This window comes from Anarhichas minor, unplaced genomic scaffold, assembly GCF_050575085.1.
Source record: "Anarhichas minor isolate MPS153535 unplaced genomic scaffold, ASM5057508v1 ptg000010l, whole genome shotgun sequence".
Lineage (NCBI taxonomy): Eukaryota > Metazoa > Chordata > Actinopteri > Perciformes > Anarhichadidae > Anarhichas > Anarhichas minor.
The window spans coordinates 9,113,355-9,185,443 of NW_027466456.1; the positions used below are offsets into that span (position 1 = coordinate 9,113,355).

The 72,089-nt window shown below is 39.2% G+C and overlaps 2 protein-coding genes across 5 annotated transcripts; both read left to right on the forward strand.

Annotated features, from left to right (window-relative positions):
• The first annotated feature begins 24,295 nt into the window (after positions 1 to 24,295).
• On the forward strand, positions 24,296 to 37,807 carry adgrl4 (adhesion G protein-coupled receptor L4). The gene is made up of 16 exons (XM_076088622.1): positions 24,296 to 24,341; positions 24,818 to 24,958; positions 28,103 to 28,252; positions 28,907 to 29,056; positions 29,435 to 29,505; positions 30,813 to 30,992; positions 31,214 to 31,397; positions 31,565 to 31,678; positions 32,271 to 32,470; positions 34,127 to 34,306; positions 35,208 to 35,411; positions 35,762 to 35,982; positions 36,534 to 36,600; positions 36,736 to 36,827; positions 37,002 to 37,170; positions 37,745 to 37,807. The coding sequence occupies exons 1-16, from the start codon at positions 24,296 to 24,298 to the stop codon at positions 37,805 to 37,807; spliced, it is 2,232 nt and encodes a 743-aa protein (XP_075944737.1).
• A 4,619-nt stretch (positions 37,808 to 42,426) lies between these two features.
• vtg3 (vitellogenin 3, phosvitinless) lies at positions 42,427 to 52,873 on the forward strand. Of its 4 annotated transcripts, none has more exons than XM_076088625.1 (27): positions 42,427 to 42,466; positions 42,956 to 42,976; positions 43,080 to 43,231; positions 43,717 to 43,968; positions 44,057 to 44,218; positions 44,311 to 44,459; positions 44,545 to 44,695; positions 44,961 to 45,118; positions 45,981 to 46,146; positions 46,374 to 46,499; positions 46,639 to 46,857; positions 47,318 to 47,535; positions 47,646 to 47,743; positions 47,819 to 47,943; positions 48,020 to 48,121; positions 48,206 to 48,325; positions 48,420 to 48,609; positions 48,730 to 48,817; positions 48,952 to 49,137; positions 50,060 to 50,203; positions 50,315 to 50,472; positions 50,885 to 50,994; positions 51,086 to 51,169; positions 51,513 to 51,719; positions 52,209 to 52,354; positions 52,545 to 52,683; positions 52,775 to 52,873. In XM_076088625.1, the coding sequence occupies exons 1-27, from the start codon at positions 42,427 to 42,429 to the stop codon at positions 52,871 to 52,873; spliced, it is 3,810 nt and encodes a 1,269-aa protein (XP_075944740.1). The 4 variants fall into 4 exon arrangements, with proteins under 4 accessions (XP_075944740.1, XP_075944739.1, XP_075944741.1 ...); XM_076088624.1 differs by having other exon boundaries at positions 50,060 to 50,198; positions 50,304 to 50,472; XM_076088626.1 differs by having other exon boundaries at positions 50,060 to 50,153; positions 50,304 to 50,472.
• The last annotated feature ends 19,216 nt before the right edge of the window (positions 52,874 to 72,089 follow it).

The window sequence follows — 72,089 nt, forward strand, 5'->3', positions numbered from 1 at the left end:
CTGTGCTTAGAAGTGGGCAGGGATCAGTTGGAAATAAGTGATGTCACATACTTCCGTGCACCAATCAGGATTCAGCAAAATATAAAAAATAATTTGATGACAGTTGTGGGGTTGTTTTCTCGTGCCACTGTCAATCAAATCTGATTGACACCCACAATTTACATTACCTCAAGTGTTGCGTGTTAAACTATTGATAATTAAGGATGTTTTTTTTACAGCATATAATAACTCTAACTTCGACTTTAATTGATGCTTAGCGAGTCACACACATTTAACGCTGCAGGGAAATGCTCACGTTTTAAAACCAAGTTTTCAGGGCATGTTGATCAATGTCAATGGACCTATATGTTGTACAGTGGTTCACAAGTTGGTTTTGTTCATATAAGTGAGTGGCTCTTCTATTAACACAAGAACAGTGGAGGAAAAAACCTGACCTCAAGCAGTTTCCCTTAAAACACTTGGTAGAAGCCCAGAAACGGCATACACAAGCATGAGGCAATATACCTAATAAGAAGTTACTGTCAATCAAAGAGCAAAATGCCTCCTTGAACAAATTGCTATTCTTGTCACGTCACGCTTCTTGTACTGTACAATAACACTGCAGAGCAGAGCGGAAGGCTGTGCAGGGGTGTCCTACTTTAATAAATGAGCTGAAGCTCATATGCTTGCAAAGAAATCACTTGCCCCAGATCATCACAACTGCAAATGTCCTCATGTAACTACACACACATGTATTGAAAGTCAATTTGAGACACATTAGTGGGTACAAAGTAGCAGAATTATTGCTTTATGAAGCATACTTTAGGAGTTTCCTTCATATCCACTGCATATATGGGTACCTCAAGATAGTCATCAGGTGTGACATCAACATCATTTCAAAACAAGTACAAATTCAGGAAAATCAACGCTGACTTAAAGGAGCGATTGAGTGAGCTGTAACTCCCACTCACATTGATATTATTGACTCATACTTCTCTATATCTAAATAGAATTAATGACATTTACATGAACCTGTAATGTGTAACGGGCAGCAAGCAGATGGTCTGAAGGAAATTGATGACAGTTTTAGGAGTCATTAGTAATGATACTGTCCTGCAGCAAAAGTGCTGATGAGTGGCCCTGCGAGGGTGATCTACTGTATTGGCTGCCTCCGAGCCTCCCGGAAGAAAAAAAAAAACCCATGTGGCAGGGACCTAGTGTGAAACTCTAGGTATTAAGGCATCGATATATGCAGTAATTGTCTGCGCTGCATGTTCAAAAGCTCAGATAGTATGATCAGTGCTGGTTGCTGAGCAGTATTTTCACAACGCCAAAACTATTAGAGCCATTAGTGGCCCTGCTGCGTTGCAATCTTTAGTCTATCCGGAGGGTGATCATTTGGGGATTGCAGATAAACAACTAAGCTGTAAAATTCCATTCCTTATATTTGCTTAAATCTCGTCATGATTCAAAGCAGAATTGCTTTGTGGAAGAGTTTTCCCACAAACAATAACAATTAGTTTTTACAGTTGAGCTGTTCAGAGATTTGTTGTTATGTTTCCTTGACTGTTTTAAAGACTTCATTTGATGTTATGGCTCTATTCTAGAGACATTTTGCTGAAGGACTTTATGGCCCTCTAAGCAAACAATCGTTTAAATTCAATTAAGACTATGAAATGGAGCAGTTGAAAACAGTACTTTTAAAGCTTTGTTTGTGTGCAGCCTTGACCTATGTGCAATGACTATATCCAGCACAGTGACAGTAGGTAAACCCTTCAGTGTATGTGCAGTGAATAAAATGGAATCATTAGCACCAAGTTCAACATAATGAGGTATAAACAATAATGGGATGGACTCACTGGGCTTCTACCAATCAGAGGATTTCATAATTAGCAATTACTGGTCATTGTATTATAGTATGTGCAACTCAAATCTGGCTGAAGTGTCTACACTCGCTTACCTATCCTGAGGCATTGCAAATAAAATATCCCAATGGATGCAGACGTGATTAATGTCTGTCGCAAGAAGGGCTGCAATGGCAGATTAGGCCTGATTATGAGTGGGCTCATTTATTTTCAACATGTCATTATCTTTTACAACATTGACTAAGCAAATGGCCAGTGTGTGTGTGTGTGTGTTTATGAGCAGGAATGTAATCTGTGTTTTGCTGATCATTAATAGTTAGCAAAAAGAACGAAGGGAAATAAAACTAGAAAAGCTAAATAGCATCACACACACACAGGTGCATACAGAAAATGGTGTTGAAACTATTTGTCCTTCAACTATTTTGCAACTATTTTGTTATCAAATTAAACATCGGCATTGATACTGTAAAATGATGTCTAACAAAACCTAAGATGAAATCTATGAGCTCTGACTATTTTTGATAATGCCCAAGAAATATCATACTGCACCAAGTCATGGTAAGTATGATTATTTGCTTTTTCAAACATTTTAAAATTAAAAAAAGATTCAAATACATGAGCTATTACGACGGGAAATTAAAAGTTACGAATAAACTTGTTCGTTTAATGTACTGTATGAATTCAATCTCCTCCTTAACAAATGCACTCACTCAAAATGTCTTCCTCGCTCATTGCAACCCCATTATCAGACATCTTGTATCTTGTCCTCATTAATTGTTTTCACATTGTCTTCAAAAACTTAATTATGAAAACAAAAATGTTGAACAGCGTTTTGCTGTATTAGTAGGTGTCTTGTCATTTGATCATCCTGATCAATTTTGATGAGCCTGTTGAGACAATGTGAATAATTGATAACTGTTTTCCAATGGCTTGATTGTCACAAAGCAAGACAAATAGAGTGGAATAGAATCATAAAATATTCACACAAGTGTTGGCCTGATAGTTCATTCATTTCAAAGTCATTTTCACATGGATGCAGGTCTCCTCGTGGAGACAAGGTAACTTGACCATGAACATAAAGGTAAGGGAAAACAAATATTAAGTCCATTAGAAGAAATGTGTCATGTTGTTGTTGTCTTTTTGTCTGTTTTTTGTTGTTGCAAAAATGCATCACAGCTGAAGAATGTCGAACTGATACCATCAGGGCATGCAGGCCTTTTAAAATATAGCAAGTACCAGCAGACAGGAAGCCTCCAGGTCAAAGATCAAAGAGAGTTATCTCCAGACCACACCTTCACCCTGTCCCCGACATTTCTTCTAGCAACGCATTTTGTTGTAGTTGTACACACCCTTGCAATGCTTCTAATGAGCATCTGTCACTCAACAAATGTAGCAACACAAGCTTTTAGCTCTAATAAACATCACCTGCATAGTTATAATATCAGCATGGCTGCTCACAAACGGTACCAGACTGATCTGATTATAGTTTTTGAGTGGTATTTCATGTCTTCATTTCTAAATATGGAAGCTAAAAATACAAAAATAAGGAAAAGTATTCCATACCATGGAGTTAGATGGGCAGATATATATTATTTCTCTTTTCCCCCATAACCTAATTATTCATGGTGGAACTGGATTCAAAATAACAGCAGAGTTAAATTTCACCCTTTACATCACGATGACTTGGTGCCATCTACTGTTAATATAGAGATAATATTGCTTGGGGATGTTGTGCATTTAAAAACAAAAACAAATCTGAATAGGGCAGCTCAGATTTTAAGTAACATATTTGAACTTCTATTTAGCCTTCTTTTGTTTATTGTATTGGTTTACACACACACACACAAAAAAAAGAAACCTCCATGCATTCAACATCTGAAATTTTTCTTCTGTATGATCAACTTTAACCCAACACAGACAAAAAAAGACTGAATGAATCCGACACTAACTTAATTCACATAAATATAATTTGTATTACTCTAGTCTTGCAGTAATATTCCAGTGTTTATACTTTTGAGGAAATATTGGACAATATTCAGGGCAAGCCTCGTGCTTGCAACAAACATCTCCCGAAGCTAAATATATACAATTTACAACGATCCTTCCTCAGAATTTCACCATGCTCCCTCCTTCAACGAGTGTGTGCTGCCACAACAGACAAGTTGGATTGTGGGAGTTAGGTATTCATTAGCATATCAGTGACGCAGATTAACATACATTAACATACATTACAGTTGAATTAATCATGGCATGTGGTAGGACTTGGAGAGGTATCTGAAAACAGTCTGCTCTGAAGTCGACTCAAGGAAGAAAGCTCACTGTTCTTGCATAGTAATCTCATGCAGCTCAAATAAGCCCATACAGCATGTACAGTAGCAGCCTATGATATCTGGGCTTCTACAGCTTATACATTGATTTTTCTTATATTCAGCAGCTTCCATTTCCTTGTTGCGGCCTCTTGTCTCATTAGTGAAGGATTTGGTTGTAATGTAGTTATATTTTTTTCATAGAGTTATTTGACAATGATAAATGCTGATATGATAAGTGACATTAGGGCTGGCATTAAGACAAAATGTCTCCAAATTGATCTCCTAATGCTAGCTTGTAAGCTGTGACCTATGCTACACAATCAATAATAATAATGATAATAACAATAATGGGACATTTTGAAATCCTTTTCTTGACTAAAAGACATTGACCTTCATATGGAGAGATCCTTTAGACACAATACATATTCTTTTGTAGAAAACATAAAATAAAAACCTGTTAAATGTCTAATTTTAGCCCCTCAATGCTCTTAAAAACGCAACAATGGTCATACTCAATTGATGGATATGTACTGTACCATTTTGTGCAAACGTATCATGCTGTGAGTATGAATTTTAGGTCATTTTATTCAATTTTAGGGTGCCTTTTTAATAATTGGAAAGGGACAATGAATGAAAATGAGCCTTTAGGTTCTCTTTTGCTTTTATGTTTATCAAAGAGCATCATCCCTGTCAAATTAACTAATTTTAAAAATAAACCAGACAGCAACCGCTCTGAATTTTGGGACCTGAAAAATGGCTGATACAAATAGATTATTTACTACGTGAAGTTACACAGGCTAAAACGTGAAATGTCAATCCCTTTCCTTGAGGGCAGAATAGTTACAAACATTGACTCAAGACATGTGTTATATGAATAACATATCAATCAATCAAAAGTCCTCCTGCAGCCACAAATCCAAACCCCTCTCAGCCAAGGTGGAGCACATCCACAAAATGAATTGATAAATAAAATGAGTGAGTCTCAAAGTGGGGGGATTAAACTGACATCAAATGTCACAGATTCCATTATCAGCGTTTTGGTCATGGCTACTTTCGTGGTTTGCTATCTCAGTGGAACACGCAGCTGGGGTCCTATCTAGGTACGAACACTGATTCCGCCTTGGGCCCAGGTAGCACATTATGTGGCAGCGCTATTGGAGATGAACACTAAGCAGATAATGTCTTTCCTTCCAATGCTCATCATTAACTCCTGACTGCCAGGCATATTGTTAGAGCCCGTATTGAGGCAAGGCCATATTATTGCTGGTATGACTCAGTCCCTGACCGTCTGTTCCACTCAGTTAAGAGTAATACGAATGGTTTCCTTTTAAACACTACTTAAACAGCCCTCAAAGTGCTCTTAAAATTGTAATGTAATGAAAGTGCCATGCATGAAACTGGAGCGCAAGTGCCCGAGTGGCTAGTATCACTTGAAAAGGGTCATTTAAAAGGAAAGCTGCAGCACTTGATGGACAGCTCCTTCTCTGTGTTGCATCGTGGAAAGGGGCTGACAACTCCAATTATATGGTTATTACACCAGTCCAGTCTGCCTGTGTGGACCTGCTGACACTTTCACAATAAACATGAGTATGGGCATAATGAAAAGTAACTCCTATTTTACTTCACCAAGAATATGTACTATAGGTAAAGCATGCTCTCAAGCCTGTCCTTTCTTCCACATCCCCCCACAAGGACTCACATTAAAAAAGTGCACCAGCACTGCAAGAGGGACAAACTGTTTTAACTTAAATGTCAATGTCACTCATACGATATGTGTGAATCAATCAGAACAGATATGTTGACTTCTTTTCCAACCATTGTAATCAGTACTTACTAACACTCAAATACTGCTCCGTGCCAGTGACAATCGTATGCCGTAAATGTGTACACATGAAACTCTTGTGTCATATGCATTGCAATGAACTTGACAAAACCGAGCAAATACGCTTGAAACTTAAAAACAAGGATGTAGCTGCTGAGTGTCCTGTTAACACTTACATAAGTGCCTAAATAATACACATTTGAAAAGAACATAAGCGCAGACAATCGTAGTTTACAATTATATTCCTAGTTTTCCATTAAACCCTTTTATCAATTGCTGGAATATCGAAAGTACTCCATGTGATTTTTCGCAAGTAAAAAGTGTTTGATATGTATTGCCTCAGAATGCTGGAATGGAAAATGAAAACATTGGCCATAGAGTGAACAATGTCCTTCTAATCCTAAAAGGAATACACTACCATTGGTTTAATTGAATCCATAGCCCTTCAAGTCATCACTTACTATAAAATGATGAGGAAAAACCACAAAAACCTTTCCAGCAGCATGGACCACATTTAATTCATCCTGCCAAATGATTATTTCTGCCCTCCACACAGCAAGCAGTGAGGAACTGTAAATGCACTCTGGAAATGTCTAAAACTCAACAACGGTAGCACTTTATAATAACTACACACTATGAAGCATTAGTTAAGTATGAGTAAACACTTAATTCATCATTTATAAAGCATTGTTCCTACATTAATAATTCATTAGTATGCAGTTCATAACAACAGTTATAAATGTTTTATTCTTGATTAATAAGCCCGTCTATTACGTGTTTCATTATTGTGTTTTCATACTTTATAAATGATGGATTCCCCATTTGTAAATGAAGTATTATATATTTTACAAACCAATTATTAAGGAGTTATAGATGATTAATAAGATAATTTATAAAGTGTTAGTAAATGATGAATAACTTATTTAGATGTACATTATTCATGCATTTATATCTATAATGATTTAGATATACACTAGTGGTTAGGGACTATGTTAATATATGCTTTATAAATGCATATTAATACTGCAATTCATGATTAATTCATGATTTATTAAGGTAGTTACTACTCGTTAGTAAAGTGTTTTGTGTGACCTCATCTAAAGTGAGGACTATTTATGCCTTACAAAGCATTCATAAATGACATTGAAGGGCCAGCAGTGCCTCAAGACAGTTTTTGAACAGAACAGGCAAATAGACACAATACAACGTGATCAATAACATATTAATATTTATTTATAATATTTATCAACAACTGTTGTTATGAACTGCATACTAATGAATTATTAATGTAGGAACAATGCTTTATAAATGATGAATTAAGTGTTTACTCATACTTAACTAATGCTTCATAGTGTGTAGTTATTATAAAGTGTTTACCTCTTATTTAGGAAAACTCGTTATCACCTCGAGTTCACCTCTGAAACTGAATTATTTGTCATTTAAAGCCATAAGTTGCCAATTACTCTTTGGAACATATACTGCTATGCATACAATTATTCTGCAAAAATTGCGAATCTCTCCTTTGGAAAGGCACTGCTGTTGACTGAACACCGATACAGATTAGTTGCTGAAGGGAGTTGCAGCTCATTGCATGAGTTGACCTGAGGTAATGATTTTCTCTTTTCGTTTTCTTATTTGCCAAAATAGATACAGACGTTCCAGTCCTACATTTCATTATTCAGATCAAGATAAAGAGAAAGAACAGCTTATCAGATACATACAGAGAATAAATCTGAATAAATGTACGCTGTTGTTTGAAATGCTGGAGGAAAGGGGATTTCCTTTTTTTATATTGAAGCACTTGCCCCTTCAGTAGGCTCTGCCTATCCCTACTGAGATGGGTTTATGAGTTTTACTTTGGGTCATATATGTACTGGCCAAACCATTAATAATACAGAATACTATACACGCTTTTTATACGACATATGACAATGATAAAGGGAAAGAATAAGAGATCTATCTGAATCTGCTAACAGTGGACTTTAACAGCCATTTAACAGCCACAAAATGATTTCACTGGAAGCATTTGGAGGGATGACATTCAGAAAATGGGTGACTTTCTGCTGTTGTCATTTTTGTTACAGTGAATTCATATTTATCAGTCAAAATATGTCACTTTTAAGGTTTTTACTGTCACTGTAGATATTCAGAAAATCCTTTTTTTGACTCTAAGATAATGCTTTAACCGTGCTAATACCCACCGCAATGCATCTCACCAGCATCTTTTCATTACATATTGTAAAACATGCCTCTTGGTGTAGCCTGACGTGTTCTAGTCTAACATGGTGGATGCAAACTGTGGTGTTTTGAGTAACTCCACTTCCTTAGGGGAACGATTTATACATCATACAACGCCTGAACCAGGAGAGGGCCTGACAGCCTCAGAAATGGGAATGTCAGATATCTGACTGAGGTTTTTATGCCAATTTTCTGGTTTTATTGAGTTCTGTGGTTTGGGTCAGGGAATACTGAGGCCTTAGAGAGATTCAATACAGACATTTTGTTGATGTTCTTGGAGATGGTCTGCTTGACATTTTGACACTACTTCTATTAGTTTTGTCCATTTCCACCACTGGCGTGTCAGTCAAAGTAAGACAGATGCTGGAATCTCAAGTATGAATATCAAAAAACGGTTGATTAACCATGCGCGAAGGTCCGTCAATTAATTGTAAGACTATGGACCTTTATCAAATAACCAATTATGCTAGAAAATGCCAGACCCAAATGACAGATCTTTCCACAATAGCATTGTTCTGTATGATTAGAGTGAGTCAGTATGAGGCAAGTCAGTGGCTTCTTTCTGCAAACTTGGACATCAGATGGGTTCAAATTACAATAAAGATGTGAGGAGAAATTATATTTTTACAGGAACTTGTTGCTAAACAGAAATTTAAGATAAAGAAAGAAAGAAGGATTACCAAATTGGTAGATCACAACAAACCTTTTCCTCACAATCACATTATCTAAAAAGGAGTGAGTAGTCTCGTAAGATTATCACGTGATCTCCCAAGAGTTGCAAATTCGTCTGACCGTCCCCACGTAACTGAAGTTCATTCCTACTCTGAGTGATACCACGACAGTATACGCCTCTGCCGAACAACATTTTTGTCTTTTTAAGCCAGTTCAGGGGATGAGGGGGGAAGGTGCCCTTGATAATGCATACTGGCTGAAATTACATGAAAGGCCCCCATTATAAAGCATTTAACAAAAGGGCCGTCCAGTGGCGTAGCATGGCATTGAAATGACAGTCTTGCCCTTGCATTGTTTGAAACGTCACAAGATGGCAGCGCAGCATCTAGTTAGCTCCTAGAGGTCACGGCGGATGGATGCACCACTAATCTCTGACACTCACTCTGGAATGGGGAGGGGGGGCGACACAAACTAGGGCTTTAGATAACTTTGCTATCCACTAGTGACCTCAAATGCAGAGACATCTCAGGGCCCACTGTGCCCTGTCAACCAGATCCTTCTGACTGCTTGGTGCCTTCAGACGAGGATATGTTGCCCGCCCCACAAGAATAAATCCCAGCCAAGAACAGACTGTATATTAATCTGATATTGTCTTTTTATTGTTTGGGGAATAATGCAGACGGAAGCAATGATTGATCGGAGGGCTTGAGAGACTTTTATATTGTCAAATGGGTCCATTTAGAGATCTGTGGATGTTTCTCCGGGGAGGGGGGGGGGGGGGGGGCATGTTCTCACAAATCCAAAGAACAAAAGTGTCATCATGTAGTGCTCCTCTCAACACTAAAGACCAAAGAGAAGGAACATCACAACATTCTAACTCACTCTTCATGTATATTGGCTTTCTCAATTATACCATCAATTAAACATTGATTGATTATATCATGAAATGATTCTTTCTCAATAAAATGACGTCTGTGCCTCTCAAACACTTGAACAGTTTTGGTAAACCTGCAGATTTAGGCATCAAATCATTTAGTACAGTTCACAAGCATAGCCCACAAATGTCTCCGGTATAGCCTCTGAACGGACGGATAAATAGTGCCTCAACTGTAACTGCCACCGCACCCCAAGAGGGAATATTATCAGCAAGGTTTGTGGTTTCATTGATTTCAAGACTGCAATCATCCCCATCTCATGTAGTGGGCTGAGGGAGGATAAGTGAGGCTCCACAGTCCGCCGGCCAGCTCTGTTTGACAGCGGGACAAGTTGGAGATAACTTCAGCAATAACAATCTATCAAGTTGGTTTACACAGTTATTTCCTGCAACCACCGGATGCCAAATCAATACCAATAACTTCTCAACAATTGTGTAAAACTGTCTATCTTTCCATTTAGTCTTAGTCATGTGCAAAATGTCCTCGATGATTTTGTATCATGTTTAGTCAACCTTATCCTGTTAGGGCAAATTAGTTTTATATTAGTCAATGAAAACCGTAACTATGTTAGTATAACTTCTGAATAGTCAATGAAAACCTCTTGTTTTAGTCATCAGATTATAGTATATTGAACATTTAGTCGAGACAAAACATCACCTCTTTCTTTCTCCCAAGCCCTGTTGTCATCGTCAGCTCTAACTTAAGTTACGTAAGTGAGTCCTCCTGACTGTGCTGCCGGTGTAGTCCTGATATGGCATGCATAGCACAGGAAATAGATGTGCTGCATTGAATATAAAACAGTCGATAATATAAACGAAAAAATTAAAAGATTTTGTTTCATTTTTTAACTACATTCTAGTCTTGTCTTTGTTCGTCAATATAGTCACAGTGTTTATTAATGACGTTGGTGCCATCTCGTCATCGTCTCGTCTTAGTCAAGGCAAAAAGAGTTGTTCACGAACATATTTAGTCATAGTTTGCGTTAATAAGAGGAACACTGCTCCAATCACACACTACGTATGTAAGAGGGATAAAAAAGTGCCCTCAAGATGCCCTCTAAGTCTATTTATTTGGCTTTTATCCGAAAAAAGTTTTTATTTAATTTTTTTGCATCTAAAACCTGTGCTTTTTGTTAACAGCATTCTGTTTTAAGTGGTTTACGTCTTCCACTTTTGTAGGATGCACCCATTTCAATACTCTTCAGCAAAATAAATGCATAAAAAACAAAATATCTCTAATGGCCCTCACTGGAAATTATCTGTGTACAAGTCTCTAATGGTGCTGTCAGGAGTGAGTTTCAAACCATTAAGCAATTTGCGGTGAATCAGGGCACACAAAAATAAATTGAATTCACACTTGCTGTGGTTGAAACTTCACAAGACAGATGGAGAAGAATATGCTCACACTGTATTTCTAAAAGAACAGGCTCAGGAAAATCCAAAGCACCACCATATTTAGTTTTATACAAAGCATATTAAATGATGATGTTAAATTCAATGCCTTTTCCTCTTTTCAACCTGCCATGACAACACAGACATTTCAATCGACTATGCGAATACTAAAAGCAAAAGAAGGTAAAAAAAAAATCCATTCTCCATCTCTCTTCATCCTTCATTCATAATGTGCGTATTTAGGTTTTAGGTCAAATTTAATACTGAAAATATACCACAGAAGCCCTCGAAAATGTTGGCGCCTTGACATCTTTATGATGACAGAGAGTCTATATATAGGCTGCATGACATCAGCCATGAAAATAAACATGATGAATTAATTAGCTGAGCTTTAATGGATAAGAATTTATGGAACTGTATCCCAAAGCTTACTACGCCGTTGTGTTGTGTTAGACCTCAACCCACAAACCTCTAGGAGCAGCCACGAGGATCCTTATTTCTGTCCTCAGGCATTGTTCACCACTTTTCTTACTGTATGTCAGTGGCACAAAGAGAAAAGGCTTTGGACTTTTTCTGCATTGCAAACTAATTTTAACCTTGGAAAATAACTAAATAAATGTATAAAATGTTTCTACAAAAGGTGACCACACATAATACTTATTTTATGAAATTATAGAGATAACAAGTTTAATTTCCTGGTGTAGGTTATTCTCATAGATACATTTCCCCTCCAACTGAGGTACACTGTGAACATTACAATTTGTTGCTATTAATACTAAACCCAATCCTCAGATATCAAATTAGATATTGGTCACCAGAACATATTTTTAATAAAAGCTTTTAATAACAATTAAATCACTTATTACTCAAACTGCATTCAAGTATTCTGTTTAACACAATTACAGTTTACTATCTAGTGACTTTATCTGCGTTTCCTCATCAAATGTTTTTTAGGGGGTAATTATTTGAAAAAAATAGCCATTATAACTACGTTACAACAATTGATTCTGAAATTAAATATAATTGAATTATTTATCCCCAAACAAAACAAGTTACATTCTCAATTCAGTTGTCCTAATTAGCCCTATTAGAAAACGCACTATAAGCTAAATAAATACCAGAAAAAAACACTTTAAAGGATACTAAATAAATGACACACATGCAAACTTTTTGGCAAAAAAACAAAACCCACCCCTCTACCAAAATCACATGCATGCGCATATACACACACGTAGCTACAGGGCTTACACAGTTCCTCACTGTCAAGTTTAACCACACAGTGCAGTAAGAGTAGCCCAAACATTCTGGTGCATTGTATCTCCCTATGAAAGACTCTACCAGCTGCTCTTCACTAGTAATGAACTTCCTAAACTAACGGTTGTTACCCAGCATGGTGACAATATCACCAGTCAACACAAACAATCAATCGCGTCTGCTGCAATAACATTGAAAGGAAGCGCCTCCAATTTATCTTTATTAAATCAATAGGGATTTGATAGCCTTACCTGCAGTGGAGTGCTTTGCCCAGTGTTGGAGCTGTAAGTGTCTAGTGCATTGGGACAGGGGGAGATCTCTGGTTCACTTGTTGTTTGTCGGGGATGGGGTAGTTTGCTGTGTGGCTGGAAGCGACACTCCTGAGGGCCCACTGTGAATAGAGGTCAGGATAATAGACACAGTCACACAACAAAGACTGATAATCCTGTCTCGCCCCACAGCTCCCGTGTTGCAATCAGACATTTTTAGGGCAGTTAAGCTGCAGCGAGGGGCGGCTGAATGAACCGCGGTTAGCAAAGACTCCCAAGCTCCCATTATGGACAGTAACCGGTGTCAATTCGCAGCAATTAGACCACTCAGATGTGTCAGTAGACAGGCCTCAAATTAATAAATAAATAACGTCGACCACAAGTGCTCGCTGATATAGCCTTTTGAGTCATTTGAGTCTCCCAGTGGTCCATTTCAGAGCAGAACACTTAGTCCTTCAAAAAGTGACGAGGTGTACCTCCTCCTCCTCCTCCTGCCCACTTATCCTGGTTGACCTTTGAGTGAAAATAGTCCTTAGTGAGCAAATTGCTTAAATCTGCTTCCACTGGTCGTCGGAAACATTTGTTTAAAGTGGCACAGTTCCTTTAACGCGGGTTCAGTTTGAACTGCTGAGATAAACAAAACAGTAAGCAAGACCACTTATACTCTTATTTCCTGGAGTACATGTTTCAAATCTGACATAAGCTTTAGTTCTAACTTGAACCGCTTGTAATTTAACGGTGAAGATAATCAATAAATGAAGACTTGGGATACATATATCTCCCATCTGATATTGAAAGCTGTGGAAATGTACGGACCAAGGTTGTTGCCTTCGGCCTCAGAGTAAAGAGGAGCAAAAGAGTAGCCTCAGGCTCACCACCGTGTTGTCTCTATAACACAATGTTTTTTTGAGAATCATCACAATCTGGAGAATGTTACCTCGACATTAGGCCTGTTTATTTGTGCCACTATTCATTTCTGTAATTGTGTTCGACTTCTTGACAATGATATATTCACTCATCCTAAATTATTTGGTAGGGGGAATATGGTGATCATTATTTTGACATAGATTTTTTTTAAAGATTATTTCCTATGAGAACAGACACAGAACAGAGTAGAGTTTTTTGGTCTGACAACATGCTAGAAATTGAATAATGCTACTCTGCGAAATTAGTCAATTGTGGAGTTTTGGAAAGAGAATACACAATACTGTTACTTTTTCTCAGGGCCTCATGTCTCATATTGTGCCCTTTTACACAGAACAAAGCAAAAAGGACACAAAGCAGTGCCTCTGTATTTGACTTGGAGCACTCTGTCAAGAGGAAGTCATTACTTCAGAATAAGGGGTAGCTAAGGCCTTGCTGCCCGACTTCAACTGAATACCTCACCTTTCACCAATGCATAAGTAATGCGACAACTGTCTTTGATCTGTTGGAGGTGATAACTTCACAAGCATGTGGACACCTTCCACTGATAGAAGAGGCTCTGCTCTGTCCAAATATGTGTCAACAAACATCATGCTCGTAGAAAAGTACTGAGGAGAAAAAAATGAACAGGGAGAGCTCAGGACAAACACCAGTGTAAAGAAAAACATGTGAAAATGCATTTATATTTCAACTAGGGCTGCAACTAATGATTATTTCCCTTATAGATAAATGTTTTTTTTTCTAAATGCATTTAATTCTCAAAAAAGAAGAAAAAAGAGGAGTCTAATCCTCGGAAAGTTGGACCCCTACCATTACATTTTAATCTGTGGTTAGGGGTCAACTTTTCTCAGCAGAAAAAAAACACATAACTGCCAGCGGCTCTCCTGTGGCCGTAGTGGACACTTCAGCTCGTGATAACCCCCCCGAGAAATCACAGAAGCCTGTAAAACCCTCTCCTTTTACAGCAGGTTAGATAGGGTGTCTGTTCCTGGACAGTCAGACACCGTGACACAGCTGAAAAAGGAAAAAAAGATAACATAGTAAAGTGAGCACACAAAGCACTCCTCTGAGAGGTCAAAGCAAAGACAAGTCCCCCTTTCAGACAGAAAGAAAAACAAAAGCCTGTGTGACTTTCAACACGCCTGCTTTACCAAAGTGCCCAAACAGTGTGAAATGAGGGTCACCATGTAATAATGGTGATATTAAAAATATTATAATTGCCTCTCATTTCCATTTCAGATTTAAGCTGTGAAAATATGACCAGTAATGGCCCAGCCCTCGCTGAGGCAATTTATTTAATCCTTATTCACCACTGTGAGGTGGTGGGGGAAGTGAACACAGAGTCTGCAAAAGGCAATATTTAACTCTGTCCCTGCCTCATAAATTCGTTTTTATATTTCATGATACAAATACCTCTACATTCTTAAAAAAATAAGCAGCAGAATATGTTGTACAACTGTTGTCTACAAGAGCAAATACATCTTTAGTTCTCTCTATATATCGCAGTGAATGAGGCAGAAAACAGCTTGAGTTTAGCCAAGGGAACCTATTAGCAGAGCGTCCCTGGTGGGTGAACTTCCAGGGAAAAGGGAAGAGAGGCTCTTCTTCGTCAGAGATGGCTGGAATGCCATGAGCATCCTCTGCCGGTAAAGAAACACTTCAAACGGCCAGCCCCTAATGAAACACACCAGAGAGGCACTACACTAATTAATACACAACCTGCATGAATAACCCATATGTGTATACTCGGAAGTTCAATCTTACATTATAAGCATCTACCATTGCACCAGATTCTAATGAAAACATACATTAACTCAGGGGAGTAGTGGGTTAAAATGTACTCGGTGTCCTAATGTATGCAGATGACAGTGTGTTAAACATCTGTTTATTGTTATGCAGTTTCCTTTTTTTTTAAAGAAGACTTCATCTGTAGAGGCAGGGGAAATAAAGCCATGGGCATTATGTATGAGCCCTTCAGTTTAGCTGGGCTAACTGATTAAACAAAGGAAGTGGTGGAGACACTATGATCACTGTGTTCAGGTGACAACATTGTATCTCCAATTGTTTTTTTATTTAGGTCTGCAATTAACAATCATTTTTAATTATTCTGACAATGATCATTTTTTGGATCACTCAAAAGCCCAAAGACAGTTTATTATCATATATGACAAAGAGAAACATCAAATCTACATATTTTATAAGCTCAAACCAACAAATATCTGGTATTTATGACTAAAGTATTAATCAATGAATCAACCTAAAATGATTGGAAAAGTCAAACAATTAATCAACTTTAAGCTCTAGTTTCCATTTATTAAAATATGTATGAAACTTTACCATATATTGATCACATAACCCGATGTTCTGTGTAATATTTCATCATTGTCTAATCAACAGAAAAGTTTGTCAATGAAAATTATTTATTAACATCAACTATATCCTTTTACCTTGTTAAAGTAATCCATAGTGGCTATTGGCATAAAAACACACAAGTCAAATGATTAGGAAATAAAAGATTGTATTTTCATTGATAAACAAAGGAGGTTGAACAGGTCATAATTCCCTCTCTAATATCTATTATATATTGCTGTGAAAACATCGCCTTCAAACAACTGTATTTATTTAAGTTTCTCACCAAAGCTACAAGATTACATTTGGACACATCATGATAAAGTTACAATTGACTTATGTCCAATATTCCTTTTTTACTGAATGGAGCTTTAACGCACCATAATGGAACTAAATGGAACCTCTGTACATTATAACAACAGCTGTTAGCTATTGATGAAAACGTTACTAGCCGTCCTGACGATTTCAACACAGATTTGTAGTTGTGCGACTAAAAAGCATTAATGCCGATCTCCTGATTGCATATTTCTATATAGGCCGATAACGATCAGTAATCAGTAAAAGCAGTAAAAATAATTCACACTATAGGTAAACTGTATAATTATTCCATGGTTCACATGACTCCCTGGCTATTTTATATATCCAAAATGCTCCCGCATTTAAGGCACCTTTATGGTGGGTATAAGGCTGGACTGTCAGTTCACTCTGATATTTTTACAGCTATTCTTCTCAACGCTTCAGGTGCGTGGTACGACTCTCACACAAAACAAACAGAAGTGTTACGTGACTCACGCGAGAGGAGATTTCACTGCACACACACACACACACACACACACACAAACAAACGTGTCTTGCGAGACTTGTTTTTACAGGGCAACAATGCAGGAATCAAGACATCCAAGCTTCTGCAATTCTTTCGGTTTTGAAACTGTGGCGTTATACGACCACGGCAATGGCAAAATCGGTAATCCCTACATCCCTATCCCAAACCTGCTCTAGTACCGGAGAATAGTTCTAGACTTTGTTTCAATATTTCCTTTTAAAAGTTTTGAACAAAATACTCCAAAGTAAAGAGAAAAATATGGCTCATGGTGTTTGGCCAAACAATAGCCAGTGTTTACCTGTAAACCAAAAACACAAACCACTTTGAGACTTGCAGCTGCTGCAACACGTTCTCTACAGTATTCCCAAGATCTGTGTCAAAAAAAGCAGCTTGTACCATGAAATAGATTGCTGGGCCTATGAAAAACCACCGTGTGGGCACAATAATAACACATTGTCCACAGACACATGGGCTGTAGCAGTAATCTTCAGATCTCCTTAGTGAGGAAATATAGATATTTGTAAGAGCACTGAAGGGATTAGGCAGGGTTTTTACCTCCTGCGGTACATGGCCCGAGTCATGCTGGGAGCACCAGGAGCTCTGTGGAAGTCTGGTGAGGAAGGAGAGGATTTGACCTAGCTGCTGCATTATTCTGATATGACCCAAACAAAGCCATCAGCATGGGACCAGAATAGGGGGGCAGTCTGTGTCTGTCTCTTATCCTCCCCCTTTATTAGGAATACAATGACATCATTAACAAGATAATCTCTAATGTTAAGATGCAATACCTTCAGAAATAAATTTGCTATGTGAACAATTAACACCGTATAAATAAAGTATTTTAAATGCCTTAACGAATATAGTATCATACTATACAGTGACTGCATCTTACTTAAAAGGAACATTAAGTGAGAGCATTATTTAAAAGAAATGTACAGCAGTCGTCTGAACACGCTTTCCTCCGACCTATTAGTTCACACTGCTGATGTACAGATGCAGCTATTAACCCTCTCAGTGGTTCTCCTGAGTTAATTCCAAATGAAAAATAAATTGAGTTGCTCCCTACACTTTCATAACATTTCCTCCTCACACTAAATGGGCTCCTTTATGAGAAAAGACACACTGTTGTTAATGATTTTATAAGCAGGGAGCCCACCTGACATCCTGTTTTCTATTACTGTTCTTTATTCAATTTGCAGGGCGCGCTGCAGGTGACCTAACCTATAAAAGGGCACTCGAAATTAAATTATCAGAGCTCCTTGAAATTTTATAAATTCAGAATCGGCCTCACAGAGGGATCTCATACCAGAAACTAATGGCTTCACCTTTAGCTTTGAATAAATCAATTGCACCAAAGGTTAGAACACATCATGCCAGGATGTATCAATGCAGTTTTTAACATCATAACATGTCGTAATTTTGGAAGTGTGAATGGCAGGTGTATGAGGTCATACGGGAGAAAGTGTGTGTGTACCTTTCTGTGTGCACACACATATGATTACTGAATCTGTCTTGAAGACCAACAAGCACAGTACAAGCCAAATAAGTAAAAACAATACATTTATCATGTAATGTCTATAAAAATATAATATGTCATTTCATTCACTGCTTTGTCTAAATTATATATAGCAGAGCTGAGATGATTAGTCGCACACACATTTGGATAATTGATTCATCGTATAAAGCTTGGTTTGTACTTGCCGTAGTGAAGCCGGCGCGAGGCACACACGCCAGAAAATTACATAATCACGGCCATTATTATGTTCATTATGAACAATAAATTATAACAAATGTGCATACAAGACAATGTAAGAGCAGAATCCTCATTATATTTAAAGTGAAAAAGCATTTGCTATAATTGGTTTTGATAAATTGATCAGTTTTCTTTCCGTGAACTATTTCTACTTGAAGACAGTTCAAAAAGTTACTATGAAAGCAATACAGATCCCGTTATTTTGTGCAGTTGTGAAAAGTGGCAGTGTAAAGATCTGTCACCTCAATAGGGTCCCCTTTATCCTTGAAAGAGCACGAGCTCTTTCCAGTGCCATTTTGTTCCAGTCTGTAACCTAACAAGAGGTTGGTGACAGAAAAAAAAGGCCCAATCAGTAACACTTGTTGCACCTGAGAACATGGAAATTTTTGACTTCTGTGTTTGAGAAAATGGAAAACATTGTCTCGTAAAGAAGTCGGGAATATGGATAGGATCATTCAACTGTGTTCAATCTGAGTCAGTACAAATTCCTTTATGAAGCAGTCAAGTGTGAAGGAAATTCATTTGTAAATTGCACCCCATCTTTGGAGAAATTGCTCCTTTTTCAAATTCAAGTCCAGATGCAGAATTGACACAAAGTCTGTTTCATATATCTGCACAGGGACTTCAACTGAGTTAAGTGTATTTCAGTTCATCATATTGAATGTGACTGCCTTCAGGAATGTGCCATTTTTTATTTTAAAAAAACAATATATTAGTGGTTTATTTACCAGGAGATGATTATTCTATGTGGATATGGTCGCCCTATACAATGTGACAGTAAAACAGAAGTCTACAATTTCAAAAATTTTGAGCGCCAGTGTTTATTACTCTATACCAACTTGAATTTGACCCTGTCAAAATAAAGTTAGGAATCAAGGAAGGTAAGAAAAAGCAACAATATTGAGACTATTTTTTATTTTGTTATAAAATCAACTGAAGTCCTCTTCTCTACAGAGTGAAAAAAAGCACCTTTTGATTATGGACTTGGTTGGTCAGTTGCACAGTAAAAAACAACTGACCTTATTCCACTCCCCTTAGTCACACACAAGAACTTTAAACCGGTGACCCATCCAATTACTTTTACAATCACGTCAGATATTTCCAGGGACATCCACTTTGACTGTAGAAACACTTTAGCAAATAGGAGCTTCACTGGCCAGTGTAACAAATGGACATGGGTGGCCTCGAAAACCTTGCATCTCTTAAGTTGAAGAATCACTGCTTGTATGCTGGCTGTTTGACAGTGACATTGGTCTGTAAATAGCACGCAGGCTTATGGCCACTTGTGTATGACAAGCTGTTTGAAAAATCAGTAGATAAAAGTTTTTGAGAGTTCAGCTCTTACTATTCAAAATAATCCATTAACTACAGCATTCAATTCCAGAAATGTTGAATATTTGATGTATTAAATGACTCTGTAAGTGCTACATAGAACTAGTCCATGCATTTCTCTGAACTAACTTAACGGTGACATTTAAATCACTTGTTCATCAAGGTCAAAAAGTTTTAAACCTGAGAGTCAAAGACCGTTAGTATTTAGACTAAGTTATAAATAAATGATCAGGCCCTTCGCACTACATATGACGGCAATATGGCACACTCACACGCTGAAGACGAAAATGCTGTTGGCTGCTTTGTTCCTATTGTCCGGATGTGAGAGGAAGCAGACCATAACCTGACTCCTCACCACCAGGCTACTTGAACCGAGAGCCAAGACCCACTTTTTCCACTCCATCTCTAAACCTACGAAACAATACAGTGTGTGGGTGGTGAGGACACAAAGTTCCTGTCTGCCCTCACATCTACAGTATCAGTCACATACCAACTAAATTCCATATGAAAATGAATGAAACATCCTCTGTCACTAATTTACTTATAACAAGATCCTGCTTTTATATTCTAAGTTTCATTGGGAAAGGATCATTCACTCGTTCACAGCTCCCTATATAATCAACATTCAATAGTTAAAGTGAGCAGTAAGTTTCCATTTTTAAAACTTTTAGAAAAATTTGCGTTTGACAGGTGTAATGTTGCACATGTGTAAAAAAGTCTGTGCATCTTTGAGATGTGACGCATTGCATTGTGGGGATGTTAGCAGGAAGTCCATGCCATGGACACTACTTTTTTCATTCCATAGGCGTCTTTCACAGCAGACAAAGCATCTTTTGTGAAAGAGGCCTACTGTGGGACTTGTTGATAGGACTATAAAGGGCATACATTTCACAGTTCACAAGGCTTAACCACAAGTTTTAAAATCCTGGAAATTTAAAAAAAATTGGGTTGCGATCCACGTCCCTTTACGTGCTTCTCAATCACTTCTGCCTTGAAGTCGGCCCCCGGACCCGCAGGCTACCAGCTTTGCAGTAGCTAACGTATGTAAAAAGTCCTCTTTCCTCCTCCCAACGTTAGTTGGTATGGAAATCCATATTTCACACAAATGCCTAACACATTTAAAAAGTAATTTATACAGTCCTCGCTGCAGCTAGTAGTTGCTGCTGTTAGTTACCATAGACTGTATATAGGAAGTGGATGTAGTCACCATGATGTCACCCATTGGTGGACTACCATTTTAAAGCCTTGAGTTTGGCATTTTGGTCGTCACCATCTTGGTTATAGGCCGTCGCCATCTTGTTTTTTTGGAACCAGATGTGACGAACGATGGTAGCGCAAAGTACAAATGAACACTGAATTTGACACTTTTAAGTGACCAAAATGTTACAATTAACTCCTGTGAACTGACAACACACTGTGAAAGGGTTAAAGTTCCTAGACAAATACCAGGACGACTCCAAGACCAAACAGCCACCTGTCAATCACAAGGTAGCCACGCCCTAAAGCATACCCTGCGTTGTCGTAGATATTACTCTAAACGGGACCAATATTTATAAAATGAGCATAGTGGTCTATTGCAGAAGACTCGAAACTAGCATTTGATACTGTAAACTCATGTTTACAGTATCAAACAGTTATATGTTATATGTTATATGTTAGTTTTTGTAAGAGATCACAGAGTGCAGGTTTGCTGTACACAATAACATTGGTGTTACTATTCACACATTTTGGTCAATTATATTGTATAATCACTGATATGATTTATAATGCAGCAGGTTTATGTGGGTATTGTCCTGTTTTATAAAATCAGTGTTTATTTGTAAGAGAGAGCTTTTGGTCTCCAAAAGTACAGTTCAAAACATATAAGCTGACAAAAATGCTTGTAAGGTTTATTTTTTCCTGGTCAGCCAAATAGCTTGTAAAAGACTCCTGAATTGTTGGTGATTTGTTGACTTTATAAGAGGATATTCTTGATCCTCTTATCTTCCCCTGACCAGACGATGACCAACAAATGTGACACATTTTCAACCAAAATTGAAGTCACTGCCTTTCACTCTTAATACTCGTCATGTATTACTGTATATGGATATTCCCTCTGAATGAACTGCAGACTGTTTTGTTAAACCAGCGCCATCTACACTTAAGTGTAACGTAAATATTATAGAGTTCTCCCATCGCACAGCAGCTGTCATCTCTGAACCCGAGCAGAGAGCGTACTTTGTCTCTTCAACCTTGTGTACTGAAATATTCAAAAGCTCCAAGATTATGAGACAGTTGCTGCCATCTGTGCCCCATCGTTCAGTCCTCCCATCATGGCTGAACATAAGGCCAACATCAGCACAGATATGTGTGAGAATACTCAATACTCTGTATTGCAAATCTCAATATCGCCTGAATACCATAAACAACACTCTTCAATTGCTCACATGTACAGCAACCCACGCAAAATTCTGCCACTGCAGAGACAAAATGTCCATATCCATGAGAGAGGAAAGGAAAAGAGGAAACATTTACACAGGACTGCTTCCAGACGGTTCAAGAGATCGTTTCTCTTAGGTGTCTTTTTTACAATGTCATTGTGGAGCAAGCAAGCTCCTGTGAGCTTTACAAATTTCTCATTAAATGAGAGATTTCCTGAGACAAAAAAGCAAAGGAGGAAGGGTGCAATCAGTCCAGGTTTGTTCGAGACAACATCACTTCCTTCCTTAGCGTTAAGAGAGTGTCAGAGCGAGACATTCAGATGTGGTTTTCATCCAGCTCTTTCCCAGGACAGTAATGCTGTGCCATTCCAATGGTGTCATTCAAAGCAGCTGCCTTTCTCAGCAATAAACTGAACGCCTTGCCTAAGCAATTCAAACCGCCTCCACAGATTGCGATACAGTCAACAAAGAACTTATCTTCCAAGTGAAACTATTCATCGATGAATGTGTTTGTGTGCCAAAAGTAGAAGGCAGTTTGAAAAGACCCCAGTTACACCTGAATGGCTACTTCTTCTTTATTGACTATTGTTACTGTTTCACATTTGAATTCACCTGTTTCCTAACTGCCACTGCCAGTTAAGTTCTAATTTAAAAAAAACATTTCTGAGTATTGACATTCATGGGCACGGTGGATTAGCAAAATGACTGTAAATATATGCATTTGAGATGGCTTTGATGCTTTGAAGAAAGATGAAAAACCTAAAATTGACATCTGCCATTAGGTAACCCAACACAACTTTGTTTTGTGTGGGTCAGTAACCCATCAGCGAAAAAAGAAAAAAAAACCAGCCCTGTTCGTTTCCCGCACAGAGAATGAGCTCATTAGTCCATGACTGGTGTCAAAGAAACAAACACAAAATATGTTGTTTTATCGCTTATCTTCAAAGACGCACTTAGCTCATAACTGCAGCACAAAGGGCCTTAAAATGCTGTTCATACAACCATATTTGTACAACACCACTGTTACTTCAACCATGCTGATAGAAATACACTTGTCTTTTTAAGGCACTGTGCATAGCGATGTAAACAATAGAAAACCGCACAATGTGTCAACAGCTTTAAATGGCACATGGTTTCTTCAAAATATCACTGTTGTAGAGGAAATGTGTGTACAACCAGACAGTTTAAAAGAAAATGTAAAAAAGACAGAATCTTTGGATCTAAATAAGGGTTTGGCCGTTGCTAAGACCAGACGTGAAATATTTATATTTATTTCATTTCAACAAAGTGTGATTCATAGATCCTGTATATATGACCCAATAAGGCAAGAGTTTAGTTGTTGATAATATTTATACATCAAACTACACTAAAGAATCTGCATTGCATTATTCAGTATATAAACTGGAATGTGAAGGCCTGTATCCCCAGTTTGTTTGACCAGCAAAAGCCTGGAGGAATTATAGATACATCAGCGTCTGTCTGAAGAACACTGATGTGGTCCCTGGAAGACACACAGCACTGGAATGTGTGTGTGTGATTTTGTGTACAGTCCTTTGCGGAAGGGAGGGGGTCGTCCTTCCATGAAGTTAGTCAGTGTTGTTTTGGCCTGTGTTTACGGAGCCTGCTGTACGCGTTCAAGTGAGAACAATGGGGAGGAGGCTTCCAAAATGGCGACATAAATCACAGCGTCAACCAGGCAACGAAAAAGCGACTGAATGCTGCCAAAACCTCTTTCGAATCAGGTGTACGGTGGCACAAAACGAGAAAGCGTGTTGGGTGCTGTGTGTTGGAGTGCTTTGTTGAAGGGGCCAGGCTGCATGTTTTTGAAAGCAGATTAAAGATCACGACAGGAAGGGCCAGGTTTAGGGAAACAGGAAAACAGATGCAAGGAAGTGGACTACGTCACCAGCCTGCCCACCACAGTCTGTGCTAAAAGTAGAATCCAGAACCCAGCACATGTATGGAGTCTTTGCTCAAGTCACCAATGAAACTTGTACTTTTGACAGGTACGTGAACTTAGCGATCCTCTAGCACGGCAGGTGTCTTATAGTGGGACAGTGATGGATGTGTCTGTATTCATGGGGTCTTCATGTTGGCTGGGTTTGGGTTTGGGCTATGTGATGGGGCAGTAATTGAGCTTAATATACCATTTGTTGGTTTGTTTTAAAGCGGAGGAAAATTAATGGATGGATGGATGGTTTGTTTTATGATTGGCGTTTTTTTCTTTTAACTAACAACAGATTGTTTTGCTACATAAACTGTATTTAAAAATTGTACATACTGTGGTTTCATTTATTATTTCAGTGGATACCGTGTGGTTATTAGTAGCAGGTAAACCAGAAAGCCACAAAAAATGCCATTTTTACTAGAACCACGCTTGTGAAAAGAAGCAGCAGTTGCATCACAAAAGGATTTGGACAATTTCTTTCATGGTATAAGTAAAACGTACACACTCTTGTGTCTGGTGTTTGTGTCTTCGCAGCATGGCTCTCCAGTCTCATGGACACATGCAGCCTCTCTGACATTTGCGATTCTTGTCACCAACTTGCAACATGCAACGGATCAAACGACGCCTGCTTCTGCAACAGTGGATATACTGGAGATGGAACTAGATTTTGCAATGGTGAATATAATATAAACAGACAAAGCCACCCGTGTGTGACTGAGTATTTGCTGTGATTCAAAAGTACAACCTTGTGTGGAGCCGTCATGGAAGCCTTGACTATTTTTAGGAATAGCCCTTGTTGTTTGTGGCTTCTCAAAATAAGCAGACAGAAGCATGAGGCCAACATTCGTATACATTAATTTAACATTTTTAGAACACGGTGGTTGACTGTGCAGTGCAAAATAAGTTGGATGTATGCAGTTGAAAACATCAGTCACTAGTTGTGTTTAAGCTTCTTAAGATCATTGTTTATTTAAATGGGATACACATAAACACGCTTAAAACGCTAACTGTGGTCATTTGATCAACGCAAATCAGGATGTTTTGTGTTGTATTGCTCTTTTGCAAATTGAGGGTAAGCCCCCAAAAATCAAAAAAGACAGCATGTTGCTTGACTTAGTCCACAGACATAGAAGGGATTTAACCTACTTTTTAACATGCAAAGAAACTTCATTTGTTTTTGTAAAATGTTGCTTTTAATTCTTGTGAGTGAGCTGAATTTCCATTTCAATACGTGAAGGCACCATGTGGGGTTTTCTGTCCACCGTACCCTCTTTGAGATGCTTTTTATTTGTTATTCGTCTTCCCCACTAGCTACAAAGCAGACGAAACATTGCAATGTAAAAAGATATCCCCACGACAGAGCTCTATTAGTAACATTTTTAATGGCCAGCGTTGTCTCAGTCAGCATTGTTACTTCTGGGCTGTTTAGAATTCCTGAAGCCCTTTTGGTTTCCTGACCAAACCTGATCACAATCACAGTGCAGCTTACATATTTCAAAGGCCAAAAGTAAATCAAACTGAGTAATACAAACACTGTGGCGAGTGATTTGAAAACAAAAAGGCACAATGCGGTTCAAGGTTAATGGAGTCCTTAAGCAGTAGCAGATTTAAAAACAATTCTGTTCATTTGGTGTGTGAGTTCATTTAATGCAAAAACAATCAGGGAATATTGTTAGTAGTTCGATTGTTAGTAAAATGTCACAGTTTGTGCCATGAATTAGTTCAGGCTACATTACCTTTTTTGTGTGTAATGACTATAAAAGTTGAAAAGAATGCCAAAAAGTAATTTATAGATTTGTTAATCTGATCCATTCCGTTTTTTTTTTAACTTTTTTTGTCAAAAACAAAGTGACAAAAGCACTCTCTACTGTGTACAGATAGCACAAAGACATCAAAGTGAATCATACAATATGTGGATACAGTGTTTATGCAGCAGTGACAGCTCAAGGGTCCCGTGTGTTATGGAGGTATTTCCCTTTTGAATACAGCCGCCTCTCTCATCAGAGCACAGGATTTCCTTTACCGGACAGCTTTTGTGCAAAAGGTACAGAGGAGAGGAAGAGCAAAGCGTCCATCATAGACAAGTTAAAACATCAGCGGAAAGTCTTCCCAGGTCATTTCCAACAAACTGAGCGAGCAGAGACGGTCTGTGCGCTTGAGAGTAAAGCTGGAACAGCACTTTCTGTAATGTGTGGGCCAATACAGTATCAGCAACAAACTGCTCTGTGTCTGGTGCTTTCTAAACGTGGGCAACAAAGATAAAATATTTCAAGTGATTTGACTTTCTCAAAATCAAACAAAGGCACATAACTGCTCAGCAATCACAAATGTCAACAATACAAATTGCATGGAAATTAGAGACAGGCAAGGCTTTAATCAAGGCTAGACTAAGTTAGTGGAGCCTGAGACAAGACCACAACGGAGCCTCGTCAAGTTCAAACACCAGGATCAGGATCAAATCAATGTGTTTTCAATAGTAATCTAAATGTGGAGGTTGAATGAAGTCAATATTTTTGTGAACATGCACTCAAAGCCCCCGCCGAAAAAAGATGAAATATGCTGCTATGGTGATTGTCTGGGGTTAGTTTCCCTCCAGAAATAATCCGACCAAATCATAATTTCTTAGTTGATGGCGAAAGGCATCAGAAGTTTCAGCGCTCACTACGGTTTCTGTGTTTGGAAAACAGATGTTCATGTTAAAAAAAAAGCTGCCACCACGTTCCCCCCGTCATGCTAATTCTGCTGTTTGTACAGTTATCCTTTTTCCTCGAGCAGAGATCATTTACTGCACAATTTTAAGTTGAACGCAAAAGCCATAACATCAGCTTTTGCCAGAGCTCTCTGATGGTCCGGCCATTTTGCATAATGCTCCGCAGTCAAAGAAGAAAATTCATGGTTGAAATAGCAGAGCAGAAATTTCTATATTGTTCTGCGATGAGCAAAAAGCTAATTCTGCCACAAAACTAGTAGCTTTTTGTGTGAGGATCGACATAATAATAATAGCAATAATAATAATTAGCTTTGTTTGTCTCCTTGGGGGAATTTGTTTATTTTTAGTTCTTGTTTTCTTGATTTACGAACACACATCAAATGTGGAAAAATGTCAAAGGCACCTCAGCAGTGCCCAGGGGGTGAACTGGCACCTCTCCAGCTACCAGTCCACACTCTGTACCTGCTATTACCGGTTATCCTCCAGCTCCCTAGCCAAGTCCCTACGGACTGAGCCACCGTACTGCTGCCCCCAAAGCCACTTTTGATAAACTTGCACTGATGCTTTGTCATTACTCAACTACAATTATCTCCAGATATCTCCATCCGAAACTTCCAGAAGAGTCGATTGCAGCGCGTCGGGGCATTCCTCTAGAGTACGTTGAAAGGCCTTATGGGAAAATGTAGCAGAAGGAGGGCCGAGACACGGTAGACTGAACAAAAGCAAAAAATAAACTATTACAGTAGAATTAATTGAAGAGCATTAAACATTGAACTTCATAAATCATTAACATAGTGTCCAAGGATGAAGAAATATTGTTGCCCAAATAAAGGGTTAGATAAACAAGAGTTTTAACTTCCTGAATTATAGATTTTGTCGATCTAAATACGTATCATACATTAGTATTTGAGCCAAGAATGAGAATAGGCTGAAGTAGTCTGAGCCTGTGGTCATACGCCTGCTGGCCAGTGACATCGTCGGGGCAAATCACTGCAACATGAAAGCATTTCATGTTGCTTTGCTCATCCAATTTATTTCTTGAGCCTTTTATTTTTATTTTCTCCAGCATCTAACCCAGTTTACCATCTATCCTGGTTTTCTCACTACAGATGACAATGAGTGCGAGAATGTGACTAATATCTGCGGGGACAGGGGGAGCTGCACCAACACAGCGGGCAGCTACTACTGTACATGTGTCTCTGGATACACATCAACGGGACTGGCCGAGTTCCAGCCCAACGATGGCACTGAATGCATCGGTAATGTACGATTCACTGGCTCGGTACTTTAAAACGCAGAGAAATTATAGTTTTGGTCACGTACACACATACTGACAGAGGACCTCATGTATATGTGGGAAGGCAGTTACCACACAGCTGCGAGGGCTTCAGGATTGTGTGCGAACTGTTTCCTCTTTCACTGTACTGAGGAGGATAAACGTGTTGGAGCTGATTTTTCCCCCCTCGGCCTTTCACTTCCTTCCCATCTGCTATTCTGAGCAACCACCCGAGATCTTTTGCTCCATTCGCAGAAGAAGAAGAACACCTTCATCACATGTTGTGGGACAAAGTATCCATGCAGATATCCGACTGGGTGACGGACATCATTTAATGCAGTGATAAAGCTGATTTATGAATATTCAGAAGTGTAATGCAGTGTATACAGTGTATTAAGTGTCATGAATGGAACTATTTATGCCACAATCTTTATTTGTGTGGAGGTAGAACATTAACTTTACTTCAATTCAAGCATCACTTTTACACATTTGTGAGGTGGACACATTATAGAGACATAAATAAATGTGTCTGTACGTATTAGTTGTTTATATTATGCTATGTTATGTTGAGAGAGTGACTTTAATCATTACGTGTTGATCTTTAATTGGAGCTGAACTCTTTATTTGCACCTTTCAGATATTGATGAATGCAAGTCAGGACAGGTGTGCGGACCAAACTCACACTGCCACAATACGAATGGATCTTTCGATTGCACCTGTCAGCGTGATTACATCCCAACTTCAGGCACTAAGCACTTTCATCCGGAGAGAGGTGTAAGATGTAAAGGTCGGTATGAGGATGGAAGAGCTCACCTGCACACACACACACACACACACACTCACTCACGCACTGGTACTTTCACCCAAGGACATGCATTTTTCTTCATCTCTTTTTTCTCTCTTTCTCTGTCACACATGCACACACAACACAGAGCAGAATTACATTTTTGTTGAAGAATCCATTATGCAATACATCAAGTTAACGGTGCAATCGTAAATGTGCTGATGTTTTAAGCTACCTTGATCACAAAGTGAGCCATCTGATGTTATGTCTGTGCAGGTTTTATGCAATTCAGACTTTGGTATATCATGCTTTATCCTGGTGAAATATTGGGAATAAATTCAGCAATCAAAGAGATGCCTAAGGTAACTGTTGTTTTTTCAGAGCATCCCCAAAAATACTGCCATGACAACATCGGGTGCATCACACAGACCGTCAACAAAACACTCGAATATGTAAGTACCCCTCTTCAGGAATTCAGCCAAGTATGACAAAATAGATATGATGACACTGCCCTCTGTTGGGGACAAACACGGTGAACATGAAATGAAACAGGCTGACACAATATGTTACAGTTACAAACGCTCAATCCCAATGTCGTCCCCCCCCCCCCCCCCTAACGTCTTAAACCCTGAACCCTTGAAATGGTGTGAATACCAATGGGACAGCACTTTGCTGCACCATATCACGTTACTATGACAATGTCAAAAAATATGATGTACAATTGTCGGTATTTATTTTAGACTTTTTACTCCCTAATTTGAACGTCTTCCAGGCTTTTTCCTCACTAGATGGGAGTTCATTTCAAATAATTTATTTACTTGTTTTTGTCAAAACAGCTTCAATAACAAAATGAAATGTTTGATAAATAAATCTGTGAAATATAATCTCTGCTTCCATTCCTCATGTGTTTTTATGTTCCATATTTAATCATTCATTTTTCTGAGTAAATGTAATTTGCCAGGCTGAACACCCGCGTGCCGTCCTCTTTGTATACCTTTTTTTTTTTTACGTCTTCGGCTTCCACTGGTAACCCCGTGTTTATTGTCACATTGCTATGAATTGTGGGAAATTCCCTTGGGCAAAGTCTGCAGAAATGCGGACTTAAGGAAAGTGTTCACAAAGGGCTCAAAATGTCTGCGAGAGAGCCCTCAGACACTCGATGATCTGACAGCGGGACAGTCCTGAACTAATTGTGGAGATCGGGGATGGACATTGGACACCTGCAGAATAGCTGCACTGTGAATGTATGTGTCAGTGGGAATTGCAGGCCTTGTTTTATGGTTTGGGTTTTAGAGTATATAATGTTTTCTGAAGCATATGTCTGCGTGTCTGGAACAAACTAAATGTTCAGCTCAGTCCACAGATGTTTACTATGGAAAACCAATATTAAAGTGTGAAAATGATATGCCACTTTTATTTTATTTAACAGAAACAAACATACATGTTAAAAGAGCAGCTGAAAAAAAACTGCACCTTTGATCTATAGGTGGCAACATCTGTTCTGAGAATGACCAAACAGCTCCTCCCTGTGGGGAATAGCCAACTTGCTAAATATGTACAATACTGTATATGCACTTGAGTGTGGGTGAGCTGTATACCAGTTCCATTTAAATAAGAAGAAAGCTGTGATCAGTGATGGACATTTTAAAGTCTGTGTCCAACAATAAATACAAATAAAAATACTTTTTAATAAACCATGAAGGACTGGATGTAACATGTTGCAAATACTCTTACTCATTCACTTTTCCATCCATCCCAGATGAGCAACCTCACGGAGCCCCAGAGTCTGCTGAAGGAAATTGCCAAGCAGACGTCCGGCGAACTCACCTCAGTGGAAGTGATCGCATATGTTGAGGCCTTGTGTCGATCCGCATCAACACTGGCTGCCCAAGAAAAGGATTACACTGTCAAACCATCCGTCATCAACTCAACTCTTACAGTAATCTTTGTTTACCATTCTTGCTTCTCAATCAACATTTGTGCTGTGCAGTTCTGAGAAAGAAAAGTTCGACACTTCAGTACTTTTGAGACGACAACAGAGGCAAACCTAGATAAACATACTGTTCTTAACCATGATTAAAAAACACATCGCAGTACAAGCATATGCTACATGCTAAACTATCACACACATGTCACTCTGATGAATCTGCTTTTCATCAGAAATTAGTGAAAGCAGTTAACAACTTGGTGGAGAAGGATGAACTGGTGGCTTGGAGCCGAATGAAAGAAGAGCGTCGGGAACATACCATCACCAAGCTGCTACATACTGTTGAAGAAAGTGCTCTGACTCTGGCTAACAACTACAAAACTCCAGCTGAGCTCGAAATCAAAGCCACAGAAATGGGTGAGATAATTATTAACACAGAGCGCTCTCATAGACACTCCAATTATATTAAATTGTCCTGCCATTTATTACCACCTGGGTGCAGAAAAGTGAGGTTTTGGATAATTGTCATTTTCATACTATAATTTCTTTAATATCTCTGTCTTTTTTTTTCTCCTCAACCACAGAACTGAAACTCTTTACCTTCGATGCTCGTCACATAAAAGCCAAACTGTCTGCGTCAATGGGAGGTGATCATATAAATTTAACTCCAAAACTGAGACCAGAGGACGACAGGAATGGTAAAGTAGCTTAGTTTGCATGTTTAAAGGATGGTAAAATATATGACTATATACATATACGTATATGCATGCTTGGGTATACAGGGAGTACTGTTTTGCTATGTGTTGCTATATGCCACATATGTTGCACAGAAAAGCAAAATTAAGTCATCATATTCTCTTTTTTGTTTTCTGCTTGCCTTCGGGTGCATATGTTAGAATTCGCTCCAATAAAATCATCTGAGCAAATATCAAACACCCATCTCAAAATATGCACGTCTACATGCAACAAACAACACTTCTTTATCAACTCCTGTTAATATTCAAACAGGAGCATTAATTATTGTCTCGGTAGCCTGTTACATGCCGATGCAGATCAAACAATCAAAGACAATATAAAATGTTAAGTGATTTTATAGGACATTCACGTTACTGTCAGTAAATTGGTTGAATATACACACTCGGTCAGATCATAAAGCTGATTACATATGATATTTCCAAATAGCTTTCTGCTCTGCGTGAATTTTAATTGACCGGCAAAGATTGATCAAAAATACAGTAAGTCTGACTCTCTCCTGTCTGTGTTAAAAAAAAAAAAAATGTTGTCCGTCAGGAAGTGTGTCAGTGGTGTTTGTGCGATACGACAGCATCGGTGGCATCCTGAAGCCGAGCAGCGACCCGGGTGTCACCGACTACTCTCGCTATGCTGAGACTGGGGAAATCACTGTCAACTCCCAAGTCATCGCGGCAGCCGTCAAACCTGCTGACGTTTACCAACTTGACCATGTCACCTTCACTCTGAGACACAACGAGGTAAAGACTCTACAGAGTGCTGAGGCTGCCTACATTGTATTCCACCGCTGCACTCTTAGTGTATACCTTCCAAATATCTGCCGCTTCTGAGTGGCAGTGTTTCTGTTTTAAAGACTTTTGGACCCAGTTATACAGTTGATGCATGATGCATCTTTGTTATTCCTTATCCAGTCTATTATTGACTTGATTTATAAAAGCAGCATTTTAATAAAGTAGTATTATTCTTATTAAAAATATGTCTTTCTATTATTTGACAAATCTGAACACAATCTACATGCAGGTTTTCTTCACTTTCCTGCTGCCTTAAACGCGCTGCTACCTTTTATTCCATATACGTTACATTTATCAACATTATAGTAGCTCCCAATTGGATCTTGTTCGGTTTAAAACATCAACATCCCATCATATATATCCTTGTCAAACTGGAGAACATGCTTGCGTTCTCTTTTGCTGTGAAGAGCAGCTACCTTATTCCCACACTGACTCTCGCAGTAACTTGATAACTGCCAGAGTTTCCATTAAAGTCAAATTCAAACAAACTCGCACGGGAGGAATAGTTGGTGCTTTGTGTCAGGTTTTTAGGAAATTTTAATATATTTCTTCCAATGACCTCTCAGTTAAGGCGAAATTGAAGAGGAAAGGTGAATAGATGATGGAGGAAAGCGGAGTAATGAGGGAAATAACCCTAAAAGTTAATGTACTGGTATTTTTTTCTTTTAAGATAATTAAAATGTATGAGAAAGTGAAATCATTATTTTTGTTGGACCCTTGAGGCTTACGCCTAACAAAGGAGGTGATGATTTATGTTGAGCAATGAAAATCTTCTGTAAATTGCCTTTAAAGAGCAACAATCAATAATTCGGGCTCCATTTTCCTGCGGATTCTGTCTCCTTGTGGTATTTTTTCTTTCTTGCTTCCACCTGTTCTTGTGACACACTGCGCGTATTCATTTGATTTAAAAATTAAGGGATTTATTGTTAAACAAAAAATATACCAACTGGTCTGAATACAAATCTAATATAAACATAGTAGAGATTAATAGAACTCAACCTGAAAATACTAAAACCAAACTACGTTTGCATTTTTTGTTATTTATTCATGATAGTGTTGGTTTTTTACAACAGCAAATGTGGTTGTTGTGTGGATCATTGTAATTCAACTCAAATTGAACAATTTATGGAAATATGTTGACCTCTGCTTTCAAAATATTCATGTGAATTTTTAATGAAAATCTGGACTCGTGTACATCCCAATGTTATTGCTTTCAAAATCGCAGTGAGCTGCAGCACACATGGCTGCACGTAACTATCTGCCCCTGTGTCGTTCTGAGCCAAAGTCATGCATGATAAAGATATTACATTATATTATTCTAATGATATGTCAAACAATTTTCAAGACCATAAGAATAGTACGAAAAGACGAGACAAACAAAGCAATAATAAAAAAATAAAATAAAATTGAGATTAAAGTAACCTTTTTAAATATCACGTCTGATGCACTCAAACTGCACTGGATGTATAGTAATTCATTTTAAGGATCAGACCTGCACAGTCTGTTTTTAATCCCCCGTTATGGTATCAAAGAGCAGAACAAAAATGAATAGAAACGGCAGCATGAACAGTTATCAGCGTCTTTGTTCCTCTCTGTCCCCTAAAGCCCGTTGACACTGAAGCTGATGTGACCACGTGTGCTTTCTGGGAGTACGAGCTCGACAGCCTGCGGGGCCACTGGGCCACTCATGGCTGCAAGACCGTCCACGTCAACAGCAATGCAACCACCTGCTCCTGCAATCACCTCACACACTTTGCCATCCTCATGTCCTCTGGGCGAGCCAAAGTGAGTGATCATACATTAGAAACACAACTATGTTTTCTATTTATTTATTTTTTTACATTTCTCCACTGCTGCTTTACATTATTTATCAAAATGATTTGAGGAAAAAAGGTTGATCGTGCAGAGGATAAGAAGGTTCTCGGTCCATAATCTTACAGTTCATCTGGAAAATTCAAAATATTTGTTGTTTTATGAAACACTCTTTAAATCTATTTGTGTGCTTATTCTCCACCAAGACAAGTTTTTGAAGACCAGTATTTTGTGTTGAAGGTGCTGATTGTCAACAAAATTGTACCGGCTTTTAATAATAAATTAAAACAACTTATTTCTATATTTTATTATATACCAAGACTTCCAAGTATTAATTTCCACTCAGGATAACATTCTTGATAAGTTGCAAGACACCGTTTCGTGCAGCACAAAAAGTTCAAATCAAAACCAATGAAACTCTGTCGGGCTTAGCTGCTCCTAAAGGCAATGTGACATTACATATTTAAAAAAAGTAATGTCAGAGATATCCACCCACACCCTTTAAAGATAAAGACACACCCTGTTGTTTTATAGCACTCAACAGTGCCCTTAAATGTTCTGTCGGGATGTCGGAGCACTGCTTTAACAAAACCAGAGAGTGTATTTATACATGCAGAATTCTTTAGTCAAAAGAAATATTTTTAATTAAGTTAATTAAAATGAACTTTTTTATGACTCTTTTTCTGTAACATATCATCTGACACAGCAGCACCAGAACAAAGTATGTCTGCAACCCAACATATTAGTGTAACTCCAGCCTCTACCCACCCGTGTTATATATCGAATGACTCCAACCAGAAAACACAAGAAATTACAACTTCAGCCTACCATGAAACCGTGAATGAAACGCCTCCCCTTTCCATTTGCTTCTCAGCTGGTGGCCCACTACAACATCCTGACCCGGATCACCCAGCTGGGGATGATCATCTCCCTCATCTGTCTGTCCATGTGCATCTTCACCTTCTGGTTCTTCAGTGAGATCCAGAGCACCAGAACCACCATCCACAAGAACCTGTGCTGCAGCCTCTTCATGGCCGAGTTCATCTTCCTCGTGGGGATCAACATGAACACGCATAAGGTGAAGCTTCCGGATGAACCCGGCGAAACAGAGGAAATCTGCTGTTTGTGTTGGAGTGTGTGAGCGCCACTGTTCTATTCTGTCGTTTTATTGATTAAACCCCTTCTCATTTGTACTTTTACCACTTTCACTTGCTTTTTTTTTGGTTAACAGAACGACAACAGAACGGTTTCTGTTCATCTCTTTGACATGAAAATGCTTAAATATTAGCACTACATCTCAGGAATTAGGCTAAACAAACACATATGACAATTCTTACGTGAAGGGATAAAATAACTGTGCTTTTACACATCGTAAACAATTGTTAAATCTCTGTCTCTATCTCTCCTCTATTGTCTGTCTCTTGGCAGCTTTTCTGCTCTGTTATTGCAGGGCTGCTGCACTATTTCTTCCTCGCGGCCTTTGCCTGGATGTGCATCGAGGGCATCCATCTGTACTTAATAGTGGTTGGCGTCATCTACAACAAAGGCTTCCTGCACCGCAACTTTTATATCTTCGGCTACGGGAGCCCTGCGGTGGTGGTGGCCATCTCGGCAACGCTCGGCTCCCAGTACTATGGCACTGATAAAGTGTAAGTGCAAAGAGAGGCGGGAAGACTGAAGTTCTTATACAAACACCTATTTGTCAATTTCATTCAGCATTTTTTCAGAGAAGAAAGATAAACAAATGACATTAATTATAAATACATGGGGACAGAGATTAAATGTGGCCTGCAGGGACATAAAGGAGGTAGAAGATGCTTGGACGGCCTCGTAAGGTGATAATTAGTGTAAAAGAAATTCTGAGAGGTTTTAGGTACCGTGGAGAGTTTGAATAGAAGTCTATAAATAGAAGTAAATCTTTTGTTTATTAATGTAAAATATAATTAAAATTATGCAAAAGAAGTGCTGATTGTTCATTCCCGTGAGCAGAGGTAGCTTTTTCTAACCAATTGTTTTTGTGCTTGTAAGATAAGTAGGCTATGTATTAGCCCATACAGTATTGTCATAATTAAGATTCGGCTGGATTAGACTGAATACAAATGACGGAGGGCAATGATGCTGCAGGAGGGATTATTGCATCTAAAAGACACATTCAGTCAATAAAAGTGTGTGTTTTATAACACAATGATTTGTGTTACAGGTGTTGGCTGAGCACAGAAAACCACTTCATATGGAGTTTCATTGGGCCGGCATGTTTGATCATTCTGGTAAGATCTAATAATGACTGTTTCAGTATTAATTGGAATCAACAAATAGGGATTGTTTCAAAGATTGATATCCATTTGATCCTGCTTGTTTGTCAAGCTTGTTGTCATGTTTGTTTTGGTCGGTCTCCCCTGTAGGTTAATCTCTTGGCTTTTGGAGTAATCATCTACAAAGTGTACCGGCACACTGCTGTGAAAAAGCCGCAAATCAGCCACTATGAAAATATCAGGTGGGATTATCTGTACTCTTGTTGAGGTCAAAGGAATATTGAAGATCAAGCTGTAATTTCCTCATTGGATTAGAATGTCCTTGTAGTATCTTATTACAATTAGTTGTTTGACTTAAAATTAAGTTTTATTTTTTGCAATCTCTCTGTTATTAAAGTCAGTTTCATCACCCTCAGGTCCTGTGCCCGCGGTGCCTTGGCTCTGCTGTTTGTGCTGGGAGCCACCTGGACTTTAGGAGTTGTGCACATCCTCAATGAGACCACCCTCACTGCTTATCTCTTCACCATCGCCAACGCCTTCCAGGGCATGTTCATCTTCATCTTCCTCTGTGTCCTGTCCAGAAAGGTAACCCTGTGGTCTCTTGGATTTACTTTTCTAAGATGTGTATCTGTGTATTCAACATTCATTGTGTGGCTATAGTTGGACCGTGAGCTGTTCAGATCAAGACAATGGAAGTTAAACGAGCCGCTAGTGAGCATCATGATAGTATGTTGATAGAAAGGAAATATACAATCCCTTTGCCATTTAGAAAATGTAATTAGAATATGTTATATTAGGTGAAGGAAGAAGCATGAAGATTGTTAAAGTAGCAATACCACAAAGAAAAAAAATACTCCATTACAAGTAAAAGCCCGCTTTCAAAATCGTACCTACAGTAAGTCAAAGTACACAACTATTAGCAAATTACTAACTAAATTAAAATAATGAAATAGTAAAATAGCCCCATTCAAAGTGTTATATTTATCATTTCTGTGTTGTTACATTTTGAGCAGAAGAAAAGTAAAATGTTCCCCTCTGAAATGAAGTGAGGTAAAGAAATAAGGATTGATGAAATGTAAATACTCAAGTAACTCATGATGGTATTTAAATACTATATGTTTTTTATCTAATTCTGGCCTTCTTGAATGTGTCGTTCCAGATTCAGGAGGAGTACTACAGACTTTTCAAAAACGTGCCATGTTGTTTTGAATGCCTGAGATGAAGTAGATCAGCTGAGCCTGATCGCTTGTAAAATAATAGTCGACACTACAGCTTTGCAATATCCTGTGACTCATGCTGTCAGTTTAAAAAAAAACAATATGGGAGGAAAAAAACAGATGTCTAACAAATGAGAACACGCAGCACTTATAACTTCTAAAAGTCTTGTTTCCCCTTTTAAAGACTGCTCTATGCATCAGTAATTCAAAAAGGTTTTTCAGTTTAATTCAACACCTTTGCAGTTAATGGTATTACTCTTCAAATAACATACAGTTTGTTGTCTCTGTTCTTTTCTGGTGTTTGAAATTTATTTGTAAATTATTAAAATATAAATGTGGCAAACTAACACATCTCTGCTGCTCACTTTTTTGTGCAAAATCAATATTCTTCACCTGCCTTTTATGAACATCACAGTGTTGAGGATATTTGAATTGTCAGGATCGTTTCACACGATGGCCGTGAGGAAGGTCAACGGCCCCATCTACTGGACATAATGAGGAACCACATATGACACACAAAGAGCTGGCTACACTTTATTATATCCATCTTTATTATATGCGCTAGCTCCCCTTTGTGTATTTGTTCATGTTTGTAGCATGTTGGTCCATGAGCAGTGTTGTAGCCCTTTAAGGCCTTGTGATACTGGCCTGTACAGAACTAGATAGTGTGGTTGTGCCTTTATTTTCCTGCTGTGTTTTTGCCTTATTGCAGCAATCACCAAGCCGTCTTCTGGGCTGCAGGGTATTTACTTTAAGAAGCCATGTGTTGAACAACAAACAAATTCTTTCAAAATTTGTAATTTTTCTACACAGACAAAAGACACGTTTTCTCCATTTTTGTCCATTTGAGTATAAAGTTTAGTGTAGTAGTAGCAGCTTTGAATGTCTTGTTTTAACAAAAACAAATACAGGAATACAGGATTCACTGGTGTAGCCTGTTGTATGGCGACAAGACATAACAGTGAAACAATAGAGCTACATCTAGCTCTGAATAAACAGCAGTCAAAATAAACAGTTCAAGCGCGGTTTCAAGCAGTTTAATTCAAATTGACAAAACTATATATCTGCTGGTCCTCCTCAAGGAGAGCCTGAAGGGAGAGGAGAGAATTGTGCAGCACAGGGTGGCACCAAAGACCGATTATAAAAGTATTATCACTACGACCAAAATACACTACTCACCTTATTTAAAATCAGCTTTTAACCTGTGAAGTTACTTACGTATGTTTTTGTGCTGTTCCTTACCGTTATGTTTTGTTTATATTGTAATTGCTTTTATTGTTTCATTTTTTTTATCATGTAAAAAGTGCCTTTGAGTACTTTTTAAAGCGCTATACGGATAAAATGTATTATTATTATTTAAGGCAACCACACCCAAACTACCAGCACGCACCACTCCACTGAAGATGCAGGTGCCACACCACACGAAACAGCACCCAGTGCACACTCGCTGCCACCAGGAAACCCTACAGAGGGACCAGCGTTAGTTTTAACTTCATATATTTAAAAACAGGCAGCATTAACAAACGCAAACAAAACCTAAAAGATAAATTATATAACATAAAATAATTCCAGTAAATTAAATACTTGCATTTGTGTAGTCTACCGACGACTCAAAGTGCATTACACATGTCATCATTCACTATTAACACATTGACACACTGGTGGCAGAGGCTACCATGCAAGGTGTCACCTGCCCATCAGGACCCTAAACTATAAAATTAATTTATACATTTACCACTTAAGGATCAATTTGGCGTTCAGCGTCTTTCCCAAGTGTCCTATAAACAAGGACTAGAGGGGCTGGAGGTAGAACTGCTGATCTTCCGATTGGAAGACGGCCCACTCCACCATTGAGCCACGGCCCTGCACAGGAAGCCATATACGGGTGCATGTCCTCCAGGAATAGCTCAGGCTATTCACTTCACGAACAGATCGATCAAGCAGTACATCAACATTTCACAGCATACATTAGCAGAACATTTGTTAATCTGGTGCAGATTACCGTCATAAAACTACTGCCAATCGTAGAGTAGAATGTGACGACATGTTGGCCGAGAGACATTATAAAGCCATGACTTCCCTCAGGAAGAATTACAACTGTATGTTGGAGTGGGGAAGGCTGTGTTCAACCAGCTTTACTAAGAATAAATACCCTATCTGATTTATATGATAACTTAAAATCACTCCATGTATCTTACTCTAGATCTCAGTGTGTACCTCAAACAAGATATGAAAGACAATGAAGCTTACCATTCAAGTTTGGCCTTTTCTTACCTCCCACTGACACACCTGTTCCCGCTTCCTCGTCTTCCCCGAATTAATGAGATCTGCTGGGTCTTAAAATCCCACCTCACTATACATGACTCGGTTTGGCTGACAAAGGTGCTACTGAAACTTAGATCATGACACGATTAAACCCAACTGATCTTCAAAGGCTTTTTCTCCTCTTTGTTTGTCCTCAGAAACAAGTTTCTCAATTCAATTTAGGGATAAAAATGTGATGTTTGTGACCTCTAGTGGCTGTTGTTAAAATAAAAACCAGGAAAAGCAGATGGTCAGGTGAGGTGAAGCCTGGGGAAGCAAGAGGTAGGATGGCTTATGTGTGATCACACCAGGGACTCTTGTGTTGTGCAATCCAAACATAACCCCAAAATACGGCATAAATAGACCTTTTTGGCTGATTGCTGCTCGGTGTCATCACCCTCAAACTGCCAATATAAACAGGGCCGCTTGTGGAGACCTTTAGACTGCGGCACATTGAAGCATTGGCACGAAGAGCACCGATTCACCACACTTTTGACTTTGTTGTATCCAGGAGGAGAGCTTTGTGATGCCAGGGGACACTTTATCGATTTTAATACCGGGAGTTGCTCCAGATATTCAAGAAGCAAAAGAGTAAACCAGCTGCTCTGCCTTCACTCCACGTGGCTGGGTTTCACTGAGCGAATGCCGAACCCGCTGGGTTCATCCCTTCATTCAGCTGTGACCAATTTGTTTACTTCATTTTCTGACTGATTACAAAATGAGGTTTCAGCTTTATTATTTCTTTTTTTAAATTCAAAACAAGCTATGTTTTGACTTCTGTGCATTGGTGGAATGTTCATTTACTGAAGTATTCAAAGTTCTTGTACTTGAGTATTTCCTTTTATACAAATATTTGTACTCAGAGGCAAATATTTTACTTTTTGTCTGACAGCTTTAGTTCATTTTCAGGTTACAATTTATCATCTCCTTTCTGTTCAGTTAAAATCACGTATCTCCAAATTTGGTGATTTTCAATTTTCCTGATGAATTGAAGGACGAAGTGTTCCTCTATGTGTAGAAAAAAAATGATCCTGCTTCTTAAACTAAATAAAGTATTTAAAAAATCTGGTGGAAAATGAAAAGTGAAAAAAGCTGAAAACAGGGCTGTTTTTCTGAGCTGCAAACACATGATGATCTTATAGAATATGATGCATAGCTTTAAATTGTACTTAATGTAGCAGCAATATTAATCTCAACACACCATAAATAGTAAGACACTGACACTGAGCATTTTACTGCGCAGTAAAAGTACTTTTACTTTTGATACTTTAAGCTGATTTTACTGATAATACTTAAGTAAGGTTTTGAATGGAGGACTTTTTCTTGTAGTTGGGTGCTTTCACGTTGTGATATTATTACTTTTAACCGATCTGAATACTTCTTCCACCACTGGTTCCGTGTTGATGTGAGGAAGAAGCACGACGGAAATTATAAAGCACAATCAAAAAGTTAGAAAATTCAGCAGAACTATCACAATAGCTTGTTTATTTTTGGCTTTGGCGATCAGTGCTGTGCTGTGGGACATTGATTAATGCTACATACTTGTACAAATACACATAAGAAACGGTTACCTGACACATTTTACTCATCAAGCTCTAGCGTAAGTTCAGACAGGAAGACTATACTCTCGCACGCCTAAGCCCATATAGCTTATTTACCATACATCTGCCATCACTCCTCATGCAGGCACACTCATTATTTCCTGGCTGTTATTGTTCGGGGCTGTCAATCATATCGGCTGTCTAGATCAGCTGGTCTCTCTAGCCAATAGCACAACGACACAAGGACATCGTTAGGCTGCTGGCTCATCTGGCTGCCGTCTCTCTTTAAATATGATTGTCTCTCTACCTTCAGTTCGTTCAAGCTGCTGTTGCGCAACCCTCCACCTCCCCATCTCCGCCCCAATCTTCGCAGATTCATCAACTTCATCAACTCATCATTCTATCAACCTCATCAGCCACCATCACCACCAGTGTCTGGACTCCACGGGGATCTATATTGTTGCCGCTCAGGGCAATCACAACTGGATCACAAATCTCCTTGTTGAGTTCAAGCGCCAAAGAATTTCTGTGTAACTCATTAACGCAGCATCTGTCATAATACATGTCAACTACTAATCATTCACTTGTCTCTCCTGATTGAAATGTCACTGTGACAATGTCGCAGGTCAACATGGCTCTATTGCAGATAGTGTGTTTACTTCTAAATCAGACCTCTGTCCTGATGACCAGCTCTCACTGAAACCAGTTTCCACCAACACTCCCTGGTATATATATACAGGACAAATCTGACATACTTCCTTCACCTCCTCAGTTTCAACATGCGGGGGCTTTTCCTCTGCTGCCTTGTTGCGCTGGCCAGTAAGTTTTCATTGATTCATTCATCTTAATTTACTTGTAGAAGGATTTCAAAATCCAGCTTCGTAATTCTTTTCCGTCATTTTAAAAATGACTCATAATCCTGAGGTTGATTAAATACGTTTTTGCAATTGTGATTTATTTCACCATTCAATGACAAATATGCTTTTTAAAAATGGATATCATGACAGGAAATGTATGAATCTTTTTGCACTTGCTTAATCATGAATGACCTTTAGAGGTGAGTTATGATCACGTATAGAGTAAGGTGAATTTTACTTTTGCCATTGATCTGTTTTTGTCGTATTTAGTTCACATGGATGTTTTCTTTTAGATTTTTACAAATCTACTGTTTTTTTCCTTCATGTCTTGTGCCTGTTTTGTGTCCCCTGGATTAGAGTGTTTTGTAGATCATAAATAATTAAAATTAAAAAACGTTGCTGATATATTCACAAAGGTGGTGATGCTATGTTTTGATTTGTTTTCCTTTAGCAAGCCAAAGCGTCCATTACGGTGAGTCTTTTATTCATCATCATAAAAGTACATAATAATATTTTCCCAAAACGTTCCGTAAGGAAGGAGTGAAATGACATTTCATGTTGGAAAATGATTCCAGAGCTCGGCCTGAACCCGAAGAAAACATACGAGTACAAATATGTGGGAGCCGTGAATTGTGGACTCGGTATATCAAACCTTGCTGAGTCTGCTACGAGAATCTCATGCAAGATCAGCATCGTCGGTGCGTCTGAGAAAACCTTCATCCTGCAGGTGAGAGTGACAATAGAGTGTAATGCAAACGTTCTCCGAATGTGTTGTTTCAACCTGTTACTGAGTAGCAAAAACAATGACAGGTCAATTAGCCCTGATTCATGTCTGATTCATCAATCAAGTTAAATAAATGCTTCATTTATCATTTATTGAGATCTCATTAATTCTTTGGAGGCCAATTTAATTAACATCTGTTGGAAAATAACTTTTCGTTGCGTAAATAATGTAGAGTTCTTCGTAAACCACCTAATAAGTTTGAGCTTTTGTGATTCTTAATGAAAGTGCTGAAAATCAGGGCAGCTACAAATGTTTGCATACCAACAGATGACGGTGCATTTATAATTCTTGTCCTTTTTATGGTGGTTTACAAATGTCACCTGTGTTTTATCTGACATAGAGAATTAGAGAGATTTCCTGTTGACTCGCTACAAATACTTGAGAATGTGGCATATGAGCAATACCAATTTTTCATCTCTGATTTAAAGGTTTCAGACTTTGCCTTTGAAGATTTCAATGGCATCCAGGGAAGGAACACATTTAACGCCTCCTCAAAGCTCACCCAGCGTATTGCTTCCCAGCTCAGCAAACCCTTCGTGTTTGACTACGACAGCGGACACGTTAGTAACATCCGCACCTCTGTTGAGATTTCTGACACTATTGTCAACATTGTGAGAGGGATCCTGGGTTTGTTCCAAGTGACTGTGAAGACCACACAGATCATCTATGAGCTTGAAGAGGTAAGTCACTTCTGACAAATAAGCTCTTCTCTGCAGTATAAATATAAGATAAATAAAGAAATGCAATAATGTTTGATTCTGTTTGTAGGTTGGCATCCATGGAAAATGCCAGAGTCATTATGCTACTGAAGTAAACGCGGCAACGAAGGACATGACCATCACTCAGGTCGTGGATGTCAATAACTGCAGGGAGAAAGCAGCCATCTACAGAGGAATGGCTACCGCTGTGCTCGACGAAGACGCCAAAGCGGTCTGTTTATCTCATCTGCTTCTTGTTCTGCAACTAGAAATGAAACAGACCAAAGTCGGTGCTACTTTTTGTTTGTGTGTCCTCCAATCTAGAGAGGCGAATCTATCGTGTCGACCGTGAGATGTGTTTACACGGTCAAGCCAACAGCAGACGGAGGTCTCATCACCTGGGCTCGTGGCCTGGAGCAACAGCACTTCAGTCCCTTCAACGTGAAGGGCGGCAACTTCAAGATGGAAGCGAAGTAAGACATCTGCACATTACGCCCGCTCATCCACAATAATTGTCTGCCGTACAAATCATCTGCTTTAATATAACCTCGCCTGCAGGAACGAACTGGTGCTGCTCAGCGTGAATGACACAGCGAAAGCCGCCACGTTTGGGTCAATGCAAAGCAGGGGAGACCTTGTTTTTAAGTTTGTCAATGCAGAAGCCAATGTCCCCATTATGATGCAGAACCTGGACGACCCAGCCACAAAGGTAATAAGGATGCACTGCACAAAGCCCTGTCAAAAACACACAAAGTTAATTCAAAATGAATATAGAAATAACAGGAAACAATTAAACGAGAGCAGTGAAATTCCTATTTATTATGAAATTTAAAAAAATCCTGTTCTGAAATCAACTATTTCTTATAAAGTAAAGTCAATCGAAGGAAATTGAATAATTTGTGCACAGATGACCTAATTCTCGAGTGGCATACGAACACTAATCAAGGAATCATCATGTCTGTTCCTATCTACAGGCTGCTGAGTTGATCAAGCATCTGGCGGAGGTCAATCGTTACCAGATTGACAGCGCAACATCTGAGGACACTATAAAGCTGTATCAACTCCTGCGAGTGATGCCTTATGAAGGCTTAGAAGTTTTGTGGAAGCAATTTGCAGGAAATGAGGAGCAGAGGTGAGTACTTGGTTAGTGGTTCACCAGTGATGAATAACAAAGACGCAAACAGGGATTCAATAAGCACTTCATATATTGAGAATATAATATAAATTTAAGATGTCAAATGGAAATTTAAAACATATATGAAAAGGCCAATTTTTTTATATTTTGATATCAGGATTATATTTGAAAAGTCTTTGGGTCCTTGAAACTGACTTCCCTGTCGCTTTCTTTTGCACAACCAAGAACCAAGAATTGTGAAGGCCATAGAGTACAGCACAAGGTCATGCTGTGGAGGTTGGGTGGTGCATGGAGCTCAGACGTCTGATCCTTCACTAACCTTGACAAAATTATTTCAGCTACTCAAACATGACTTTACCCAGAAAGGTATTAATTCAGACATGATTTCATTCAGCGTGTCTTTGTACTCAGTGAGAACACTGCAGCAACATTTGAAAGGGAAATTCCTCCGTAGATAACCTTTAACCGAGCTTTTCATTATAGTATTAGAGGAACAAAATAGTCAATGGCCATCTCTCAAATCTGATACTGATTCACTCAACTGAATAGCTAATTGAAGAGCATCCTCCCACTTAGTTCAGACGGGATTTAGTCTGGCACATTACCATCGATGAATGATTTATTATCATGTGAGGCATGGTGACAGAAAGGTGATGACTGACAGCCCGCTTTCCTCAATCGTTTAGATTAAAGTCGTAATCGACAGCTTGTATCTCATCCTGTACAAGTGCAATCAAACGTGACATCTGAACTTGTCCTTCACACTTTTATCTTTTCATTTTTCTCTCTTTACTACGGAAGATTCTTATCTTTAGTACTGTCTGATTTGTCCATTTCCTCCCCTTTCACTAATAATTAGACGCTGGTTTTTGGACGTGATTGTTGAAGTCAGCGATGCCAGAATCCTGAAGTTTTTTGAGACGAGGTTCCAGGCTGGTGATTTGTCTGCAAATGAAGCTCTGCAAACCCTGGTGGTGGCATTTAACCATCTCCAGGCTATTCCTGATCTGGTTGAGATGGCTAAAGTGAGTTAATGCTAAAGACAGAGAAATTGCTTGCGAGAGAGATGCGTAATGACTACAAAGAGACACCAAACATCAAAAAGAGGCTACACATCTGTATAGTCTTTGTGTCCTGCTCCTGTAGGAGAGGTGGTGTTGCCTTTTGCATGTCTGTGCCCAGGGGCCCATTGTCTCATTAATACCACACAATGATACCAGGTCATCTCTAAATATTTCTCTCTCTTTTACAGATGTTCTTGAACATGCCCTTCTCTAAATCCAATGTCTATTTGTGGAATACTGTGGTGCTTTCCTATGGCTCTCTGGTTTACAAGCACTGTGCCTATTATACACCTTGTCCTGTGGCTGTTGTTCAGGTAATCAAATCACTTCGCTTTGTACCATCATTTCATTTGGTATGTGATGAGAACAAGAAGGCTGTCTGGGTAGCATCAAGAAATTATTTGTGAGGAAAAATCATATTGTAGTCAACAACTTGTTGAACATCTGTTCTAGCCACTGCTGGACATGGCCGTGCAAAGTCTGAGGAATGGCAACCAGACCGACATGGTCCTCGCTCTGAAAGCTCTGGGGAACGCAGGTCATCCAGGCAGCATTAAAACCATCATGCGCTTCCTCCCCGGAGTTGCTGCCACGCCTGTGGATCTGCCACCTCGTGTGCTGAGTGCCGCTGTGCAGTCTATGAGACTCATAGCTGCCAGAGACCCTGACAGTGTAACTATATATAACATGCAGGAATAACACTTTTTTTTTTTACCAGCTATATGCTAGGTTTTTGAAATAAATCATGTTTATGGTAATTACATGCGCTGTGCATGTCCATAGTCAAGTTGAAAATGTCATTTTCTGATAAGGTCAGATTCAGATTAATTATCCATTTACACAAAAACATCAAACTATTCTAATCCTGGAAAGCACATTTAATTTCCCTCATTGTGGCAGGTAAGATTAGCTTCAACCATCATGTGAAAATGGCAAGTGATTCATGCTACTGTCACATTATACTTACATTTTGGTTTTGCATAATCTTCTCCATATTTATATCTACAACAATTTCAGTAATCAGCCTTGTTAAAGTTCATCGTCGGTTCAGAAAAAACAGAAAATCAGAACAGTGGGCGGTTGATCTGCAATCTTTCTGAACTCCTCATCATTATAATACTTGTGTTTCCAGGTCCACGACATTGCCATGAGTCTGTTCCTGCAGAAGAACCTTCCCACTGAGATTCGCATGCTGGCATTCATGATCCTGTTTGACTGTAAACCATCAATGGCTGTGGTGTCCATAGTGACTGTACATCTACAGGAGGAAAAAGACTTCAATGTTATTAGTTTTGTATACTCCTACTTGAAAAGCCTTTCCAGATCCAGTACTCCAAACAACCACGTCCTGTGAGTAAAACAATGCAATAATAACCACTTGGGTGTAATTCTTTGAGTCCCATCATCTCCGATGTTCTCCAGCTTTCAACATTCACTTTTTTTTGTGTTCTCTGAAATAGCTCAACTGCCTGCAATGTAGCCGTGAAAATCCTGGCCCCGAGATTTGGCCGTTTCAGCTATCACTACAGCAAAGCAATGCACATGGACTGGTTCAATGGTATGTTCAAATATAGACTCTTGGATTTCCCTGAAACCGTTACATGACTTACAATTTGTTTTTTCCACGATACAGATGATTTCCTAATTGGTACAGCCACAGAAGTCTTCATGCTGAGAAGTGCAACGAGCATCTTTCCTACAGAAATCATGATGAAAGGAAAATTTTATTTCATTGGTAGAATTCTGGAGCTAATGGAGGTACCTTGTTTTGCATTAAAGATTTCATTGAAGATCAAGTGTCGAACGGTAATCATCTCTTCTCTTTATGCCGCAGTTGGGTATCCGTGCTGACGGACTCAGTGCGTTGTTTGGTGACCACATCCCTGGTTTTAAAGGAGATCTTAGTTTCAGTGACTTTCAGGCTATTCTCAATGTGGTGAGTATAACGGCAGCATCATAACTGTACTTTAATGTGTCAGCTTTATTTGTTTGTGTGACCATTGTGTTGTATCATTTTCAGCTTCAAAACTGGGAAATTCTACCCGACGATAAGCCTGTCCTGACTGCCTATTCGCGGGCCTCCGGACAAGAGTGGTTCTTTGCTGATCTCAGCAAAGAGACCATCAAGAACATTATCAAGGTGAGAGAATAAGTGAGAGACCGTTCAGTCAACAAAACAGACCATGTGTGTACAAAGCCTGTTACATGCTGTTCTCCTGCGATCCTACTTGTAGGACGCCAGTCATTCTGCAGAGAAAGGGAGTTCTCTGTGGGCCGCGATATCGAAACTACAGAGGGGAGTGTCATGGCATTGGACAAAGGCTTTCTTAATCCTTGAGGTTCGCTACTTCCAAGCTACCATCCTGGGTTTCCCACTGGAGATAAGCAAATATTATAAGTCCATCAGTGGAATCACTGTAAATGGTAAGGAGTCAAATCCTACAGCATACAACACCTTACAAACCATATTAGTTTTGATTATTGACTCAAACAAATGATGTTATTTGATCTTAACCATTAATAAAGTCATTTTTTCCTACATAGCCACAGTCGCAGTAAATCCACCAATGACTGACCGTCTTGGACAACTGTTAACTTCTGAAATTTCACTGGAGACTGATGGTTTTATTGGGTAAAATATTTAATGTTCATTTAATTGACACTTTCATCATGTTTAGCAATTATCATAGAAAGCAAACCAAAGTGCTTTCTATCTATATTCATTCTGTGGCATTACAACCACTGAATTAACCTTTTCTTTATTAGTTTTACAAAGGATTTATGGGTTTTCTACGGAATCAACACAGAGCTGTTCCAATGCGGTTCCGAGTTTAAAGCCAAAGCACCTCTTGCAATCCCGTGGAAGTTTTCTGCCAAGATCAACGTCGCAGAAAAGAAGTTTGCACTCGACTTCACTCCATGCAAAAAAGAGTTTGATCTCGTTTCAGTCAGGTATGTATCCTTTTTCCCGGTCACCGTGGGGTCTGTCTGACATTGAATCCAGCACCGGGTCCAAGCTCACGCTCGACTCCTTCACTTATCCACTAGTCACTAGATGATGCTAGCGATACGGTGCGTGGGACCACGTGGTTTCACATTAGAGTCATGATTTTGAATTAGTTCCAAATTCCAAAGCTCAATTTTCGTACGTCAATCATAACATCATGGCTCCTCCTCCCTAACAAAATGGCGGGACTGTTCTGCGCTAGCAAAGTAGAGCACCAATTTCTTCTACTTCCAGTTATTTTACATACTGCAACTCAGCAGACCAAAAACATGAGTGAATGGTCTGTCTTGCACTGCCCTGGAGTAAAAAATAGTGCCCCATACCTATTTATTGACTCACGAACCAACGTCAAAATGAAGTTCAACTGAATCCAATCGTGACACTAAGAATCCAAATCAACAGCACCCAGTAATAGAATAGTGGTTATGTTGTACAATTCTGCTGTTAAAGGAGCAGTGTGTAAGACTTAGTGGCATCTAGCGGTCAAATTGCAAATTCCAACCAACTGAATACCCCTCCTCTCATCGCTCCCTTTCCAAGCGTGTTTCAGGTATCATGAAAACATGACAGGTCATGGCTGAAACCGGTGTTTTGTTTGTCCATTCTGGACTACTGTAGAAACATGATGGCGCAACACAGTGGACTCCATGAAGAGGGCCCGCTCCGTATATAGACATAAACGCTTCATTCTAAGGAAACGAAAACACAACGATTCTTAGTTTCAGGTCACTATACTAATGAAAACAAAGTTATGATAATATATTACATGTCTGCCAATTAATCCCCTTTAATCCTACACACTGCTCCTCTAACAATGCAGCCAATGTGCCAAGTCCAGAAGTTCTTATTTTCCTTTCCAACAAACAGCTCCAATGTGTACGCAGTCACCAGGAACATCGAAGAGCCAGACTTGGCTAAAATGACTCCAATAATACCAAACTATTTTGACTCCAATGATGAAGTCGTCCCCACGGGCCCCACAGTTGTGACACCTGAGTCAGATCAGGTACAGTCTAAAACCTTTGTCAGATTGTTGTTAGAGTTGAACTATTTAATCTTTACAGAACTCAAAGTAGATTGATGTCTTTGTGATTTCCAACCAATCCAACAGCTCCCGACAAGAAACACCTGGCAACGAAGAGACAAAATGTGTGCTGAGAGTAACATTTATGGAACTGGTCTGTGTGTGGAGTATAAGTTAAGGAGAGAATATTATCATGAGGAATACCCCCTGTACTATTTCCTGGGATACACCCACATGGCATTCAAAGTAGGACCAGGTAAGCACAACAGGTCCAGCATGTCATACAGTACTGCGCTATCCAAAATAACATCCTTACATATGGCCACGAGAACATAACAAATATTTAGCAGTTCAGGTAAACTGCTCGTGTCACACTGCTGAACTTACATGAGACACAATAAACACCCAAGAGTGATGTCACCGTGTACTGACACACCCTGCCTGGAGTACATGTTTACATCACTACAGCAAGTTAAACCACTGGAGGGCAGCAAAAACAAGATTTTGAGCGGGTTTTAATTTACACTTTAATTACTGTTTTTTACTAATAATTTCTTTGGTTTTGCATTATTACGAAAGTAAAATAATATTTCACTATGCTATTGTATCAGCCTGTCTACATTTCTATCTTTACTCTTTGCCAAATGTAACCCGTGCACTTTTATCAGCCCAGGCAAACAACGCTGTTGACAAGATCCACTTTGAGGTTAATGCCGGCCCGAGCAGCCTTCAAGTCAGCGGAATCCAACTGCTTGAGACTCTGAGGGGGCTTTCCAAGGTATTTGGCTACCCTTGCAATGTTATTATCTGTGCACCTGCTCCGATGTTTTATCTATTCCAATTCTCCTGTTGCTTAATTTTGTTTACAGGGAGCCACCCAGCAAGAAGGTCTGTCCTCTGATTCAGCCTCAAGCATCAGATCTCATCACAGCCATCATGACAACTTAATGGAAGTAATGGAAGTATGCTAAACACGCTCCACAGAGAGTGACCCAGAATGTGTTTCACTGCAAAACAATATGCATAGAGTGCACTGAGCAGTGTCATCATGTAAAATCGTTCAGCTGTGCTAATGATTCATGATTCCATCACCCCGGAAACATTATGGTCCATGTTAAGACTGCAGCTATTTGTGTGCATAAAAATACTCCATGAAAAAATGTTGTTCCCCCGAAATATACAGCAGATACAGGTTTTTTTTATATCCACACATGAAATCAATTCTCTGAGCATGTTGGACACGATGTACACAAACCCCTAACAAACGACTGGACTGCTTTCTATCTCATTCAATAGGGCAGGAATTCAACACCCGAAGCTGTGTTCAATGTCAATGCCTTTGCCATTAGTGGCAACAACAAGCCCGAGGGTTACAATGCAGTCTTCTACAACACACCCGAGGCAACAATTAGAAAAACCCAGCTGATTGTGTCCCAGGTTGGAGAAGACACCAACTGGAAGATGTGCATCGACACAACTGTGACACCCCATGTCGAGGCAAAGGTAAGGAAATTTAACAAATAACACTCTATTATCATAATATATCAGCAATTTCCCTGAGAAGACTTAAACTAGCCTTATCCTTTAAAAAACAATTTAAAAAAAACATGAACCAACAACATATATTACCATACAGTCCTCAAAATACACTCTTTCACCAAAATTATCCCATCTCACATATTTAAAGTGTGCAACGTCTCTTCTCTTTATGTATGTTAAGGTTCCTCTTAACTGCATGTCACGTGGATACAAACATATACTAGTGCTTTAAATTCTTGCTTTAATATCATTCTCATGGCAGCATTGTAAGTGACAGTGACACTGTAGCATCTGCATACTGCAAATTTAGCCCAATAAATCTGGTACACTACACTGTTATAAATGCATTCCAAATCATAGTTCTTTGTTTTATTATATTGCATCCCGACGCCGAAGCCAAGTCTTTTGTTTGTAGAGACTCCCATCATGATTGATCTCTTGTCTTTGGTCTAGGCAAACATTAGATGGGGAGCTGAATGTCAGTCCTATCAAATATCAATGATATCTGGAACTGCACACATGCCTGGCGCCAGGCCGACAATCAAGGCCAAAATACACTGGACCCGGATCCCAGAGAACGTGTCAGAGGTTTGCACAAGGTGAGCCTCAGAGGAATCAAGGTGAAGCGTGTATCAAGGAATATTCAATGTGAGGAGGAAGAGGAGATTGAGCTGAAGAATGACTTTGATCCACTTACTTTGCTTTACAGAGCATGGTGGGAACATGTTCTGTGTTTACAGTTATGTCACATACTGATTTTAACAAACAAAAATGTGTTATCTCTCCCAGATTTAAAAAGTACATTCCAGGTGTGGCTCTCCTTCTCCAATTCTACCAGAAACATGAGAGGAACGCTAAGCAGGAGATTTCTGCATCAGTCGTTGAGTCCTCAGCAGACAGCATTGATGTGAAGATTAAATTCCCAGAGGTATTGGAGGAAACGTTCACTATTTATAAAGAAAACCTGTATTGACTGCAGTATGTATATGATTGTGTAATTGCTTTTGTCTTGTCATTAGTATACAGTCTACCGCCAGGCTATTCCATTTCCACTGCCGCCTGTTTCCAGGAGTTTCAACATTGACAACACAACAATAGACAACTTTGGACAAGCATAAAAACACGTGAGCTACATGAAACCACTTTGATTAAGCTTAATTAAATTGCTGCGTCTTTTCATAGATTCTCTAGAATGCGTTTGTGTGGATTGTGTTGACAGATTTCTATGCAAAGCAGATGTGTAAAAACAAGCAAAGAGCTGTGCAATTTTTGATTGCTTTTTTAAAATATGTTTTGTGCAGCAGAGAGACAACAAAGCCCAGATGGGAGCCAGATGCCTCTCTTTAAAGTGATAACGCTGCAACCAAAATCTCACCACACTGATGAAAGTGGGAATCATGAAAAATGCATCAGTAATCCGTCAGATGTCACCAGTTTGGAAATAACCTGTAAAGGTCCTGATTTATTCATTATATAGCATGTTAATATTTGAACACCCTCTTTTGATAGAATATTGTGTAAATTCTTGCTTCTGTACCAAAATATTGTATCTTCGTAATTGATTTACTAAAGCTTGTTTCAGTAAGTTTTGTTCTTTTGCTCTCATTCTGTCAATATAAATCCAAATGTTGTGTTAAAACAGTGTAACCCACGATTACAATGCAGAGCAGCCATAACAACATTTAATGAGTCTCCACCAAATGCAGTTTCTGCTTATTAATGCATTACGAAAGATTAAAGAGCAGCTGGATTAAAGTTTCAATAGATCTTGTCATGATGTATAATTCAGAACCAAATGATTGATATACGGTATTATACTAACTGAGGTGTAATCTGAGCTCATCAATAAATATCACAAAATATTGTTATGATAGACAGTGATGAAATCCCTGGAAATCCAGACCAAGGAAAAAAAATCTCTTGTTTTTTAATTAAGTGTCAACTTTGTCTGATGCTGAGTTTACAGCACTCTTTGCTTTTTCCAAAAAAAGAAGAAGAAAGGAAGCATTTGCACATTAAAATTGCCAATTCCATTTCTCCATACAATATGTAAGAGATGGAGTGGAAACTGCACAAAACACAATCTGAACGCGGCTGGCAGGTTTTTCTACTCTACCAGCCAATTTGGCAACCAAAACGTTCTTTGTTAACAGGTCCTGTTATTCTCTAAATATCCCATTTGATTGTCTAAATGCTGAATGCTGCGACTGAGCTTTGGATTCAGCAAACTGGATCATAAATGACCTTTTTGGAGTGTTTCTACTGAAAGAGACAGATGTTTACAAGGTCTGTGTGACCTGCTGTGTTTGTTTGGTCAACTCACCCAACAGAACTGTTTGCAGATATCAGCACACAGTGTCACAATGCATGCCCTTAAAGTTCACCGCCTCTGCCACACAAAGCACTCAGTGTCCTTTGGTGAAGCATGTCTAATGCGTATTGGACAGTTGAACTACATACATTTAATATTCAGAGATCTGAAAGGAGAGGTATTACTTCGTATACGGATGAAAGGAGTTGATGAACAGTAATTGGCGCTGCTGAACCAAAAAACTCAACTTTGAGTCGTAACGAATGGGATGTGTCACCAGCCAAAGATAATGATTGCATCCTAACCAAAGACTGGTCGTCCTAACTACTCCTGGCTCCGCTTCTCCCGTCTACGCTGATTTAGCCAGATGGTGTCGATTCACAGAGAAAAGACATCGCCATCAAAGGATGAGCACAATTATAATGGCACCATTATGTACCATTTTACATCTCTAATATCCTGCAGGCTTTCAAGTGCCGGTTGACAGGCTGATTGCGAATCTGCTTTGCCTACGTCAAGATTCGCATCACCTCCTGTCATCTCGAGGACCAGGACACCCTGACCTTGTGTTGACAGTTGAAATCAGCTGCTTAGAAAGCATTAGTAAATGATTGATCAGGTAATTTTGAAAGAGGAGTGATAGGCCATCCCTTCCTTTTGATTGCTGCTCACTCTGTGATTGTGACTTGCCTCACTAGGCAGAGTATACCAGCCCTGCTAAAAGCCGTCTGAGGGTAGCTGATAAAAAAAAAAAAACATGGTTACAGACATTTTTGCGCAATTGGAGCCATTACTCCATGTTGGAGGCACAACGAGTTTTATTCTAAAAATCCACCAATTCAACAAGCAACACTTCCATATAGAAAATGATTGGTGGTAGTTTTTGAACAGATAGTGTACTTTAATAAGCATTAGCATCAGTAGGTTTTTTTTTAAAAGATGCTGTAAAATCGAACTCCTGAAATAGTCCTGTTATTTGGCATTGACAACAAGGGAGCATAATCCGGTGCCGTGCATGTTTGTGTGTACGTGTGTGAGAGTGTGAGCACTAGAGGACAGTGTTTACCAGACATTATAAATATGCCTGGCACAGTGCTAAAAGCTTGGCACCAGTATTTGGTCAGTTCACAGAGGGAGCTGTGCAGTGGATGTGGACATTTTGAGGATAAATAAACATATGTCTTGGCATGGTCAAAGGGCTCCTGGAACTTTTTGGCTTGCAAATAGAGGACACATTTTATATTCAAATAGAAAAATAGAAAATAAAATAATTTCTGACTGTTATTCTTTTCAAGCTGATGAAGGCAACAGCAAACTTTGTGAACCACATTATTATAGTTATCTGTTTATAACCAAAAAAAAAAGCATAAGTATGGTTGATGTCCAGGGGATTTGCGCATACAGGTGTCATGGGCACTGTTATATAATAGTTTAAACAGATTTGTTAGGACCAAGTGGAGCTGGTTTGGTGTCAGGTGAAGATGAGCATTAGCGAATGATCAATCGGGTAATACGGAAGGGCCACAAACTGGATTGCTTTTCCTCCAGCACACATGATCTGACATAAACTGCCCCCCCCCCCCCCCCCCTTCTAATATAAGGTGCACTGAAACAAGGCTTGTGTGCAGGGTGAAATGCGAGTGGGCGAGACCCATCACATCACTGACATTACTAAGTGGGCACACCTAGTCACGGACACTTCATGAGACCTCCAGAGGGCTTAAAAATTTGAAATCACGCCTGCTGTTTCGACTTCCACTGAGCTCACATCATTTCACCATCACGCTCGCTAAATGAGCTTGTTGCCATGTTCCCTGATTTTATTAAGAAAACCTGTTGCTCTGCACGCAAGTATCTGTGCCATGGTTTCAGGAAAGAGCTAATTAATTTTTAGTCTCCACTCATGAGAAGCTTAGTATAGAACAACCCCACATTTGAAAATATTACTGTCATCTTAAGAATATGTTTATGAACAGGATCATGACTAGAGTGTTGTGTCAATATTGTAATAATGTGTGATTACCATGCTGTGTTATTGCTATAATTTTTGTACAGCAGCAGCGGTTGCAGCCTCTTTGGGGCTTAACAGAATTGCCAACTGAGGTCAGATGGGTGAAGCGAGATGTTCATGCCACGGGCTGTAAGAGCTGCTGTCTGCAACACACAGTTTCTACCGAGCCCGCGCATACACTGATCATTTCACGAGCTGTAAGCTAATACATGGTATATTACCAGCCCGAAGGCTACATCCATATTATTCCACAATAAGTGGAATATTCAATCTTAATACTCAATTCAAGATCTCACATCGTTCAGCAGTGAACATTTAAAATGCTATGTGAATGTTAGCTCTTCATCTTTCTATTTTTGTAACGCGCACATGATGCCACTTCACAAAATTCTGAGAAAAATTAAAAGCTTATTCATGTATTCTACTTGACAAGTAACATAAAATGGACTAATTGTGTTGATTTATCTTTATTTCGATAGCAGGTGCAAGAAATGACATCGTGAAGTTTTGTTTGTTGAGAAAAGAGTTGTTCGGATAGAGTTGAACAGAGCCGTTACCAGTTCATTAAACTTGTTTATTGTTAAGTAACAACTGTTCCTTAGTGCCTGTGTGGAATTAGTGGTTTGCCCCGAGCTGCCAGATTTGCAACAACTGCAATGTTTTTGAAGTTTTTTTTAATTGCATGCTGAAATAGACTCCAGCCTTGTCCTGAAGAGGACACGAGGTATAGAAAGTGGATGGATAGCAAATTAGTGGTTTATATATTGAAGATTAGAACATAAGTGTTGTATTTCAAACCATGTGCTGTGGATCCACCAGATAATACACAAACTTTGGTAACCCAAAAAGTAATTAGAAATGTTTAAGGCTTCCAGAATTACACAAGACCTGTTTTTCTGCAGGCTGTGATTCTAATTTCAGGAAATGTAATGTTGTCATTATTAGTCTAGAGGGCTTTAAAGGCTTCGACTGCAGGAAAGACACTGATTTTGAAGGGAACAGTTTATAGTCCCCATTCTGCCTCCGAGAGGCAGCGGAAGGTGATACGTTGATGAGAGATCGACTCTTTCGAGTGATGGATTAAACAGACCTAGACAGAAACTAGATCATAGTTTTGTTGGAACAATGTTTCCCCAAAAACATGAGTATTTCCAACGGTTAAAGGTGATAAGCTAAATTCTTAATGCATGGTGCATTTATAAGATATGAGATAAGAAACCTTTATCAGCGTGTACAATTGGATGATTTAATGAAGATGATGAGTTCCAAACACAACAGTTCAACAAAGTTGTTTCTATGACTGTAAGTGTTTAAAGCTGTGTAGTAAATTCTAATATCTTACTGTGTCTTACTGTGTTAATGTCTACTGAATCCTATCTATACACACCAAGTAGTTTTACTGTGGCAGCTTTTGCTTCTGTAATATTTGTCAGATTATTCTCAGCTATCTAAAAAAGGACATAAAAAAAATCCATAAACCCTGCCAGCGGCCTGTAGTTGCAATGAAGCTCCTTGCCACCAACCTGAATAAGCCCAGCCTGACCTAAACCCTTACAATAGCAATCTATAAAGGGAACACACACACACACACACACACACACACACATGCGCACTGTAGCTGGTGATCATAGTGGAGTATTTAGTAGCAGCTGAAGACCTTGATTATAAATATTACAAACAGACAGAAACACCATTTCAAATAAATGCTGCTGTCGCTCTGTGTCTGCTAAGATTGAAAATGGGTAAAGTTTGCTGACAAGTTCACCATATCAACTGAAACGGTAATAATATGTCAGTGTTGTGTTTACAGTTTATTGTTGCAGGTTTAGTTGATGAATAAGGATAATGTTTCCAAAACGACTAAATGAATTAAGCCAGCTAAATGCTGATTCCATGTTTCAAGAGTCTCATCCACACATTTGAAACATTTATCTGGTTTGGTTAATTGTTGTAGCTGGTCAGCCGATAGTTTTCATGGGAGTAACAGGAGCAATTTTCTTCACATTCAGGGCTGATTGGATAAACACTAACTTGGTAGGCAAAACATAATCTTTTGGTTCTCCAACATTGTAATTCTGTCTGATAGCACAGCAGGCAAAACATGTCAAAGCTTTAAATATCCATTACTCTCGTTGGCATCAGCGCTGTCTGTTTTAGGCCTTTTAACTGATCAGACATAATGACTATTTTTTACAGATGAACACAATGTAACTTGTAGATTTCATTCAATTTCCCCAGTAACCATTTTTGGAGCAGTTTTTAACGGAGGAGATAACATGCACAGTCAAAACAACCAGGCGGGGGCACTGTTGATCTTACCAGTGACGTAAGGAGCCCTTACATGTGGAGTCTTCCTTTCTATTTTTACTTCTGGTGAAAATGTAATGTCTTCCTTTTCAGATCAGTGCTATTCTCCCTTTCCTGTCCCATTTGACCCAGAAATTCAGATGCACACAACAAAACGAGTGTCGTGTCAAAGAGTGATGTAAAGTCCTACTTTACGGTGCACAGCATGCGGGTACGATGTAAAAATCTTATGGAAACATCCCTCACGTTCCAATATCCATCTTTTGCACATGGAGCGTCTTTTTTAAATGATAAACTTCAGAGACCTGTCAAAACTGCTTTTGCATTATTAAGACTTCCCCCCCTCCCCATAAACTTTACATAAAGGACAAAGAAAGCAACGAGAAAATTCAATTCCCACCTTCTCCTCTCAATTAAAGTGGACGATACGAGATGATTGAGCAACAGACGTCGCACTGTGAAAGAGCAGCGGTGAGGTAACTGTTCGGCAGCCACACGTATACACTAACTCTTCATGTGCAGTCTTATAGGCTCCGTGTTTATCGCCACTGATCCTCCTCGCCTGCGAAGAGTGGTCACCATGGCAACCTCACAGTTGATCAAGGTTCTTGGCAATAAAGACAAGGAGAGTCTACGGATGTTGCACACATGCAATGTGCTTTAGCGTACGGTGAAAACAGACACACATGCACTGTTGTGACTCACGTGAGATGAGTCTTGGGTCTCAAGTCTTGATCTTTAATACAGCATGACATGTGAAGTGAAAACATGGACATGTGCTCATGCGGTATAAATCATTCTAGCAGGCAGCTTATATTGTAGTTAGTAAACATATGCATACTGAGGTGAGCATATGGCAGGGCAACACAGTGATTAGAGATTAGCTGCATGACTGGAGGCTTGCAGGTTTGATCAGGTTTGATCCCTGCAAAGACCAGAATTTACACTGTGTAATACACTGATGCCGCGGCTCATTCAACCACACCGTAACAAGATGCAATTAAGAGTTTCAACAACAGGAATGGTTAATCAGAACAAAATCCTCTCTGTAGCCTACGGAATTAGAGATGGAGCCAGGAAATTCGGGAGAACTTGACTATCTGGTCTCAGTGCAGTGGATATTCTCGGTGGATACTGAAAATGTATAGTTGTGGTGCAATTTGGCTTATACTATAAATATGCGTATTGGCTTCTTTGCAGAGAGTTAGACGAGAAGATGTTTCCACTCTAATGTGAGTGTGTGTGTTACGTATGGAGTTGGAGCCAGAAGCGATGGAGAGGCTGGAAGCAGTGGTAACCTGGCTCTGTTCAAAGTGAAGACATAAAAATAGGAAAACACCGACCAGCACCTCTAATGCTCACTTATTAAGTCATTTTTATCATGTTTGCTAATCCATACTCAAACAGAGATCTACTAAAATGAGGAGTCATGTGCTGTAACTTTTTCTTGGAGAACAACAGAAACAAGAAAAGACACTGCACAGAAGAAATAGTTACATTTTGTGCACGGATTAAACAAAGAAGAATAAAAGTGTTAATTAATGAGCTTTAGTTGTGTTGGTAAGCTTCTTTTTTTTTTACTTTAAACAGAACCAGGCTACAGTAATCTGCTTCCAGCCTTTATGCGAAATTTAGCAAATATATTCCTGGCTCTGGCAACATAATTAAAGTCAACTTAAAAATATAATTATCTTTACTTTATGCCTAAGAAAATATAACTCTAATGATTTAACAACGAACAAAACTGTTGTTTTTTACATATTTGTAACAGAGCGCAACCTTCAGGCTGATGGGTGAGCATTGCCACAAACTGGGAATAGTTTTCGCCCCATGTAGCCTGTGAACGTTCATACAAGACATTTTCCCCTTTTTTTTTATAACAGCGTTTGTAGCAATTTAAGAGGATTGTCTTTTGATGTTTTGGAGGACCCACTGCTAAGCTAACAAGCTCCCAATTGAAAAGTCGAAGCTACTTAGCTTTGCTTGCTAATGTTCGCACAGATTTCCACCAGACGTCCCACCACTCCTTTCCTGTAAAACACACACACACACACACACATAGGGTGTAACTGCTGCTCCTAATATCTGCATGAAAAATAAACAATTAACCATAACAGGTACACTCAGTGGGACACTTGAGTTCATCTGGCAGTAATTGAGCAGGTAAGCTCAAGGCTAAAGCCTCGTTCTCACCAAGCAGTTCAGTTCAGTTTGGCTTGTTACACATCACAACGGTTATTTTTGCATTTCCAGGTGCAAAAGTTGTGGCTGTAAAATTAGAACCACTCCATTCTTGGTTCCACCAGCTGAGCCGATGCTAGAAGGTATAGTTAAAAAACAGTAGACCACTAATTGGTCAGAGAGACTCGTTACTAGCGTGACACAGCAATTTTTAATTCACTCAACCCAGATTTTTGTTTGTAACGGCAGACTTGCAAAACAACCCCGTACACTTCGTATACTACACCGTAGGTGCAGGCGTTCCTCTGTTGGGATGCTGTTTAAATGATTCAGCAAGTGTCCCGTTAAAGATGACGTCATGGCAATTTCACGCTTTGCTGCTACGGCGATCAGCTGAGATTCTCGCCTACGATGACTGAGGGGGCACAATCTGCAGTGGAAACGCAGCAAGGACCTGGCACCAAAAGAGAGCCCAGTCGAGTCGAGTCTAGAAGGGCCGTGCCATGCAGTGGAAACGCACCATAATGGAGCAAGATGCTCAGAAAACACACCCAGGAATCAGTTTTGAAACCTGCGTGTTAGTAGTTATCTTCTTTCCTGAAAGGTTTTCAGATCAAATGACATTTTTATTTTCTTGGTACTCAGCCTTGCATTAATTACCTATAATATAAAATTGAGCTAAAGTGGTCTTTGTTGAAGAACTGTAATCTTGTTTTTGATATTGTCACATCCATGAAAGGATAATAGCCAAAAATTACAGCCCATTAGAGCATAAAAATGCTTAAAATTGGTGTGTTGCTGCCTCTTTGTTAATATGAGCTATTGTATTCTTTGTGGGGAGAGTCATTCATGGTGCATGCACTATGTTACTGCATAACATCGTCTGGCTTCAGCTTATATGTCACCTTAATAGTTTCAATAAATATCTCAAATGCAAATTGATAGAGCAGGCATGATACAATGTGTTTGCCATTTATAAAATGTGAGAAGCCACACACAATATTGTGATGTGATGAAGCTACAAATGTGTTCTACCAGTCAACTTCATTTGACACACTGTTAATAAGAAGCAGCATAATAAATTATGGTGTCACCACACGTAAAATAAATGAGAGAATTTCAATTTTGAAACAACCAAACATTTTGAGACACCCTGCAAGAAGATGTGCCTAATCTGCACTGTGCTTGGCATTTTACTGCACTTCTGCTGCCATGTCTGCTCTCAGTGAAGCAGAATGATTAAAGTAACATTTAACACAGCAACTTGACAAGTTGTCTGTGGCTGCACAGCCTCAGACATAAATAGGTGTAATCTGAAAAACACACACCACAGGGTATCTGTTGAAAGACACAAAAATGAGCACAGACATGACTATCATAATCTGCCATGATTACCATGACAATGACACAGGTAAAATGAACCAGTATCGGGTGCAAGAGACAATTTTTCGTGGTACAGAGAGCACTGGCTGCTATTCTCACTTTACACATTTTACACTTCCCCATCTCTGGAGTGACAAAGTCAAGCAGCAGACTGCATCAATGTGTCGAATAACTGTGTTATATGAGTGTCATGGATTCAGAGAGCTCATATCATCTGTCAGCAACTCCTTTTATTGAAATGACAGAATTTGGAGAATTTTCTGTATATGTGTAACCCTGCATTATTTACTCTAGCCCTGAAAATCAAATCGCTTGTTAGCCACGCTAGTTGGTCGATCCACCACTTTGGTCCAGACTGAAACACAAGACATAGCATTTTGTACAGATCTTCATGGTGCCCAGAGGATGAATCCCACTGACTTTGGTGATTCCCTGACTTTTCCCCTTGCACCACCATCAAAGTTGTCACTTATCTATAGTGAACTATCTCAACATATACTTAATATTTTTATAAACTTTTCAGCAACTATTGGAGGAATGGCCGTAAGATGTTGGATTCCCCACATAATTAACAGTACTAACTTTGGGGATTCCCAGAAATCAAGCCCTAACAAAGATCAGATGAAAACGTCAATGTCCAATACGTTGGTGTATGACCTAATACCTACAAAATGACCATCAGCCTCAGTTGTGTTTTGTTTGGTGCTAATTAGCTAAGAGCTAAACCAACACAATAATCAAGGTGAACAGTAAAAATGCTGAACATCAGCATTTTTGCATCATCATTTTGAGCATGTTAGCATTATCGCATTACCATTTAGCCTTTAATTTCAGCCTCAGAGAGCCACTCAAAGTCTCATTCAACGGTTAAAACAGACCACTTCAGTTCTTTTTTCAAACGTTGCCACAAAAGCAAAGAAATTAGCTGCCGAAAGTAACATTGAATATTTCATGTCACGGTGTTAAAGAGCATCTCAGCAAACAAGTAAACATGCAAACAAAGACGATTGGTTGGATTACAATGGATTCGTTTGTTGGCACAGGACAAAGAAAAGTATACCAATAAACGAAACATCAGCGATGGGACTAATTTGCTGAACCTCCTCACCTCACCGGTCTTAAGCCTCCAGTTACCAAAGACAGTGGCAGCCCACAGTAATACATATCACATCATCAGTGCACAACACAGAGGGAAGATATAAGAATAACTAAATGGCTATAATGATGTAGTGCATTCATGTTCAGGATTAATGGGCTTGCTACTAATAGTATTGGCGATGAAGCTTCTTCTCTGCTTGCCTTGATCTATAGCACCATATGGCAAACAAAATATGCATGCATTGAATCCTGTAAGATCTTACAATGAATGTGTGTATGCAAGCCTTAACTGAATAATATAATAATTACCTTCTAAACCAAGTGTTTCATGAACTGCATCTATTGGGTGCATAGTTTCATAATTTAAGGCACCTGCTCTTGGGGTGGCATGTAGATGGATCTGCTGTGTTTGCATATTCTTCTGTACAATTAAATTGCGAGACGAGAAAACAGACATACAGTGATGTGAAATGAGCACTACAAATCACGTCACTTTGCTTTAGTGTTTACATCACGACACACACTTGAAATCCGGTTCAATGGCTTTTAGCGATGCTGGTGGTCCATCCTTTTTGGTCCAGACTGAAAAATCTTACTATTGAATGGATTGCCACACAGTTGATGAATCCTAAGGATTTAGCTGAACCTTTGGCTATTTCCCTGAAACCACCAACGGGTCAAAAAGTTTTATAGATTTGCACACTAGATAATTCCTTCTGGCTTTGGTAACCTCCTGACCTTTCCTCGTGCATCACCACGAGGTTCACTTTTGTGGTTTTGAGTGAAATGTCTCAACGAGTCCATTGAAATAAAGCAAATTAGTCGAAAGTATGCATGATATTGTGTCTGACTAGTTAACATATAGGTAGCGTCAGCACTCACAATACTATACAAATCAATTCTTGCAGTTTTCCCTTGACGGCAACATAATATACAGTATTATCTTCATAAAAGAATTAGGTTGCTGCCAGACATTATCTATGACAATAATTTGGCCTGATATTAAATATTATTCAATTTTGTAAACTGCACAGATTTGGCCCAACAAGCAGAGGAAAACTAACTCAGAAAATATTATTAGATGCATGTGAAAGTTCAACCTTTGTATGTTGTGAAAACTATAACGCTGCACTTAATGCCACTGCTGCAAGTACAGTGAATCACAAAGCCTGCCTGTCAGGAGGCAGGTGGACTGACATTCACTGAATTCACAGGTAATTATTGCTGCCTATTTATAGATCTTTCCAGGACTTATAATACTGTTGATCTGACTATTCTCTGACGGCGATTACTTGGCATTGAGTCATCAGCCCAAGCTGTGGTTTGTAACTGATGACAGACTTAGTTTGATGTTATTGCTTCAAAGAGTTCTTATCTGTCCTCAAAGGAGCTCACGGGCTCTGTGCTTGGATCTCTTCTTTTAACCATTTGTATTGCTGATCTATGTCAAAATGTGTCAAATGTTAGTCTTTGATAACAAAACTGATGATGAGGTTATTTGGTCTTGTTAATGATGCTGATGTCTTCAGAACTCTCTAAGAAGCTTTAAAGGCTCTATTAGTCTCGCATAGACCTTTATTTAGCGCTGACACAGCACTGCAGACATAGGTATGGCTCCACACAACGTTATTCTGGTACAAGGTTTAAAAAAAACACACTTGCTTGTTTGTATGCCTTTAATTAGTTTGTGTATTTATAGTCCTGTCTTTTGGCTGCTGGTTGTTGGTCCGTCCGCTATGTTCCTGTTATTATCCCTTGTGCACATGTTTGATTTACCTGGTCCTGTTTCGTGTCGTTTTGCCTCTGACATTTTTAGTTACTCATTTTTTGACTCCCCTGTTTACTAAGTTTTGTTTTGCTGACAGTGTCTATCTGCATTTAGGTCCATCCCAGTTGCCTTTTTGCTCCACCGTGACACACAGTCTTGTGAGTCAGACTAATGCTCTATAAACTGCACTTGTTCAGTTCAAAATGATTCTTTGATTTGTAGATAAAGATTCTTAATACGGAATTCAGAGCATATCTGTTGCCTCCACATGGCTCTCAAACATGGAGACGGCTGGGCAGGTGGCTCACAGCTAACGGTGCTAACATAGCTAACAAATACGACAACAGTGCTGACAGAGCTGGTGGAAGACCCAAAGGGTGGACGCTATGCTTCCGCAATGACGCGGCGGGTCTGGTCGTTATCATCTGTAACTGCTGTATGAGCTAGCCAGTGGGGCTCAACAGAGGGACTCACGTGCACTGAAATACAGGCAGGGCCTGCACAGCAATGTAATCAAAGCACAGAAAAGCACTGATAACAACGTCCACAGGGAGAGCGACTTCATTCTCTGCTCAAGTAGACATTACTCCACTACATCTTTACAATTCAAATAGTTGTTTGTTGCTATATTAATGGTTTGAATTTTGCATTTAGCACCTTTAATCACGGAAGGTATTTGTGAATTTTAACCAGGGGTTGGTTTTCCTTGAAAGCTACTTATTGTATTGTGTTTAAGGTTATTTCCAGGCAGGCAGGTGTAGAGTGAATGTTACCCCACTCCTTTATAGAACACATTCCTCAGTCCATAGCTACTTTACATAAATAGATAAAATGTGTTTTTTCACAAGCGCTAACCTCTAATAATCTCAGAGGAATAGGATAAGGTGCATCCCTGATAAAAAGAGAGACTTAAATATGTTTTCAAATTCAGGGCAATTTCATAAGGCATTAGATCTATCTTAAGTCAAAGGAGAAATTCCATCAAGACTGTTTGTTTATTTAGCAAAATCTTCTCAGGCAACCGCCGGGCATTTCTTGTTTACTGCCTTAACCTTTGCCCTGTTGGCTCCTGTTGACCAGAAATCAGTTGCCTTCAAGGGATGATAACACTGATGCAGGTCAAGTGCTGAATCACATTCTTTCTTTACTGCTGCTGAAAATTGATATAATTAAGATGTATTTTACCCGTGTATGTGCTTGAGTTACTCAGTGCACCTGGCCTTCTATAAACTTAATTCGGTGTCTTGTACACTCTTGTATAGCACACCACCCCTTTGTTCTCTGTAAATGAATACTTGCTGTTACACTGCTAATCTATGGAGACAGATTTTAAAGAGTTCCTTCCTTTGATCTAATGTTTTCATGATGATGCAACATGGAAATTTCTGTGCAACCTCTGAGATCTGAACAGATTTCAGAAGGGGAATCGCCAGGAGGGGGAGAAAAATGTGATTATTTCGACCAATTTGTGGTTTCTCTGTGATGGTATGTACAACTGCTTGTGGGTACAAAAAAAAGAGGAAGGTGTGCTCCAAAAAACTTGCAAACACATCGCAATGAATGCAACAAAAGGTTGAAGCAAGACTGATGCTAAATCCATCAAATCCATCCAATATTTAAATACTTTGTCTCAGAAGATTATCCTTTCCAGTCTCTTGTCATCTTTTATGCATTACAGTGTAACTTGATTGATTCATGAGGAAGACGTACATTAAATTGGGCCATGCTTTATAAATGTTTGGATTTTTCTCAGTGCACTGGAACGTTACTACCATGACCTCCATTTAACATGTCTCTATGCAGCTACTGCACATTACCTTCCAGCTCTTTCACAACCTCACTCCCTCCTTCCCTCACCACTTGAAGAGAGCAAAAAAAATAAAAATGCTGCAATGAAAATTCATGTACTTGTGTCCTTCAGTGAACACTCTCCCCGTGAGGCTCAATATTTGGAGGATAAAAAAAAGTGGTGAAAACGGATTAATTACCACGGTCACTTCCCACTTGCGGCCCAGGGGACTCGCCGTAAGACTGAAAGATTCACCTAGTCTCCCACCGCTCCTTCCATCTGCCATGTCACACCTACAGGTCACAGCCAGCGCACTGCAGCTCCTCCAGCTCCCAGGGCACAGGGACACATTACAAATTACCTGGTTTGGCACACGATGCTTGGAAATTCTGGGGGAAAAAAAACAAAGGTGAGGGTTAAGGGTTACAAGTGGAGGGGGTAAGGTTAAAGTGGCTTGATAAGAGCTTTGAAGCCCGCCAGTGTGTGTGTGTTAGCTGCTCCCTGTGAAAACACCACAGGGTTTGCCATATCATTGGCAGTAAGCTCCCTACCAGAGAGTGAATGTCAGCGTGGCAATGCAATGTCCTCCTGCCTCTCCGAGGCTTGTCATTCACACAGTGGGCTTCTTTTCTCTGCGATAACACACTACATCCCCCATTTCTCTCTGGTTCGACAGGAGTTTTTCAACACGTCTCTCTAGTGAGTCAAGCATATTGATGGACATTCAACTGTTCTCGCACCAATGCCTCCACGGCGTCCCACATTGGCACTGACCTGAATTGAGAGAAGAGCACCTGGCAATGTGTCGAATACTGTCACAATTCAGCACATCATAGCCTTGTCATGCTCTACAGCCCCAAAGGAACCCAATCACTACTTTGTAAAGGATTACATTTTACAGTAGAACATTTAAAGGGGCATTATGTAACCTGTGACTAGACCAACTCTGTATCATATACAGTATGATACCTGATGGTTCTGCCTCATGTGTTTTGGTGATTTATGCATTATGTAACTGGCCAGTTACTGGCCGGAAAGTGCCCTACATCCCATACGGGTGAATGGCTGGACATACAAAAAAGAAAAACTTGACTACCATTCCTCAACTTTCTGTACAATGTGTAATGCCTTTCTGTGCTGGAAGACTAGAAGGCTCCAGGTTTGCTTTGTGTTCAGTTACAAACGATTGTAAGAATCCAGTATGCAACATGTAAGCACAAATCTAATGATGGTGTCGAAACTATATTTTTTTGACACAAGGACATCTTCAAGAAAGGATTCCGAGATCAGATAAGCAGGACCCACTTAGAGTCCTTGTAAAAAATGTCAAATAAACAGTTCACACACAAGTTATGGGGCCCTGAAGCTCTTCAGTATCCTTTCATGTGTGGTTATGTTTCAGCTAAAAAACACTTTTTACTATGTTAAGGATTTTGGATGTTTCTGTCTTAATTTAGAAAAGTAAACACCATGTTTTGTGTCCCCTTTGACTTTTTCAACTTTTAACCAAGACGCCAATCTATGCGCTATGAGCTGCCACAAAAAAACCTTGATGTTAAACATGCTTACTTGCTTTGTGCAGATATTTCAAGGAAAACAAAATGAAATACACTCTACACGTTGCAGATACAATCAGTATGAACATGCTGTGACTTTCCAGATATGTAGAAAACAAGAAATCATTGTTTTGATAAAAACATAATCCAGGGGTCATAACATTTGTTACAAAAACTTATTTTCTCTTGCAAAATTAGCAGTAAATAAACATAAGTTCTAGGAGACAGTGTTAACTTGACTCTGGAATACATTGTGCTGGCCTTTTTAAATAACACAATTAGTAAACGGAGATGAGTTGGCTGTTGAGCAATTAAAATAAATAATACAATATATTACAAGTGAAAAATATTAAGATAAGGTGCCCGTCTGCTCTCCCACTCCCGCACCAGAGACCACATCACCCCAGTCCTTCAAAACCTCCACTGGCTCCCCAAACAGCAAAGAATCCAGTTCAAGATTCTCCTCATTACTTACAAAGCCCTCCACAACCTCGCCCCTTCATACCTTTCAGACCTCCTGCACCGTCACACTCCCAACCGCAACCTCAGATCCGCCGACGCCAACCTCCTTACCCCCCCTACCCCCCCTACTCTGTCCAAGCATCGGACCTGGGGGGACAGGGCCTTCTCCATTGCTGCCCCCTCCCTCTGGAACTCCCTGCCCCAACACCTCAGACATTCTCCGTCACTCGCCACTTTCAAAACTGCACTTAAAACTCACCTATTCAAATCTGCTTTTAACCTCTAAAGTCAGTCATGTATGTTTTCTTTCTTTCTTTTCGTGCTTATTTTTCTTTCTTACTGTTATGATGTCATAGATTTTGTTCTTATTATAAATGCTTTTATTGTTTCTGTTTTTACCATGTAAAGTGTCTTTGAGTGCCTTTTAAAGCGCTATATAAATAAAATGTATTATTTTTATTATTATTATAATAATAGCATTTGTCCTGCTGCAGCACTGACCTGTTCCTTGTAGGACTGCCTGCTTTCATCCATGAAAAAGAGCAAAAGGTCATGATGTTTTGAAAAGCAGACTGCTCAGTGCCTGAGATGAATCACAACACTATTAAACCCCTACAGATACACTGCTTATAATTGTCATTTTCTCCTGTTGGATGGTAAAAACCTGACTTAATGTACTTTTAACAGCTACAAATACATACAAGCCTGTGTGGGTGGGACAATGGAGGAAATGATTTCTTTGTTTGTGGTTCCAAGGGCGAGAAAATAATGACTTGTAGCAGATCAATATCAACTCTGACGTGAGTTTCACAGTCTTTCACCCACTGCTAAGGTAAAAAAACAAGGTAAAAAAAAAAGAGGAAGTCTCAAAATAAAGCCTCCAGGCAGACTTTTTCAATCGAGCGGTTTGATTATTGCCCTCACCGTAGGAAAAAAATCAACTCTCACATACGCTGGCTTTGCTCCGCACAGACGTTTGCAGCAGATCACTGGGCCATCTTTATAGAGGAAGACGCTGCGGGATGGTCCGTCTAGAAACAATGGGTTTACTGTGATAACCTATGATGTTGTGCTACAACTAGACCAGCTATGGAATTATTGATATCTATTTGAAATGCTACTATGTTGATCATTCAAATTATTGATAGTTTTGCCCATGAAAAAAACCTGTATGCTGATCTGACAGGATAAATTAAAGGTGCTCAATCCAAAATTCAGAGTCTATTTATATATACTTATTTATATTTATTTAAGTTCACACAGCTCTCAACATGATATCGGCTGAGCCGGTGGCTCGCAGCTAACGGTGCTAACAGCTCTAACAGTGCAAACTGTGGCGAAAGTGCTGACAGAGATAACAGTGTTGACCTAAGGGGGAACCGGAGGGTGGGCGCTACGCTTCTGTGAAGACGCTGTCGGTCGGGACGGGTTTATTAGCTGTTGTATGAGCACAGTGCAGAGCAGCGGCCGTGAGCCAGCTAGTATTCTCTGCTCGGAATGAAGCTATATCTTTACATAGGAAATTGTTGTTTGCTGCTATATTAATGCTCTGAATTTTGTATAGAGAGCCTTTAGAGGAAAGGTAATGTTAAAGCCATAAATTAACTTAAAGCATTTAGCTTCTTTTAACGTGAATTAAATGATGATTTACAGTGTATGATTGTTTTAATAGTAGCACAACCTGCCTGTTTTCGCTGCATTTTGCTCGACTCTTAAAAATCATACCATCGTTACCGTAATTACAACTTCTATTTAGATGATAACCACCAGCCTACAATGATTTCTTAAATATTTACATCCCAATTTATAAATGAGGTAACAGCAACATTTAGTCTCTGAGCTAGTCACTACATCTTTAAATGAAAATACATTTCCCCTGCATGAAGGGATTACCTGTAGGAGACATGGTTGGAAACAGTTTGTCGTCAGGGCAGAGGGAAATTAGGACATTGTGATGTAGCTGGTGGGCGGTCAAATACAATTTTCAACCATAAATTAATTGTTGTTTCAAAGCTTTAGCAGACGAAACAACTCTGTAAGGTCAACTGATGTTGTGGTATGACGTGATGGAAATTGCTCAAATATATGATTAATAATATATAATACTGTAATTATTCACATTTATTGCAGAAAATAACAACCATGCTTTTTAATGTACTGTAAACAAATAATGTAAGAATTATGTTTAAATGATCAAAACTAACTGTCACATAAACAAGTCACATAGTATAATTCGTGACTCGCTGATAAAATCCCTAAAGCAGTGAAAATGTGGTAAACTATCTCAAGAGGCACTTGGTTTTCTTGGTAGGATTTTGCGAATGCTCTTTTGGGACAATAAACATTAACACGTCAATATCCTTGAGAGACAAAAAAGGATATTGATATGTTGATGGGGAGATGTACCTTTTCGGCTTTGAAATGTTGTTCAAAATAAGTCTCTGAAGACTCAAATAGTTTGAGTGATCATGTGGGGATTCAGATAATGCTGGCTCAGCTATCATAAAAATGTGTTGGGCTTTTTGTTTGGGATAAATACGCCTGTTGGAGCGCACCACAGCATTAATACCAGAGCTCTATTCTCCAAGCACAATAATGTCAACTATTATGCAGCCCAATATATATTCTTTATTTTCTCCACCATTATCGTATATATATGTATTCTATTCCATGTAGTATTTTATGTATTTCTTTTTTTATTGGTTAGCTTAGTTTTCTTTCCCCCCTTTTTGTTATTCTTTGTTTGTCTTTCCCTTAAGAAGAGGGGAGGTCTGTTGTGTAAACCTTTGGCTTCTTGACCTCTTCTGTCACATTTTTCTTTTTTTCATTATCTCATATGTGAGTAAATAAAACAATAATAAATAAATGCAGCCCAATACAAGTAGAAAGATGTCTCCACATAAAACATTCATTGCAGTGAAGTACAAAACCATTTCACTAAGGAGCACTGTGCACTATATCAAATTACACTTTATACTTCCCATCTCATGCAACAAATATTGCTTACATCTAAGTGGTTCCACTATAGCAAATCCTGACAGCGATGCAAACACTTGAGCTAAAAATATCACAAACACTGAATGTGTCTTGTGGAGAAAAGACAGGCAGATATGAGGGAGGGAGAAAGAAAGAGAGACTGGGAGATAAAAAAAACAGTCTCTGGCAAAATAACTGTACACACTATTAACATCCATATCATCCTTACAGTGAACCCAAAGAGATAAAATGCCATTACAGTAGGAATCTGTTCTGCATAAATATACGGATGTCAAAATATGTCGCTGTAGCTGTTCTCAGCAGAAACAGTGGGTTGAGCAGTTACACTCTCCTCAAAAGCCTCTGTGTCTGTTGATTTCAGGGAGCAGTGACTTCTTTACGCTGCAGCTGCAAGAAGAAACTGAACCTGCACTTTCCCATCTATGCACCCTATTGCAGTGTTAAATTCAATCTTTCCGCTCTCATACCCTG

Coding starts and splice junctions, on each gene's coding strand:
- vtg3 (XM_076088624.1), top strand. CDS start 42,427: ATGCGGGGGCTTTTCCTCTGCTGCCTTGTTGCGCTGGCCA. Junction 48,818..48,951: donor GAGACTGATGGTTTTATTGG/GTAAAATATTTA, acceptor TTTCTTTATTAG/TTTTACAAAGGATTTATGGG. Junction 51,720..52,208: donor CACCCCATGTCGAGGCAAAG/GTAAGGAAATTT, acceptor TCTTTGGTCTAG/GCAAACATTAGATGGGGAGC.
- adgrl4 (XM_076088622.1), top strand. CDS start 24,296: ATGGAGTCTTTGCTCAAGTCACCAATGAAACTTGTACTTTTGACAG. Junction 24,959..28,102: donor TGGAACTAGATTTTGCAATG/GTGAATATAATA, acceptor TTCTCACTACAG/ATGACAATGAGTGCGAGAAT. Junction 34,307..35,207: donor TGTCCTCTGGGCGAGCCAAA/GTGAGTGATCAT, acceptor TTTGCTTCTCAG/CTGGTGGCCCACTACAACAT.